This window comes from Rhipicephalus microplus, chromosome 6 (assembly GCF_043290135.1).
Source record: "Rhipicephalus microplus isolate Deutch F79 chromosome 6, USDA_Rmic, whole genome shotgun sequence".
Classification (NCBI taxonomy): domain Eukaryota; kingdom Metazoa; phylum Arthropoda; class Arachnida; order Ixodida; family Ixodidae; genus Rhipicephalus; species Rhipicephalus microplus.
In genome coordinates, this window is record NC_134705.1 from 118,091,083 (window position 1) to 118,163,171 (window position 72,089).

The 72,089-nt window shown below is 45.2% G+C and overlaps 2 protein-coding genes and 1 long non-coding RNA gene across 3 annotated transcripts in view; 2 read left to right on the forward strand and 1 right to left on the reverse strand.

Annotated features, from left to right (window-relative positions):
* Window positions 1-11,868: 11,868 nt before the first annotated feature.
* On the reverse strand, window positions 11,869-33,302 carry LOC142766002 (uncharacterized). Its single transcript, XM_075867812.1, has 7 exons — window positions 33,250-33,302; window positions 31,001-31,151; window positions 20,133-20,248; window positions 18,719-18,830; window positions 15,233-15,400; window positions 14,153-14,269; window positions 11,869-12,039 (listed from the first exon to the last, which is right to left on the reverse strand). The coding sequence occupies exons 1-7, from the start codon at window positions 33,300-33,302 to the stop codon at window positions 11,869-11,871; spliced, it is 888 nt and encodes a 295-aa protein (XP_075723927.1).
* A 19,418-nt stretch (window positions 33,303-52,720) lies between these two features.
* LOC119172833 (uncharacterized) lies at window positions 52,721-57,046 on the forward strand. The gene is made up of 2 exons (XM_075867813.1): window positions 52,721-54,908; window positions 56,496-57,046. The coding sequence occupies exons 1-2, from the start codon at window positions 53,027-53,029 to the stop codon at window positions 57,044-57,046; spliced, it is 2,433 nt and encodes an 810-aa protein (XP_075723928.1). The 5' UTR covers window positions 52,721-53,026.
* Window positions 57,047-70,275: 13,229 nt separating this feature from the next.
* Window positions 70,276-72,089, forward strand: part of LOC142765442 (uncharacterized) — a 4,746-nt gene continuing 2,932 nt past the window's right edge. Inside the window, exon 1 of the long non-coding RNA XR_012884254.1 lies at window positions 70,276-70,335. This is a non-coding gene — a long non-coding RNA (uncharacterized LOC142765442). The remainder of the gene's footprint in view (window positions 70,336-72,089) is intronic.

A 72,089-nucleotide genomic window follows, 5' to 3' on the forward strand; every position in this document is an offset into this window, starting at 1 on the left:
AGGCTGCGTCTCTCATAGAAGGTTTGCAGTTTTCTGATCAAAATTACGAGCATGCAGTCACTCTTTTGAAAGAAACCTTCGGACGAAAAGATAATTTAAAAGAGACCTACATAAAAGAGCTTGCAAATTTGGAAGCAGTGAAGAGTCCTAAAGATGTAGATGGGTTGAAGAAACTCTTCCAAAAGTTGTAAGTGAACACACGAGCATTGCAGTCATTAGGAGTGGAAATGGGTAGTTACGCCACAGTGATAGCTACTGTTGTAAAATCTGCACTACCGGTGGATATGAGGATTGAGATGAAGATGAAGGAGTTAAAGAAAGGTGACAACAAACCAGCAACTACGGAACCGGACTCAGCGTCAAGAGACAGCACGAGCAGTTTGAAAGAAATTATGGAGTTTTTAAACATATATATATATATACGCAGCAGAGAAGAAACTCGAGAGGAGAAATACGACGTTACCCAGTCACCGCACAGTATGAGGCGGACTAGAACATCTGCGCTTCAAAGCACCTCGATGAAAAAATGCATCTTCTGTGAGATGACTGGACACTACACGGAGGATTGCAGAAGAAGCATTAGTATGCAACAGAAGAAAGAAGCCTTGCAACGGGAACGAAGGTGCTTCAGATGCACCAGACCTCACCACACCGCAAAGATATGCCGCGCTAACGTACGCTGCAAAACATGCAAGGGAAGGCACGCAACATCCATGTGTCGACCACGTATGCCTGCAGGAAAGTCAGCACAGCAGCAAACCAGTGATGTTGAGCAAGTGCGTAAAAGCGCGCAACCTGACCGGTTAGACACCAGCAAGTCCTGCAACATGCACGCACAGCAGTCCGATGAACACAAGTGCATATTACTGCAGACAGCCTTTTCGTGGACGGCGGGAGAAGACAGCGGGTGCTACGCACGGATTCTGCTGGACAACGGGAGCCAGAGGACATTCATCCTCAAAAGATTGGCAAGAAAACTAGCGTGCAAGGTAAAAAGATCCGAAAAGATTACTGTAGAATCATTTGGAGGAGGAAAGATGGAACTAGACATGAAAGTCGTCGAGGTCAGCGTGAGGCAAGATCCCATCTCGGAGCCAGTCACGATTGAGGCACTGGAGATAGAAGTTATATCCTGTGACGTGCTACCATCGCCAGCGTTGACAATACACGAAAGAGCAAGATCGATGGGAATTCGTTTGGCTGATGACAACGAGAAGACGGACAAAGAAAGAAAAAATATGGAAACTTCTATATTAATTGGAGCAGATTATTACTGAACTGTAGTCACTGGTCGCATTTGCGAGATTCATCCAAACGTAATGGCAATAGAAACAATATTGGGATGGACGGTCCAAGGTCCTGTAGGACTTCATTGTGTGCCGATGAAATCATCGACGGTTATGGTACTCAAGGTCAGTGCCAAGTCGGACACGACTGCGGACGAACTGCAGAGATTCTAGGACTTGGAAAACATGGGCATCAAGGAGAAATTAGCAACAAAGTTGAGCAATGAACATGTGCTAGACTACGTCCGGCAAACAATGGAGTTCAAGGCAGGAAGATACCAAGTGCGGCTACCATGGAAGGAAAACGTGACATTGGACGACAACACCACCATTGCAGAGAAGAGGCTTATCCAGGTGACCAAAAAATTATGCAAGGATAAAGATGAACTCCTAGCCTATGACAAAGCTATTCGAGAGTACTTTGAGCAATAATTAGCAGAAAATGTCGAAGAAGATGCTGGATTTGATATACAGAACAAATTTGTATACTACATGCCGCATCAAGCAGTAATTAAGAAGGACCGAACAACCACAAAAATGCGGATCGTCTTTGACGCATCGTCAAGCCAGAACCCAGGTGAATCCTTTAATGACAACTTGGAAAAGGGGCCAAACCTAAACCCAGAAATCACAAGCTTGCTGATGAACTTTCGACATCACAAGATCGCTATGTCAGCCGACGCTGAAAAAGCATTCTTGCAGATCAAGATACATGAAAATGACCGAGACGCACTGCGATTCATGTGGTGGGAAAGAATACCCAGCGAAGATATGCCAACCCCGAAGATAAAAACATGGAGGATGACAAGGGTTACTTTCGGAACTACACCAAGTAGCTTCCTTCTAGCGGCCACAATTCATCGTCATTTGGATAAATTCGAAGAAAAATATCCTGGTCACGGCACCATGTTTCAGAAGGATCAGAGAGACCGCAGGACCGATACGTCTTCGGTTTATTAATGACATAACAGGAAAAAAAATATGCAGAGCGTGACCCTGGCTACTTCTTCTTCCTCGCCTTCCTCATCTTCAATCTGTTTTCTACACTCTACAATTAGGCATTCTTCGACAACTCCGAAAATTATTTGCAATAAAACTCTTCGATAAGGCATTTCTCCGACAACCCGCAAAAGAGGCTGCGCTCGTCAGCTCCACTATACAGTTATCTTCTAAAAGTGACATGTCAATGGGAATTGAACCCAAGCCCTTCAGCTTTGCAGCCGCTAGCCTGAGCTGCAAATCTACCTGAGCCTTCTAATCTACCCTGCCAGATAAAGACTAATGAGGTCAGCACAGCACGAGATAATGAATCGAAGAGAAAATTAACCGGCTTGGAACCAAGACAACTCGTCGAGAGAATTGTGGGTGCTCAAATGCTAGCATATTTATAAAGTATTTGGTATTAAGGAATCCCATAGCTGGTTCATTGGCGTGTAATCTTCAGGGGAAAAAACTGTACCTTTACCCTCGTGCCACTGCTTCAGTGCTTTATCCACGTAAAAGGGAATAGCAAAAAGATTCAGACTGCGCACTAAGTTTTCCGAGTCGCCCTTAAGGAATGCGTACTGGTTCTGACTTACTGTTATCGATTCTCTTCAAAACCAGAAAGGATGGAACGGGAGAGCTTGCTTTCCGGCTGCTTCGAACGAACGTGCGCCGATTTGCTGATGCTGATGCTGATGACCTCTGATGGATGGCGCTTACCCACAAAGGGGGATGGGCCAAGAACCGGGCGGCAGGATACTTAAATGAAACTAAACTGAAAATCAAGCCAATCTGAAAAAGAAGCTTAAAATAATACTACCAAAAAACAAAAATGTGTGCTGAGCAAGCGGTCAAACCATCTTTTGTTTTTGAAAGACATAACTATGAATTATAAACTAAAGATCTGAAAAGGTAGTGGTTCACTAGCATGGTAATCTTTTAGTTGCGTTGATGTAATCAAACACAGCGGAGCATACATCCCTGTGGCAGTAACCAAATGAAGTTCCGCCAAATGATAAAATTACTGGTAAATTTACTTGTATTCCTAGCTTTTGTAATGGGGCTACTAAAATTCTTTTTCTCTGATAAGAATAACGATGACAGAATAAAAAGGAATGTTCAATTGTTTCAATTTCGTTGCACCAAATGCATAGCGGTGACGCCTTAAGCTGAGCTTTATTAAGGTAATAATTTAGTTGTGGAACTGCACAGCGCAATCTGGTATAAGTGACCTCTAACTGGCGAGATACACACCACTGTTTATTCCAGCAATAGCTCAAATGCTCAAAATCTTTGAATTTATCCAAATTATCTTTTCCCCATTGCAGGCAAGCATTTCGGAACCTTAGCGCGGTTACGTAAGCCGTATCTGGCAAAACTGGGATGGTGGGCCCACCCAGGGATACTGCTGCTAAAGAGTCTGCCATTTCGTTCAAATATAATCCGCGGTGGCCTGGTACCCATAGCAAATGCAGTTTTTTTACGTTTTTCGGTACTAAATGCCGAAACGTATTCATGAGCTCTGAATTTACTGCCGCAGAAAGTGCATTACAAACTGATAATGAATCTGTAATGATAAGTGCTAATGATTCGCTAGAGGGTAATTTGCGTAGGGCAAGAACAATGGCCAATAATTCTGCCATGAATACCGGGGTATAATCTGGGAGTCGAATTGAAAAGGACCAGTCCAAAGAAGGAGAGAAGATGCCAACCCCTGCCTTTTCTTTTGACACAGATGCGTCAGTCGCTATGATATTGCTTATCTCTAGGTGGGCTAGATAATCTGCTAACTGGTCATTTAAATACCTATATGCCAATTGTTTCGCGTTATGAGGAAATATATCATCGAATTGTATGCTAAGCATTGACTTTAGGTTGTGTATTGGACCAATATGTCTACTTTTTACATTCAGTCGGTTTAGTAGCGCTTGTGCAAATACTATTTGCGGGGTGTGTACTCGCGACCAATGGGTTTCGAAAAATAAAGTCGGTTCTTGAATGAAAGCGTAAAATGAGAGTCTTTAGTGCGAACTGTATATCTTTAAGAATGCTTGCACAGTAAGAATTTTAAACCTTTTTAGCAGAGAAGGTAGGCGAGCTTCCATATACAACACGTTATTTGCAACAAACTTTGGTAGACCCAGACACAAACGCAACGCTTCTCTTTCCAGCAGTATTAGGGGTCTCATTTTATAGGCTGCGCTGCCAGAAAATAATACACAACCGAATTCCATGATGGGCCGCACATAAAGTTTATATATCATTATTAGCACATCTCTTCTTAAACCCGCTTTACGGTTTGCAAGCTACCGTAGCCACCCCATGGCCCGTGTTGCCTTGGAGTACACATCATCAATGTGACTTCTCCAATTTAATGTGTCATTATATATGATGCCCAAATATTTAAGGGAATTCGCCTGCGGAATGAGCTCATTACTGTACATTAACGAGATGTTGATAGGCTGCAGAAAAGAGAATGCAAGGAGCACACTTTTCTTCAGTGGCATTGGCGTGTAATCTTCAGGGGAAAAAACTGTGCCTTTACCCTCGTGCCACTGCTTCAGTGCTTCATCCACGTTAAAGGGAATAGCAAACAGATTCAGACTGCGCACTAAGTTTTCCGAGTCGTCCTTAAGGAATGCGTACTGGTTCTGACTTACTGTTATCGATTCTCTTCAAAACCAGAAAGGATGGAATGGGAGAGCTTGCTTTCCGGCTGCTTCGAACGAACGTGCGCCGATTTGTTTGTTTGTATCCTCTAATTCATGGCTCGTACCCACTCTGGGGGATTGGCCAAGAGAACATATACCGTAGTCTCATATGGAAGATAACGGCCTTATTGTTTACAACGAAAAAAAAAGGAAGGGTTGGGGGAGTTGTATAGTGAAGACAGTATGTTAAAAAAAAGAAAGAAACCAAAGATTTAGATAGTGAGAAAAAAGAATCAACAACAAAGTAGACACTAATAGCTACAACTTGAATTTGGTGCCGACCAGACAGCTGGTTTCGCCAAACCCGATTAATTTGGTATGTCACAGATTTATCCAGAATTGAAAATTACTTCTCGACCCGTTTTTCTTTTTTTTTTGAATATCTGTTAACGTGGGTTTTATGTTGAAAAACGTTCGTTGGGTTTCTTCTTCTTCTAATCAGCACGGGAACCCCCAACATGAAAACGCCTGACATTGGCGTGGCGTTAAACGTTAGGGTAATACTTTTCTTCAGAAAAGAGCTGTAAAAATTAAGGGACAAGCGTGAGAGAAGAATAGTTTGCGAAGAGCGCGCATACACTGAGAACCTCCCAAGACAAGTTAGGTGTTCTGCTATGGATAAAGAAAGAGAAAGAGATGTGATGCGGAAATGCAGGGAGGTTAACTGGAAAACAAATATCTGGTTGGCTACCCTGCGCTGGAGAAGGGGAGGCAGAGAAGTAGAGAAGAAAGGAATGAGAGAAGTGAGGATGGAGATAGAAACACAGATGAACACAAGGGATTCCCTGCTACGGCTGGTATATAAGTTCGTGATTAAGAAAAGGCGGAGCGAAAGTTCAAAAAACACTGACACGAAAAACGCTAAGAAAACTGCAACACAAAAAACAAAAAACATCAAGTTTCCCAATTACATTCCAAGGTTTAATTTACAGGAAGGCGATAGCGGAACGCTGATACACCAATTCTGGGCATTATGCGCCGAGGTGTATAGTAATGATTCTTTGCGATAGGTTTGTCTGAACTGTGGAGCGCACCCGTATTCATTCCTACGCGCAGCTATACATCATCGGCCGGCCGGACGAGTGTTGACCACGTGTTCTTCTGTAGTATGCCATTCAGGCATCTTCTGACCCTTAAAAATCACTCTTCAGTAGTGGTCGAAACTCCGCTGAGAATTTATTGCAGCAGCCAACTTTAAATCAATTTTTAAAAACTGTACAGCTTGCCCGAGATATATTGAGAAGTTTTCTGATGAGTATATCATAGAATACGTCGTTAAGGAAAAAAAAAATGACAGTGTAGCCCAAACATTCAGAATACCATTGCATGTATGAGCAGTAATTACCGAGGGTGTTAAGCGTAGGAAACTTTTTTACGAATGTAACCGGAAAGAGTGAGTGCCAATACAAAGACCTTCAGTGCGTTGGCGGCCACCTTTCGTATCGGTATTAGCTGTCTTCACAGCAGTGATTTCTTGAATCTGTTCATTCTTATTAGCTAAAACGACGAACTCACCTAGTAACTCTTCTCACGGCAACAATGCATAGCTTACTCCTTCCTGCAGCAGCCAAAGCAACGTATATAAGTGCAACCTCGGAGTGCGCTGTCGCGCTCACTGCTGCAACTAAATACACAAAGACAGCCTAATTAGTGCTGAAACACCCGTTCTGTTATAAGACACTCTGTTCTTCAGGACTTCAGAAATCGGAAACACAATCTGCTTAATAGTGTGCACCAAAGTCAAAGCATGCCTCCAGTATTTTCGCCTCTATAAAAGGAAGGGGGAGGGGGATACCTAAGCTTAGGCCTTTATCCAGGGGGCGGAAAGTCTCTACTTATACCTCCAATGTATTCACTCTCGGCAGCGACAGCGCCGCTTTTACCACTGATGGTTGCCGGGCGTTCTACTAGAAATAACTCAGGAACAAATAATGTATTTCATGACATCCCTGATAACATCCTGAAATAGAGAAAAAGGACGAAAAATCGAGAGCAGGAGGGATGCCGCGGAAGCCCTCCTTTCCCACTTCGCGTGCAAGCGGAATGCTCTCGTGCCTTCTTTTAGGTCTGCTCACCGCTCGGGCGATGCGGACATTCTTGAAATATTCCTAATCGTTATTTTTTAATTTCGTTTTTTTCGTCTTTTCTGAAGAGGTCAAAGTTTAGAACCGATTTTTCAGTAAACAAAACTCAATCAGCCAAAATGAAATGAACTTTTTCATTGCACGTTTTGTATAAAAAACAGATATACACGTAGAGCTAAAGTGTTAATCTATAAAAGAGGTTGATCTTATAATACGGACAAAATGAGTAAACTTTTAGCCCAAACTATCCGAAATAAAGCAAAAATTACCACCAATTGCGACTAGGGCACGTCGTATTTGACTCAATCACGTTTGTTATGGCAGTTCTCATAGTTTTTTTTTTTTTACGGAACTTCAGTACAAAACAAGACGGAAGTTCAAAGGCACGGGGAGGCTTGAAGCGATCAGAAGTTTTTCGAGGAAGAACGTCGCTGGAAACAGTGTTTCGGCAAGATTACTTGTCTTCGTCCGGGCAACAGCGTTGCCTTGAGGAAGAAAAGCTCGCTTGTCAAAACTTCGGCGCAACGACATTCTTTGTAATAATCTTTAGAAGCAAATAGTCCATCACGTGTTCTTGAGTGACACTATTAGAATTAAAGAGTAACAAATTTTCAATCCGCTGCTACAAGAATTTCATGGCGAGGAAGCAACCTACAATTACTTGACATCATTTGAACTACTCGCCGAAATAAAAAGAAACTAAAATCATGTAGCCGAGTCAACCCGGCTACATGATTTCATCAATTCAATCATTTCAGTAAACGCATTTTCCTGACAGTATTTTGTTTGTTCTCTTCACCAATTAGTCAAGCCACACTGCCTTTCTGTCAGTCCAGGCCGGCTTGCAGAGAACTGAGTTTAATCATATGTACACGTTCAAAACGAATACCTGCTCAAATAATTGATACAAACGTTTCTGCTCACCCGTTGCCTTTAGGAAACGCTGAAGAACCTTCACGTAACTTGAAACCCTCGGGTTAGCACACCGCCGAGTCACTGGAAACATGCGTTGCTCGACTAAGCCATCTTTGACGACTGTCTGGTGGACTTGTTCGGCGTATAGCTCACTGCGGCTTCCGTTCTCTGCCCACCACACCTTGATGTCTTTATCTTTCTTGTAGCTGACGCGCCAACTGAGCGATATAACTGAGCGCGATTCAACTTTTCACGTCGCTGAGCGAGGGGCGAGCAGGAGCGGAGACACGCGCTATGAACGCAAGCCGATCTCTTCCCGCGCTTCGCCTTGCCTAAAAGTTTACAAAATAAGGAATAAAGCAGGCATATAAACAAAAGAGAAGTGTCTTACAGGAGTATAATTTTTTTATTCGTAAAAACTTGTGAAAGCCAATAAATGCGAACATTCACATCAACTTCACTCCGTTGAACTGGATCTTAGAATGCATTGCGACTGCTAGGAGCGGGCATGTTCCTTGAAACCGAAACTAGCGATGAGCTTCCAGGGCTTGGCTAGCCTGGCCGAGCCGCTGGTGTGTACGTCCGCGTGGCTGTTCCTGTGTCAGTTCAGCACGGGGAATGCAGATGTGCAGGTCGCGCGTGCCGTGTTCACTTCCTCTCACCTTATTCGCACTCTGCGAAACTCGTAATTCACGGAAAGTACGCATGAACGCCACTGCGAATAAGCTACTTCGAGACATGTTAAAGGGGTCATGGAAAGGTCGCTATTAAACGACACTGCGGCATCATAAGCAGCCACAGGCGCTAACTAAACTCGCATCAGCTCAAGTGTACCTGCATAGACAGCCCTTCGAGGAACGTGGAAGATTACCTAAACTTAATTTGTGGAAAAGACCTCGTTGTGGCTAAAACAGAACAACGCTGTGTGGTCTGGCCCCTATTCCAAGGCACCGCTGGCTCTCACTTTCATTTAAGCCATCCTGTCTAGAATTCGCTGCTCCTCAAGGGCCGGGATAGACAGCATTGCCTCCCGCACCTATCTGTTGTTGTCCCCTTCCTGTCCTTCGGTGTGTACCGTATACATTCCAACGTGATGTGATGCATCTCCACGGCATCTGCGATCGCACGCAAAAGACACTCCTCGATGCCTTTGTGCGCTTCCGTGTCCCACAAGAACGCTGATTATTAAGACGTCAGCTGCATAGTTCAAGCTAGTGCAGATTGTATGAGGCAAAAACGCTGATGAGTGCACGCACTCGCAAGTACCGTAGAGTTCTGTGTTTCACGATAGGCAAAGCAAGGCCTGCTCGAAATGGAGGAGGCGTTGGGCAAAGGGTCCGTGGAGGTCTACTTTACTTACGCAAACGTCCCCTAGTAAGTGCGTGTGGATGCCGGTCGTTCCGCATCCTCGTTTTAGGAGTGACATTTTCACGAACCACGAACCTGAATGCAAGTGCGTTCCTCTCGAAAAACTGTAAGCATAGCTGTCATACGCGGATGGTGAGTAAGGCCTAGCCCGTAATGCTTGCTGGGGAGAAATGCACGCCTCAATTTGTGTGTGAGATTGTCGAAGCTTCTATTCTGCCTGGCTGTATAGGGATAAACGCGATCACCTCTATGTGCATTTACCATTCTTTTGTTTTGCTAAATTTTCAAGGCCTCGGTCATTGTTGAAAGTAAATTTGTTTTCCTCACCTGTGCATCTTTTTATTCTAAAACCATGCAAAATAAAAACGCATGTTATGAAACGCTACATGCGCGACATGTTTCAAAAGTACGTGACTACGTAATTGATCTACTATAATTATTTGTGTTAATAGAGATGCACGTTACGATTTCCGATGACTTTCTAACGTACAGACATTTATTGGCCACGTTTTTTGAAGCTTGTTTCAAGGTATGCTTTATAACGTTTATGTTAAACTGCGTGCTATACTATAGTGCCTCTTCGAAGCTGCCTGTACCAAGCAATGAGAGAAAAAATTACAGCAGGTGTCATGTGCTTTATTGTGTCACTAAAACAAACTTGTGCATAAGAAAGTGTTTGCACCAGGGAAGTCGTGGCTTCTTGCACAGTACTATATATATGTAGCGATTGTCCGGAGGTGTGATTCTAGACAATTTTTTACTGAGTGATAATGTTCTAAGGAGAGTTGTTAAGCGAATCCTTTTATGCTCGTTCAAGACGGGTGAGTCGTTTCGTCTCCGCTCGAAAAGCACTCGATGGCAGATCTAAAACACGGCGGGTGATGTTATCGCATTCACCTTCCGAGCCGGCTCGTTTGATCTTTGCTGTACAGTTGCCATCATCGCACCCGCTCACGCGTTCTTACCCACGGGTGGAAGATATGCTGCGCGAGGTTTATCATGAATTTGCAATTTATACAGAACATGACAGTGATGGTGACACACTCTTCAAGCATCCGTCGAGAATGTCTGTGTAGTTCCCATGGCAATAGTATCATTTTTGCTAGATTCAGTACTGCTTTGCAGACCCTGCACTTTAGCTTCCATAGCTTCGGACACGCATGCATTAATGCCTGTTCAATTGTCTGGGTGAGGTAAATGTGTATTTCGGAAATCATTCAGACATCGATTTAGATCTGGTTTATCTGCCATTATTCAGCAGCGGGAATTGCTGATGAATACAAAAGGCCACACCTATGCCATTTTTTTTCTTTGAAGCATTTGACGTCGTTTTTCATCAGAATTTAAGAACAATTATTAGCTATGCGTACTGAGTGGGAGGTGCTAACGTTCGCTGCATGCTGCTTAAGAAACATAAGACAAGGCGTATAGCCTAAATGTGTGCCTCGGAAGAGTTATCAGTGTATTCCAGTGTACCGCATAACTCAGTCCTCAGGCCTCTTATTGTTTTAGTTTGTAATAATGTTATTCATATTTCTGCCGAGCCGCCAATTTGTACTGCGGGCTGACTGCAAACGACTGCAGAGTATAATGAATCATAAATTATCAACAAAGCTGAAATAAACGAAATTATGCTTTACGCTCCATTTAATAAGGAAATGGCATGATTCTAGGTAATCTGAGTGACTTACAATGAAAATATTTTGATGGCCACTTTATCGCATAACAAAAATATATATAAAGTGCACATTGATATGACTTTTCAAATGTGTAATTGTTAATTGCTTATTCTTTTAATCTTCAAATTATGCCAAACTATCCAATGTATTCACTCCTGCATTGGCCTGAGGAGGGGAATGAAGTATCTGCAAATGAAAAAAACATTAAAAACATGTGCTGTCAACAACAATGTTTCTCTGTAGAATACTGCCATTAAACAATTTAGCATACATCCTATTTTCTGTTGCGAAAAGTAGAATAGTCTGAGCACTCAATATATTTATTAGGCAAGACTACAAATTTTTGGCACGTCACTGTCTTATTCGTTTCTTTCTCCCCGGGAAAAATGTATACATGGGCGATGGCAGTAGGGAAATTAAAGAATGTTCAATTCACTGAACATTCCACACAACTTGTCTCGAAGGCGGTAATCCACTGATGTTTTTGAAAGCCGGGTCGGGCGTGCCACTTTGTGGTGTCCGACCAGTAATACACATAACCACATCGCTGAAAAACTGCACAAAGACACACACACGCTGCAAGAGGTCTGCAACGTTACTTCATTTTATTAAAACCTATAAATCAGGGAAGTGTTATGCTAAATACAAGCACAATGTGAAGGCGTGGCAATAATGTGCAAAATAATTGTAGAATATTTTGCTTTGGCGGTATAAAAAATACAACAATCAAAGGTGGACACTCTTAACGTTAGGAAATGACGTTCGTTGCGGTGATATTTGTAATAGCACAGCTGACGCCCAGCATCGGTGTTCGAACGGACGTGGCCGCGCATCGAGAGTTTCATACTGTCTGCCAACGCCGGCTAATGTCGTAGTGGAACTTTCTGAATTCTCTGAGGCGCTCAAAAGGACCGTTGGGGCGACACTTCTTGGAGATGTCTGTCAGGTGCACATTGAACAGGAACCACGTGAAGTTGGCCCTCTTTCTGTTTGTAGTCATGACGAACTCGGCCTGAAGGAAAAATATTATTGCAGTATAAGATTTGTTACAACTAAAACTCAGCTTAACTTTATCTCTCGAGCTGGCGATCCCCTGGCAATGAAGGTGTCACGGACAGCTTGAGATGAACTAGTGTACCACCAACAACTTCCGAATTTCAACAATTATCCATATAAATGCGATTACTACGAGGAATAAATATTTTCTTGGAGACAGAATGCGTAACAACGGCAAGAAAGAAACTACGTGAAGCAGCCTTTCAGGCAATAAATGTCGTGCACGTACGCTCGTATCTAAAACATAACGAGGGTACAAGTCATCCCGACATATATTCTTTCAAATCACTTATGCTTGGACATGTCGCCGTCAGAAATAGGTCACAGTCAGAAATAGGCGTTTCATTGAATTCATTGTTCCAACTTTCTGAAACCCAAGCTTATATTTTCGTGCGTGCAGCTACAACTACTCAGTGCCTCATTTCAGCAGCGCTAAGCATTCAGCTAATCAAAATTTCAATAATTTCGGCATGAATTTAGGTTAAACACTACTTGCATGTTTCTCTGCAAGGCTTCAACATTTCACTGGAAAGAATCAGGTACAACCATCCTGGAAGCTGTAACTGCTGAATTCACCATCCACCACGGTGGCCTAGTGGCTATAGTGTTGAACCCCAGGTCACGGGATCGAGTACCGATCATGGCGGAAGTGTTTCCGGGGAGGCGAAAAGGGTTAAGTCCCGTGTACTTGAAATTGTGCACTTGAAAGAACCCCAGGCGGTCGAAATTTCCGGAGCCCTCTAATACAGCGTTTCTCATAATCATATCGTGGTTTCGGGACTATAAACCTTAACAATTATTATTGTGAATGAATACGCACGCTATGCATAGCCCCACAAGCTGCTTAAAAATGCACAATTATTGTTATACGAGCGTAAAAGTATTCCTCGGTATATGACTATATAATAGCTGCCAGAATACAAAAAAAGAAAGCCAAGGCAACGTGCACTCAATATTGAAACATAAAACGTACACATCAAATTATCCAGTATTTAGTGCATATATACGAAATACACAAGTAACGGATACAAATGTTGAAAGCGACTCTTCTTAAGATATCCTTTGTGTCAGAGCAGTGAAAATCTCGTAGTATCTAATGAACTTGATTCGTATGAGCTCTTAGCGGTCGTCTTTGATACCACGCACAAAGTTTGCTAGCTTATACTTGCAGAGCGTGGATGTTATGTGCGTTCCTTCATTCAAAATAGGTATGCCCATTCTAACCTGTTGCATACCAATAGAATCACAGGATAAATCATTTCTTAAAATGCATAGATCGTAGATAAATCAAGGGTGCTCCACTACACAGCTTGCAGGGCTGGTATGAGTGGTACCTCTGGAATGTCGCTGCATCTCTGGAATATCGAGTGTGCGGAATCTTGAGTGGAAGCTTTACACTTAAATTTTGTTTTGTTCTTTTTTCTCTTTCAATATTCTTTTTATTGTGGTTCCTTCTCTATTTCTGGACGTCTTAACGTACGCCCTTTACCGAACACCAGAAGCGTCCTATGAAAATATCCTGAAGCCAACTGCGCCAAATAACCCACATCATCTCCAACAAGATTCGAAACGCCGATAATCTCACGCAGTTTCAGCCCTCTCGGATGAAATCTCTCATCGAGCTTGAGAACGTCGATAGTCTCACGCATCCGTAAGCACATCGGTTACTATTTTTATTCTATTATCTGCTTTGCGTGCCATCACAAAAGATGTAGTGATTAGCGTTTGTTGGTCCCAAAAGAAAAAAAGCGTGGGTATACGAACACAGGTGTATCTTTTTCGATGAGCCTAATGTATTCCACTGTTAATTTCAAGTGCGTTTTGATATATTTCTAAGTTGTATTTAATGCACTTCGACTAACTCATAACGTATCCACACCTTTTCATCTATAAAAAAGTACAGATATGAGGATGTGTCGGAATTATTTTTTAGACGAATAAAATTCTGTCGTAAAGAAATTTCGCAGTGAAAACTGTGATGAATTTATGTTTTTCTAGTTCTATATGATGAATCTATATTTTTCTGCTTCTAGTTTTTATCGCAGAAAAGTATGAGTGAAAATATGTACCTTTTCCCTCATCGTTTCAACGGTGTCATAGGTGTAGAACAGCGTCCTGCGTTGAACATTGGTGACGCTACCGGCGGCCTTTTCAGCTGTCAGAATCTCTTCCTCAGCTTCGCAGGTCTAAGGGCAAGAAATTATAAAAAATAAAGACCCACTTACTAATACAAAGATGTCTGCCTCCCCCGTAATCAGAAGTAGATGAGAGCACGATACAGCTGCCGGCTAGGGAGACAAGTTTGAAGTTATAAGCATTTCTATTGGGGTAGTGATTGCAAATTACACTGCGAAATTTTAAAATAATTCAATGCATTTAGGCGAGCTTTCAACAGACCACACAGCCCCACGCCCGGTTGTGCGCATGTCCGTACGCACGTCATTATTTGCTGTCGCTATGTTAGACAAATCTTGCGTTCGGGCTAGCGTATGTGGCGATGACTTGACGTCACACTGGTATGCCGAAACCAACGTCATGCCATTCTCAAAGCAGGCCGCAACCATCGCTGTGGAACTCGCTCGGGGCGCTCTTTAGAGAGAGACGATGACTAGCATCTTAAAGAAACATCACTATTGGGAAATGACAAGCAAAACTAAAGCGTTCTAGAAGTTTTAGCTGCAATGATATAGTGAATAAACATTTGAAAGAACTCGGAAAGAGTGTTTTATAACCTGTTTGGGTATTCATCAGCGTATTCGCTTTTGTACAACGGGTTGTGGTCAGATTTCGCGCTTGTTAGAGCTCAGATTGTACAAATGTTCTCGGGTTTGTTTGTTTTTTTTTTGCTTTTTTTGTGACTGCACTCGGAATAGCTTAATAAAGCGCGCTATGCTTTGGCTAAAGGTAACTTGAAGGTTGCCCACAACTAAAACTAAAAATGTTTTATTATTAATAAGGGAGAGTGACATACTGGAGGTCTCCATGAAATAAATACTGGAATTCTTCAAGTGTGTTGGTTTATGTGTTCCAATGACACAAAGCGACTTAGGCTAGTATAAGCGCCGCAGTGGAGGGTTCTGAATAATTCTTTCCACCACGCACTCTTTTGATATCCTTTGACACAACACAAGTCATAGAACTCGGCTAACCTGTGAACTGTCGCCGATAATGAAGCCGCTACAGTTCTCGTATACTGCGTCGGCAGGCCGCCGGTGGGGATAAGTCATGTTGTAGATGAGAATGCCCATCTGGAAGGCGAAGGCCAAAACTTGGCTCGGGGGCTTGAAACTGTCATTAGCCATTTGCACCACGTAGTCCTGTACCAGTTGGAGATGAAAAATGCGAGAAAAATGAGAACTTCGTTACAACGTAGTGAACAAACTTTGGGCAATTGCTGTCGTTAACAGGAATTCGGCGAGTTTTGTGAAACTGGTCAGCTTCGTGAGTTTTTTTTTTTCACTCAGTGGGGAACTGAGTTTTTTGCCTGCTTCCACAAATTAGAAATTTCAAGGAACGAAGTGCGCGACCAAAAATACGCAGTTATTACAATGATGATGGATAACTGTGAGCTTAGAGTTGTTTAGAATAATTAAGCTTCCCCTCATAGAGGCAAGGCTGATTCCTATGAAGCTGCACTGGTTCATTCGGGCGCAATACTGATACATGCATGAGCAAACCAAATCGTGTTGCACAGTTTCTATGAATAAAAAGAGCAAGGTCTTCTTGTTCAAGCGAGCAAATTAAAAATAATTATTTTTCATTATCAAGCTTGGGAATCATTCTCATCTGAATTAAATTTTCAAGTCTTTTATGACAGAATGACTGATTAAACGATTGATTGTGCTGATATGGACTACTGTGATTTTTAAATACTAACAGAGGCATGGCGGTTTGCATTGCTCTGTGCGGATTTGATGAGCCATCCACATTATGTAAACGGTCTTGTATATGTGCATTTTTCAAAACACTTTAACGGCATAGTTCTTTGTGAAGTTACTAATTCGGACTATCACCATTCATCCCTCTTTCCTTCCCCTTTCCCTTATCCCCTGTGTAGAGTAGCAGGCTAGAGCGAACTAGCTCAGGCCGACCTCTCTGCCTTCTATAAAATTCTCACTCACACTACTAATTCGGACCATAGGCGGCGCCAAGATATTGATAGCATACCTAAATGATTTTATGTCCGAGCTATATCGCTCCCGAAATTTTCACTGCTGAAGGACTACCGATAGTTATAGTGCGAAAACAGAAGGACGACACAGAGACAAGAAGGTCACGAAAAACACGTGTCCTTCTTGTCTCTGTGTCGTCGTTCTGTTCTCGCGCTATAACTATCGTCATGTCATACCAACTAGCCCAAGCTGCCACACTTCTATGAAGGGCTAACACACAACTAACATTGCGCTTATGGAATTCCGAAACGACAGATGTTGTAGAATGCCTGGTGGCTAGAACACCTTTAGAAGTAGAATTTAACACATCTGGCACCTTGTAAACGTAGCGGTAACATAAATGACACTGAGGTAGAATGCATTCTAGTGTAATTTTTTTTGCAATGAACTGAATAAATTCCCAACAGTGAGCAGCGCCCAGTACGAATTTAATTTCTTGTTTAATAATGGCATTGTGTTGCACCAGGAAAACCAAGAACATTACTTAATTCAGCCAATCAAGCCCTTGGGTGCTCAAAGGTTGCGTTAAAAAACATCAGCAAATATTTTATCATCGTATTACACGATTCTCGGGTGCATTTGTATCAATAACTCTCGAAAGTCGACAACACAGTCACCAAATTTCACGAACATTTGGGACATAATTATGAAATATAAGTGCTAGTAAGGCCAATATATTTGCATTCTTTTTTATCTGTTCACCTAGAAATCGAAGAACTGGAAAGTACCCACTCTTATTAGGTCTTACATTCTTTTAAGCATTTAATATGTTCGTTAGACACGAACACTGCAATACTCTCAGCGTTGCCCTTCTAAGGAGAGTTTTCTGGCTAGTGGCTAATTCCTAACAATACAGGCATCGGCATTCAGGGAGTTACGTTAGGGGATCAATAAACTGATCGTGTTACCTACGCTTCATTAGCCCCTACAACTGGCACTCTAAGCATCTGTTTACACTTGCGGTACTGTGCCCGGTGTATAAACACGTGCTTCGGGACAGGCTGACTCGCGCTCAGCATTTGTGTCTGTTACCTAAATAGAGCTATTGTCCTGCCCTGAGGACTTGCCTTGTAGGTGGTGCCATACTTGGGGTGCATATTAATGCGAAAGCCTTAGATGCTCATCAGACACGAAAACTGACCATCGGCGTTGGCGTCTGGTGGCGTCGCCGTCGACACGAGTGATGTGAAATACCATTACGTGATGCCGTTAACACGTGGCGTCAGCGTGACGTCATCAGGGTGCCAAAGAAAGCTGAAGCTTGTGATCGTGGCATCGTGATGACATGACATGGTGACAACATTGCACGCCACTGTCACTTGGCTAGTAGTGAGCTCATTGTGGAAGCAGTACAAAAAAAAGAAACGAAAAAACAGGGGGGATGCAGAAAGGCAGAGTTAAATCTTGCGGTTGGGCTGGTTGATAACTCATCATATTGTAAGTAGATTTAGTGATATACAGGAATCCCAAAAAACGCTCTCACATTCGCACTCGCTTCCACTGAAGAATAACACGCAGCACACAGCACTGAAGTGCTGTCGGTGGTGTGTGTGTCCAAGCGAGTGTGAATGTGTGAATGTTTCGAGGGATTCCTAAGTTGCGTTTAACCTGGAAGCATTTCAAAACCACCTTATGGGCAGTATGCTTTCGGTGAGGGGCGAGGTGGGAACAGTACTTTGAGTGAGGAGGAAAAGTAGATAGCTTTCGCAACGATTTGCCTTAGCGCAATGCATAAGAGACCCTGTGAGTTGTATATGCGCGCTCCAAATAAAGTGTTCTGAGTGAACAGCAAGAATGCTTCGTTTAAAGTGTTATGTATCACAACAGTCAATATTGCTTAGCTGTCACAGCTGGTTAACCTTTGTATCCGCAGCTATATGTATATCCTCTTACGCACGCAAGGTGGGCGTTTACCCACCAAATGAAAATAGGATAAATGCGCATGTCTTTAGCAGCCTAAAGTATTTCTCTCTGTAAAATATTCTTCTCTAAATACAGCTAGTTACACCTCAATTACTGTTATCGATGATGGCCTGTAGAGATACTTTCATTTAACACGGCTGCCTTTAGTTCTTCGAGAGAGCAGCCAAAGCTGCTGGTGAATATTTTGATGCAGTTGCACCGAGCGAAATACACAATGCGCCAAGGAGAAATTGAAGAGGCCAAGAATGTCCTCGTGAAATTCCAGTAAAATTTCAGTAAAACAACGTTGGACGTCCTTTCACCAAAATAGACTGTTAGTTTGTCCACATAGTTATTCTGTTCTCTTTGTTTGTAGGCCTTCCTGCGTTTCGCTCAGCGCCACTTCATTCAAATGTTGCACTAGATTGCCCAAGTTCAAGCTTCGCTGAATTGAAGACGTCACGCCAATTGGCCAAGTAATATGTGGCTATGTCAAGGTTTTGTCCAAAACTTATTTCTCTTTAGCGTGAAAGAGTCCATTATGTGACAGCCCACACTCACGAATCTAGGCGGGTAGTCGCTGATGCTCCTGAATGTCGTCGGTGGCAGAGCGATGCACGCACTGGCGCTGGGCACGCTCAGCACGCAGGTGATGACAACGATGATGTCCTTCCTGAATGCAAATGAGGATCACACAATAGACCAAAAAGATGGCTTCACACGTTGCTTTAACAAGAACTTGTTCTACAAGGGGCCTGAGCTATGAGTTATGGAGGTTAGTTAGCCCCCTGCTTATTTCTCTTGCGGAGGGCCGTGGTATATAAGGACGAGCGAAGAAAGTTAAGCCAGTGGGTAGAAAAATTACTTACCAAGGCAATGCGTATACCAGACACAATAATGCGAGGTACGGTCTCAATGAGACAGCTACTTAACTGCAGCTGAATGGAAAATAAATTACGTGACCGATGTATCTGTAGGGAAAAGACAGCTACGAAGAGACTCGTTCGACGGGTGCGTTCCGAAGAAAATATCATGATTAATTAAGGACCCATAGCGCTACTTTTCTGCATTTCGGAAACTCCTAATGCTCGAGATTTCAGTGCATGAGCATCATAGAGTAATGTGGAATATTGTATGAATAATTAAAATAAAATATTTCTTGAACAATGTACAATGCAGCTCTCCAGCTCATTAAATCCAAATTAATTTAGGAATCGAAATAGTAGGACAAACAAAACACATAGTTCTTTTAAGACGGCACAGTCAGCGTAGCTCTTCAAGTTATTCCGCGGTGTTACAGTCCCAGAAATTTCTTATAAGTACTCTTATATCTAATTTTTTGATGACGATTGTTTCAGAATATCTAACCTGCCATCATGTTCAGTGCCTAACCCTGATGTTAACATTTCGCTACGAACACATCTGCATTTTGGAGGTGTGATAGTAGTGGCATGTCATGTTCATCTCATAACTCGGACATGCTATTCCGGTTCATTCATTGTGTTACGACTATGGAAAGAGTACGTCTTTGAAATTCAGTTCTTCTATTTAATCATCCATGCAGTTGTTCATTCACCTGTTGGTTCATCCGTGCTGTGACTTTTTCTGCAATGGTGCCTTATTAAAATAAGCAGGGAACCATTAACACCACTGTTGAGGAATTGGGTATATAAATTGATCAGCTAATGGCGCCCGTGAAATAGAACTACGTAGTGAATTGTAGTTGCGAGGAGCGAAAGGCACAAAAAAGTACAATACAATAGGACAGGATAGAGGGTCGCCAACTTTCAACTGAGTTGAAAGTTTCAACAGGTGAGTTGAGACTTGAGAATTTCAACTTAGAACAGCTAAAAGTTTGCGCATGTGCCACCTGTCCTGTTCTCCTGTTTTCTGACATCTCAATACCTTCCCGCTCAGCGCAACATTAAAATTCCGTACATCAACTAGCCCGAATTCAAGCTTTGCTAGAACTTACGCATTCGACGCGAGGATCAGAACCTGCAGCCTGTTCCAGGAGATCTTTTTGTTGTAGAAGAAGAAGCCGATTCCATAAATAATTCGTGACGTCGGTGCCTTCAGACTCGTTATTCTCTGGTGAATAAAAATGGATACAAAAAAATAGTTATTCGAAAGTAGGACAGAACGATGGGTCGAATGGTGCATATTCATCGGGGCTAACAGCGCGAGAAACACAGACAACCACAAGATGTCAACATTGCCGTGTCAACCTCTCGCCTTCGTTTTTGTTTTGTTGTTTCAATGGTTGAGTTTCTTCCGTCTCAAGTCACACAATGACGCACAACAGTAGAAGCCGAAAAACGAAACATTTCTTTGCACGCGTGATCTTCAACGCTTTAGTGAAAACTGAGGCATGTCTTGCGGCAATGACATAAATCTCTCTAGCCAACATTGTGATATCTATTTTATAGCATACTTTTCCTAAATTTATCGAGCTGCTCACAGCTTGGTCGCTCAGCATGCAAGGCAAGGCGGGTAAACTTTTGCTTTGCAAACTGAAAATTCACTCGTCATCCGCCGTAGTGGAATAGTGGATACGGTGCTTGGCTGTTGACCATGCAGAAGATCGCGGAATCGATCCCGACCACGGTGATCACATTTCGGTGGAGGCGAAATAGCATAAACCCATGTACTGTGCGATACGTCAGTGCACGTTAAATAATAACAGATGGCCAAAAACTTCCGGAGCCCTCCACTACGATGTCTCATAATCATGTCGTGGTTCGGGATGATGATGATGAAAAACATTTATTATAAAAGAGAGAAGTACGGGGCCAAAGCATGACCCCGCTACATGGTCGGCGTCCTTAGTCCGGGACACCGCATGACGAGGCCCCTACTCGCGCCAGTCTCACCAGAGCCCGTTGAGACTATAGTGTTGAGCAGTTGAGGAGGGCAGTCTCCCATGCCTCTCGTGAAGAGGTAGGGGGAAGGGGGTAGGTGGGGATTTTTCGGACATGCCCATACCATGTGGAAGATATCACACGTCTCCCCACAGTGTGGGCACCGCCCATCTGTGTTCGCATCGAAATGTTTCAGGATTGCAGGACATAGTAGAGTACCTGTCTGCAGGCGCCTTAGAGTTCGCTCTTCCGCCTGACTCAGCCCCTTTGCAGGAGCCGGGTAAAGGCGGTGAGTGTCGCGATAATAGGTCAGAATTTCTTTGAACCGCAGCAGCGGTGTATTGGCCTCCGAGTTATAAGAGCCAAGGTGAGGAGCCCGGTGGGTAAGCGCTCGGGCGGCCGCGTCAGCGGCCTCATTACCTGGTAAGCCCTGATGGCCAGGAGCCCATACGATGCGTTTCGGGGCTGGATCAGCGAGAGCCCGTTTTAGAATTTGGCTGGCTAGGGGGGATATCTCTCCTACCAAGTAATGAGCACACGCTATCCGGGAGTCCGTGATGATAACTTTCGAGTTGGGGTCCACACCAGCAAGCGCTATCGCGACTTCCTCAGCGCGCTCTGGATTTTGTGCTCGGAACGAGAGCCCATTGACATGCTTTTCCCGGTGAACTACAGAGGCCGTGTAAAATCCCGTGGGAGAAGACCCTGCTATATCTACGTAGAATACACCAGGTCGGGAGCCGTGTTGCCTCTCAAGCGTCCGAGCCCGCGCCTGTCTTCTGCTTTCGTGCGTGTGCTTATCCATGTTACTGGGGAGTGGAGCGACCGAGAGCTTATGCCGCCACAGTTCCGGAATACGCTACGCCTCCTCTGCAGTGCAAGTGTGCTGTATATGTAAGCGGTTTAGCAGGCGGCGCCCGGGAGCCGTCTGCACGAGCCGCGTATATTGATTCATAAGGTGGGCCTCCCGCAACTCCTGGTAGGAGTTGAGCACACCTAACGCCCTCAGTTTGGCGTTGGAAGTGGCCACCGGGAGATCCAAAGCTCGTTTAGTAGCCTTACGAATGATGGCATCTATTCTTTCGTCTTCTTGCTTCTTAATGCGAAGGTATGGTACGGCGTAGAGGATCCGGCTAGTCACGAAGGCATGGGCGAGCCGAAGCGTGTCCCTGCCCCACAGACCACCCCGCTTGTTGGAAACGCGGTGGATCATGCGCCCTACCTGTTCGCCTATTCTCTTGAGTTTCGCTATAGTGGAGTCCGGTCTGAGTCTGTTGTGAATGAACAGGCCCAGAATCCGGAGCTCCTCCACCTCTCTGATGGGAACCCCAGACAGGGAGATGTGTATGGCTGACTTATCTCTTGGCTTCGCTCTAACGTGCAGAAGCTCTGATTTGTTTGGAGCACATTGGAGTCCACAATCGTTGGCATACGCCTCGACTATGGATGCGGCCTGCTGAAGGCGTTCCTGCATTTCACCAAGGCTCCCTTCAGTGGTCCAGATTGTAATATCGTCGGCATATACTGCGTGTTGTGTGCCCTCCACCCTGGCCAATTCGCTTGGAAGGCGCATCATAGCAATGTTGAAAAGGAGCGGTGATAACACTGCTCCCTGTGGGGTACACCGTGTTCCCATCATGGTTCGGGACGAGCAACCTGTGATATTCAAATTTACTCGACAATGCGTTACAAATAAGAGCGGAGATCTGAGGCGGAATAATGCTAAAACCAGATAATTTCGCTGCCCGGAACTTTGTTTTTGCTCTTGAACTGAACTTGAAAACTTTGTTTTTCGCATTTTTACATGATATAGAACTTTTCCCAAGCAACCTTTCATGGAGCCCCATAGTCTACTACTGTGAGGCACACGACCACCGCATTACTTATTGTAATTCGCACATCGCTGACGTCGGCACGAACCCTCGTTAGTGGCTTTCTGTGGAAATGTGACAGATACAGGCGACACCTGGAAACGTGAACTGTTCGAAAGGGGACGCTGTCAAGATTTTAAATCTAAAGCCCTCGGGACCATCAGGCTCGAACCAACAGGCTCAAAGGCATAGACATTCCTAAAATTAACTAAGAGAGACTCTGGCGCTGTGATCGTTGAGCGACTATAGGAATGATGAGTAGTACATGGACTTGCTTAGTCTTCGAACTTGCGGTTGGAGAATCGCACGTGTGGCTTCGTTTATTGCTGTTTTTCGCTTTTGTTTCGAAGAAAAGAACATACCCTTTTAAACCTCATGAACCGATTTGAAACGGTAAGCCTGAAACAATAAGGCGGTGAAGCGCAACCGCAAAACAATTGCCTATTTTTGTTTCTTGAGAAAGCAGCTCCAACCCACATGAACACACACACACACAGCCAGAAATACGAAGATTAGACAAATCCCTGTACTACCCGTCATTCCCATGCTCCTTGAATCGCCGTGCGTTGCAGCTCCCGTGGGCACTAACGTCAGATGTTACTCTAGTGTATATTTAGGAAACTCTATGCTCAAAGGACGATGAAGTGAAACGATGAATTGTTTTAGAAAGATAAAGTACACTCTGAGCACTCTACTGCCTTTAATCAGCATATGGTAATTATTAAAGGCAAAGATCAATGTTGAAGTTTCATTTTTAAATTTGGCACTGAAATCTCCGCACGTGATATCAATTATATTAAAATGTATTTTTCGTATTTTCGTGACATTGGCTATGTGAAATTTTACGAGACATCGTATAGTAGATCTATAGCACCCTTAGATTACAACATACTTTATTTTTATCAATTAGGAGCTACGTAGGATCTCGTAGATGCCAGAAAAATCTTCTACGACAAAATGTATAGTGTGCGAAACTCAAAGTGGTGTGTCCACCCACATTTTCTTTTCGCGGCCTTCCTCGCTAACGAAGTGTCTTCTCACGGTAAGAGTGGCACTTTCGGGATTGCGGAACTAAAATTTGTAAATTCGTAAAATATCGCTGTTCTCTCTACTGTGCCTGTAAAAATCGTAGTACTTAAAGCTCATTTTCGCATTTTCCAGAATATTATTGCAAACCCAAACATATAAAAATAAGAATAATGAGTGCGCTATTCTCTTCCGGCTTTCCGTATCTTTGCGACGTGATTCACGAAGCCAGCAGTCTGCGTGACGTCACAATGAGTATCGATTCCTGCATATCAATCCGCCACGTTGGATCAGTGGTTAGGCTGCCCGGCTGATAAGCCGAAGGTCACGGGTTATATCTTGGCCAATGTGGTCGCATTGCGATGGAGGGAGGCTTAATGGTAGAGGCCAATGTAGTGTGCATAGCAAGTGCACATTAAAGATCACGAGATGGTCCGGAACTCTCTATTCCGGAACTCTCTATTACGGCGTCTCTCATCATCACATCATTGGTTTGGGGACGTAAAACTTCATTTTTAATATTAGTATTATCAAAAGAGAGGAGAAGAAGAAGAAGCCGAAGTGTGCGAACGCTTCCACTACGGCTCCTGCTTTTTTCAACGTTTTTGCGACGCCACTTTGTGATTTCAACGTCATATTAGTGCAACGACTTCCAGAAGACACAGGGACTCTGCCGACACAATTTGGGCGCAGTGAGGGCTTGCTTCTTGCATTTTATTTCGCCTCCGCTATCGTCGCTCGCCCACCGACAGCTAGCCCTGACGAGTGTCTTCTTTGCTCTAACGTGGCACGTGCTTGCTCGCGCGCCCCGTAGCCGCACTGTCTCGCTGAGCGATGGAGTACCAAGTGACAGGGGAAGACATTGACCCTGGAGAAATCACGCCAGACCAAGGCTGGCAGACCGCCTCGTGTCGCCGAGCAAAAAATGAAGGCTCCAAACGTGTGCCGTCATATAGCGCTTTGAAACGCAACGAGCACAAGCCCCGCAACAGAGAAAATGTGAAGAACAAGATTATTCGAGCAAGCCGAATGCCTCATCTACCAAAGAACGACATCCGCATTATCATTAGGCCCAGAGGGGTTCTTAACATCGCTAGGGTTGGCCCAACGACAATCGCTGAAGTCATTTCGACTTCGGCAGGTATCAGCCCATCGGAACAGCAAGCAGACACGCTCTGCCCCAACATTAAACAGAATATTTTAGTAGCAAGCACGCCGAAGAAAGAAAATGCTAATCTCTACGTGCGCGTTAAAGAAATCCGCATCGCTGACAAGACCTATGAAGTTAGTGCCTACGAAGCGGCACCACATTCTACATGCAAAGATGTCATTCGAGGGATTCCCGTGCAAGACGGTTCGGCGGACATTGACGCGAAGATTGTCAACGACCGAAATCCACTAGCTTTGGCTGCCAAGCGCATCGGAAGTACCACTGCAGTGATCGTGGCCTTCGATGGACATCGTGTGTCCGATTTTGTGCGATACGGATCGGTGCTACTTCAATGCACACTATACCGTAGACAGATAGATATTTGCTACACCTGTGGTCGGCTAGGCCATCGAGCGGACGTGTGCCCGAACTCTGGAGACGTTATCTGCAGAGGCTGCAGCGTGCCGAAACCCGAAAAAGAACACCGCTGCACACCAACATGCAAGCTTTGCGGAGGAACCCACCTCACTGCCGACAGGGAATGTAAAGAACGCTACCACATTCCATACGTGGTGCGCCGACGACGATGGGAGCGAGCACACTCGACGCGACACAACAGTTACGATGCAATGAACGAGTTCAACGCAACCGCTGACGACGACCAGGCCTCGAAGCTTTCTACAGATGGTCGATCCGATGGCAGCCGATCCCGGTCCCGATCCCGGAGTCGTCCCAGGAACCGCACCATGCGTGTATCGAGGTCCCGGAGCCACCCTCGGACCCACTCCCGCAGCGCGCGAAGTGGGACCCCAACCAGATCTATATGGCGAGGCTACTCCAGGTCTCGTTCTGCTTCACGTCACAGTTCCCGTTCAGGTTCCCGGCCCGGGTCACGCTCCGGCTCCCACTCTGGTTCCGGGCCTCACCCCAGTCTCACCGGGGTCTCGCGTCAACGATCGCCTAGCCCATCGGCACCACCATCGCTAAGCAACGCCAGCAAGAATAAGCGGCGGCCTCTCACTTGGGCGGACGCCGTCCGGAGAAAAGGAAACAATACATCACAGGTAGGGTCGGGTTCACTCCCAGAGCATGATATACACAACACCTCTGAGATAGCGATCTTAAAGCACGAAAATGCGATGATGAAAGAAACAATACGCAAACTCAGTGTCGCAATTGCCGAACTAAAAACTGACAGACACGCACGCGCTGCTATGCCCACAACCGACAACGACGACAATGCAGTCACTCCGTTGCAGCCGCAACCCGTAGGCGCTGGTAACCCCGATGGCGAGAGCGCACCCAAGAAACGCGTGGTCGCCCACGACCAGCCAGCTTTAAAGACAGAGTTAGACGAGATTAAGGGCACGCTACCAGCGATTAAGGAAAGCCTTCGCTTTCTTGGCGAAAGCATGGCTCTCGTGCAGTCTACTCTCGCGGTACACGGTAATCGTTTGGGCCAAGTGGAGCAATATCTTGATCACGTCGTCGCCCCTGCCGTTGCCGCGGATAAGCCGCTGTCGCGACGTACAGCCGTGCCCAGTCCACCGCATCATGCGGCCCTTATGCACCCGCCGAGTGCTCAGGCCAACTCCTAAATGCTCAAGATGGCCAGGCCAATTGACGAGTTGCGAATCTGGCAATGGAACTGCAGGAGCTTCACCCACAAGAAAGCTTTCCTGCAGCAATACCTCCGTAGCCACGAAGCCAAACCTCACATCATGCTATTACAAGAGACTGTAGTACCAACCGCCACGTTTTCCGGATACCAGTGGTTGCCCGGCCCCTCGGGAAGACGCGGTTTCGCCACCCTGGTCGCTAACAAGATTACCTGCACAGCGCACAGCCTCAATGTACCCGAAATTGAGCACGTTATGGTCAAAATTCTCCCTGGCAACATATCACAACAAAGCGTATACATGCTCAATGTATACAGTAGTCCCAGCCACCATAGACAAAGATTCACACGCTTGTTCCAGAAAGCCGTCCGTCTCGTGGGGCCTAACCCGCTAGTGATTGCAGGCGATTTTAACGCTGCGCACAGCGCCTGGGGCTACACGTACGATACACCGAAAGGTAATGAGCTTTGGAGAAGTGCGAATGACATGGGCCTTATTCTCATTACGGACAAGGCCTTCCCCACTCGCACTGGTACGTCCACGCAAAGAGATACTACGCCGGATCTATGCTTCGTCAAGAATATCTCCGACGCCCGCTGGTCCAACCTCGTGGTAGATCTTGGTAGTGACCACTTTATATTGGCTGTACACCTCCCCACAGTAAGCAGGAAAACCAAGTCGTACACGTGGGTCGACTGGGACCTCCTTCGTAAGGCCCGCGCAGAACGACCTCCTCCCGATACCCCACCGAGTCTCGAGACGTGGACGGCCCAGCTCAAAGCTGATGTAAACAAGGCAACGAAAACTATCAGCACAGACCTTCCAACCGAAAGGATGGACAGTCGTCTCGCCCACCTACTAGAGGCCAAATAGTCTCTGTTGGCCCGGTGGAAGGGCCAGCGCCTTAATCGGAGGTTACGCAAACGCATATCTCAGCTGAACAAGACCATGATGGATCACTGCCGCATCCTTTCAAAACAGCAGTGGGACGAAATTTGCAATTCGATTGATGGTCAGGTTCGAAATGGCACAACGTGGAACTTACTCAAACACCTCCTCAATGAAACCAACACCCGCACAAATCAGGGTCATTCGATTGTGAAGATACTTCATCAGGCTAAACGAACAGTGTCACCGGAAGATGTTGTCAAAAACCTCGTGGAAAAATATCTCCCGCTCCCCACGGGCCCTGTGACCCCTCACCCTGATTACTCTGGCAGCGACAACACTAACTTAGACGCCGACTTCTCTATTGAAGATGTGCGCCGAGCTCTCCATGAGCTCAATAGCCGCTCAGCCCCTGGCCCCGATGGCATCGCTAACAAGCTCCTACGCAACCTGGACAATTCTTCTGTCACTTACCTCACTGACACTATCAAAGAGATATGGAAAAAGGGTGAGATACCCGATGCTTGGAAACTAGCTCACACGGTTCTCATACCAAAACCGGGAAAGGCGCCGAGCCTAGATAACCTACGCCCCATATCTCTCACGTCGTGCGCGGGCAAAGTGGCTGAGCACGTCGTCCTCAACAGGGTTGGTCGATACCTTGAAGATAACGACTACATCCCGCACCACATGATTGGCTTCCGACCAGGGTAATCCACTCAAGACGCCATGTTACTCATAAAGCATCAAATTCTAGATGACGGAAACACTCGGGACACTCGTGCAATACTCGGTCTCGATTTACAAAAGGCTTTCGATACAATAACGCACTCGTCAATCTCGAAAGCGATCGCAGCCCTCGGCCTAGGTCATCGATTTTACTACTTTATCCGCTCTTTTTTCACTCGACGCAGAGCCGTCCTCCGCGTAGGAGACCTAGTGTCGGAAGAAGTGGAGCTCGGACAGCGGGGCACTCCTCAGGGATCCGTTCTCTCACCCACGCTCTTCAACCTCGTGATGATCGGGCTTTCGGAACGACTTTCAAAAATAGACGGGCTAAATCACACTATCTATGCGGATGATGTAACTATATGGTGCTCCACAGGGTCGGATGGCTTCATTGAGTCCGCCCTGCAAGAGGCTATCGACATCACCGAGTCTTACCTCAACCACACCGGTCTCAGGTGCTCACCTGCGAAGTCGGAGCTGTTGATATATTTGCCCAAACGCCGGGGTGCCAAGCCCAAAGGGTGGAAACCTCCGGTGGAACGCAATATCACCCTCCACACCAGAGATGGTCGTACTATACCCAGGGTAGACACCATCAAGGTTCTCGGCATGATCATCGGTTCCCGCGGAACCAACACTTAAACAGTACACAAGCTGAGGAGTAAGACAGAGAATGCCATACGACTCGTACGTAGAGTAGCCAACAGGCACCATGGCCTCAAAGAAGACAACCTGCTGCGTCTCGTACGCGCGTTTGTTTTGTGCCATTTTACCTACGTTGCCGCTATACACAAGTGGATACGTGCTGAGCGCGATCAACTCAATGCGCTTATTGGTGGTCAAACGAGCCCTTGGCCTCCCTATCACCACTCCAACGTACAAACTCCTCGAGCTTGGCGTACATAACACGCTAGAAGAGATCGTCGAAGCTCAGGAACGTGTGCAATTGACCCGACTCACTACCACCAAGGCGGGCCGCCATATTCTGCGCGAGCTCGGCTTCTTCTCCTCGAGGGCTAGGGACCCCCCAGAGTTGACTCTGATTCCCCGTGAAATCCGCGACCTTATCACGATCGCTCCTATACCACGAAATGTACACCCCGAATACAACAGAGGCAGGCGCCTTGCGCGGGCGACCGCCATTCTCAAACGCATAGACATGGAAGCGGACAACGTCTCGTTCGTGGACGCCGCTGCCTATCGCAACAACCAAGCCTTCGCCGCGGTCGCGGTATCACCCGCGCAGCACACTCTTAACTCAGCCACAATCCTCACCCGAAACCCCGAAGTAGCGGAGCAAGTAGCTATGCTCGACAGCGAACGGGAATTCATCTACAGCGACTCCAGGCCGGCCATCAAAGCCTTCGAACGCGGAGTCATCTCCGACCAGGCGTTACGCATCCTGCGCAATGCGGACCCAAGTGCCCTGAAGCACCACACTGTCATCTGGTTCCCCGCCCATCTCGGCCAGGTGCCGGGTGCCCTATCCAACCTCAACGAGATCGCCCATGATGCAGCGCGCGCACTTACCGACCGCGCTGCCACAGGGCAACCTCATCTTGCTGGGTTGGATACCAATCGGGATGCACCAATCACGTACAATGAAATTACAAAGCACTTTTACTTGGAACGCCGCATTTTTCCACCCCCACATCCGAAACTTAACCGACCGCAGGCATTAACCCTACGCCTATTACAGACACACACGTACCCAAACCTTGCCACGCTTCACATTTATTATCCCGATGCATACCCCAGCGACACATGCCCATCATGTGGACACACAGCGACACTCGAACACATGCTCTGGGAGTGTAGAACAACTCCTCCCGACTCTACCTCAAGCAAGTGGGAGAGGTCCCTCAGGAGCTCACTTCTCGCCGACCAGCAATGGGCTGTCCAGCAGGCCCACGAAGCGGCCGCCAGGTACTCCCTGTCGGTCCCTACGTGGGAGACGCCCGCTACGCGCTAAGCGCGTCCTAAAGGACTGAAATAATTTTTTTTCATTCCATTCCATATTATCAAAAGGTTCGTATACGAGAGTATACAGTTGTTAATTGCCGTGCAGTCGCACTGTCTCTTCTCGCATGGCTATCGTTCATGTTCAGCTCGTTTTACCTCGTTTCGGGCATTTTTTTACTGTGAGAACAGAGATAACAGGGTATTGCCGAAAGCCTTATCCTGATAGGCTGAACACATGGTGCTGGCATTGTGCGCATGGTTTATGTAGAAATGCATAGCCAGAAGAAGCTAGTGCTGGTGTAAAACCGAGAAAGAAGACACTCTCTTTTCTTCAAACTCGGAGTGGCATCGGGTCTTCATAACCAATACTCTGTAACACGCCATGTCATATATTTCCTGGTTCCTCATTTGGCGTTGCCTCTGCCACCGTCGAACGAGAAGGGTTGATCTGCCGATAACAAACTGTCTAGCAATAAATCTCGAGCGATGCAATGACCAGCGTTAACATGAAAAGGAATCAACAGATATCAAACTGTGCCAATAGTGTTATGTTTGTACTCAAAACAATTTATCCATTTCTAGGTTTTTTATTTCAAAATACCATAAAACATTTATGCTGTGCTTTTTAATTCAGCGTCTGTATTTGATCCTCTTAATTGCTTTCTCTTAATAACTATTATTAAGTACTTCGAGGTAAAGAGGCAGCCGTCAAATTAGTGCTGTTAAATGTGCCTTACATCGAGGGCAGGCTCCACGTAGAGGGACGCCTCCAGGACTCTGTTGTCGTAGTCGTACATGTTGAGGATGCCTAAATGCACGACGTTCTGCCGCCGTAAAAGGGCGAGCTCCTCTGATATGTCACTCGTGAACTGCGAGGCCTTGACAAAGCTGCGAAGAGATACAAGGAACCCTTGTAAAACCACTGCAAATCACCACGCATACGTGCGGCATGCAATAGCGTGTTTTTGTTTTGTACCCACAGCCATACTTTTCCCCAGTTCTGGGTTGTCATCGTCCAAGCTCTAGCATCGCTTCTTTCATTTGCATCAGTGCTAGTGCAAACGTGTGGGGGAAAGGGGGTTTTTAATTAAAAAAAATTGAACCCCGTAACTGTCTCTCAGGGGGAGGACACCTCAACAGTAGCTCACGAGGGGTGTGGGTGAGGAGGAAATAAAAGGATAGGATTAAAAGGTATAGAGATAGAAAGAGAGTAAGGGGAGAGCGGGACGCAGGGCCAGCGACAGAGGGAAGTAATGAGAAGATAGGAAAGATGGACACGGTCGCAGGAGTCTGAGGACGGGGCACCACTCGGCGAGAGCTCTTGTCGGAGTCAGGAGATGGCGTAGGGTGAGCTCAGTCGGCCAGAGCTGCGCTGTCGTCGGAGATTGCGAGGGCACAATCAGTGGGCACGAAATCCAGAGAGCAAGTATAAACGTGCGCTCCTCCACGGTATAGCCGTCAGTCTGCCTTAGTTTGAGGCAGTGGTTGTGATGCGATGGGTAGCGCTGCTTGAGTCACACGTGCGTCTGAGGGCTTTCCCACGGAGGTGCGATAGACGTGTTTTCCTCTCGAATATTGCACGTCTGTCACATTTCTTCCTTCGTGCTCCTTCTTCGTAGCTTGAAGCAATACTGCCACCACCTCACAGTGCTCTTACAGTCAGCACCTGCAGTAGCATCGCAGTGATGCTTTTCCAATGGTTGCCCGCATAACGCCACGAACGGCGACACGCTACCTCAGATCATCGCATCTCCTTCAGAGCCAACGTGACCGCCTACATAGTGAACACAAAGAATGCAAGACGCCCCCGCCCCCCCGCTCCCTCCCCAACGAATCTGTGCGCAGCTTTAACAACAAATTAGTTCATATGATTTCCGTCGCGAGGCGCCAACGTTGGGTGGCCCCATCCGCAAGGCAAACGTGGAGGCTAAGCGATATGCGAGAGCAGGAAAAGGCTAAAGGAGAGGGTGGTGAAAGGCTGGATTGGGCGCATCTGGCTGGCATTGAAAAAATAGTAGAGGGCTGGCTCTACCAACACAAGCTGCTTTAATAGACCCTTTTCATAAATACGCCACCTGACGGTGAGCTTTTCGTCAGTTTCGCGTCGCAAAGGAGCATGGGATAACTAGCGCCATCATGAGGGCATGAAAAGTGAGCCGTCAAATGCGTGAGTGTTGTGATGTTTGTGTTGGCGGATAGTTCTCCGTATTATCCACTGCAATCGCACCGCTTTCTAGCTTGAACGAGCTCTTAGCACTCTCCGGTAAGCTTTCTGAGCAGCTTCCGCTGCACAATGAGCAATATTTTGCACCCTTCAACGGGTTTGACGACCAGTTTGGCTTGTTATGACTGGCAATGCATGGATCCGGCCTGCAAGACTCTCTTATCGGCGTGCCCTGCCGACGCGGTCCGCATCCTGCAGGAACGTAAGAGGTGTCTGTGTTGGTTGGTTGCGAAACTTTATTGAGGTCCTGCAAAGCGCGCGTCAGCGCGCAGCGGGTGACTCTCACGTCAGGACCGTTAGGCCAAGCCTATCGGCTGCTCCGCAGGCCTGCTGGACGGCCCAACGTTGGTTGGCCAGGAGGGAGCTGCGTAGGGCCGCCTTCCCACCTGACCGATGTAGTGTTGGGGTTAGTGTACATTGCCTTGCACTCCAAAAGCATGTGCGCCAGCGTGGATACATCCCCACATGCGGGGCAAGCGTCATTGGGAAACACGTCAGGATAAATAGCGTGAAGGGATCTCAGGTTAGGGTACTGTGTGTGCTGCAAGAAACGCGCATCAGTGTCGCTGGGACACGCAGCCTGCGTCGTCTGCTGCGGTACCCTCTCAGTGGCGGCAGACTGTAGCTCGCGTCCGCGGCATTTGGGATGCCCTTTTTTGAAAAAGGTCTATACTTTCACAGGTCGATTGGAGGGGGGGGGGGGCGTTTGCGCGCTCTGTTTTCTCAGAGCAACTCGCTCCGTCATGATTCGCTTACACTAACTTTCCCGCAAAGCTGCAGATTCGCATGGAAGCAGAACGAGCGGCGTACGCCATCTCCGTTGTTGTGCAAGCAACCTTAGTCGCACTTGGCAGCCAAGGCCAAGGTTGCCATGGAAACGCAGAAAACGCAAGCAGAAGTGCTATGCAAGATTCCCCGGGCTTCTCGAGCACATGACTTCGCTTCCTTCTCGCACTACGGTGGTCATAACACGAAGACCATGCGGAGTGCACGATAACGGCGTTGATAGAAACGGCTATGCAAGAACGAGCGTGGCGTCGAAAACTCATTGGGCATTTTCAGAGTTTATGAAAGAAACACCGCGTGCGAGCACGTCATCGCCGTCACTCAGTCAACACTTCAACAGCGCAGCCACGTCAGCGTGACGTTCGTGCCTCCCACAAGCGTGTTCCAGGGTGTTTGTCCTCTTTCGGAGAGCTTCTTTTATTCCACCTGCAGCATAAAAATTTCCACTCTAGAAGGCAGCAGAGGTGCACACGCAGCACTGTCGTGAAGCTCATTTCACTTCTAATAAACATAGCTGACAACTACACGGGCAGGTTGTCAACAGGAGCACTTGTATCATGGTGGTTGGAGGTCGGGATTCAGTGCCTCTATATATGGAGTGGCTACTAGTGAAGGGTTGTGCAGCGCGAGCAGTCGGTTTTTTCGCTCAAGAAACTCGCTAGCAGACTCTGCCTGCGTCGGAGCTTCGAGGTGAGAGAGGGGATGGGGACGCGCATGCGAAGTGATGGTGTAAACGCCGCTGAGAGGAATGCCTAGAGGAGAGGGGCAAGCGAGCGTACGTAAGCAGACGCTCTCCGCATCTGCATTGCGAGGTGAGAGGAAAGAGTGTAGGAGAGGAAAGAAGTTGCGCATGCGTAGAGAGAGTGCGGACGCCGACGCCGCGGTACATACACCCGAGCAAGAGATGCTCCGCACGTAGAAGTGGTTAATGAGTGAACTGAGGTACAAACTCTAGATACTGAAAAGGCCCCGGAATTCAACTTGCGACTGTCATGGTACCGGTATGATTGTAGAGCGTTTTAGGCAGCGGACGCTAAGCAGCATCTATGCATGTAAAGTAACGTATTCAGCTCGCACTACTTCTACAAGCCATATGAGCAATACAGCAGCTTGTGATCACCTTGCTTCTTTCAGCTTTTTAGGTTTGTCGCCTATTATGTCTGCTTGGTATGCTTAAAAATGAAGACTGCAACAGCTCACCTTTACTTCACTTAGATGATTTGGGTTAATTATGACTTAATTTAGACAGAATAGTGTTTCTAATTATTAGCTAATTAGGTCCTAGTTATGGTTTGTCAAACACTATCTCTCAAGAGGTAGGTATATATAACAGTGGCATATTACCAGTACTTACCTACGGAGCATGAACGTGGAGGCTTAGAAATGGGGTTCAAATAAAATTCCGGAAAACTGAGTGAGCAATCCAATGGAAAATGATTAGTCAATCTTGAGATACAGCAATAATGCAGAGTAGGTCAAGGAACAAATGGAGATTAAGGATATTACATCGATTCTCCTATCTAGGAATCGGTATAACACGAAAGTGAAACGTGTATTCACAGATATAGTTGAGCGCTTATTGTGAGTGGTTTTAGCAACAGCAACAAATTGCAAAGTGACGTGATGAACAGCAAGCAGCTCAAAGCTTTCAGCGCACATGTCAAGCAGAAAGCACGCAGGAAATGAGCGAACACAGGATGAGTGCGGACTAACTATTGTCACAGCTTGACACCTAAAGGGGCCCCGCAACTCTTTTACAGCCTGGCCAAAAATGCTGCAGATCAGTAGTAGATGCTCCCGAGAACATGCGAGCCAAATGTAATAGCACAGCACATGGCCTGGAATTCACAATAAAATATCAATATCGGCTAAAAATTGCTTTATCTTCCCTCAACAAATTACGAATGGCGCTCAAAAATCACACGTAGGTTGCCCATCTATCAGCGCTTGGCTGATTTGAACATGGCGCGCTCGTTTGTTACAGAGATTGCTGTGAGAGGCCGTCACTTGTCCAAGTTGCACCCACGATCACACTGAAAAAAGCCGCGTATTCGAAGAAAAAAAAAAGAATGAGCTTCTCAAGGTCTCGAGGCACGCGTGACTTGTTTTTTTTTTTTTTTTTGCTTCTCCCATCCCTCTCTGCTTAGCTTCCAGCGCTTTCGTCGGAACAAGAGAAGAGAGAATGCAATTGCAGCGTTTGACATATCTTTGTCACTCCGCTCGTACTGGACAGATTCTTAAAATATTTTGCGGCATTGAATTTGTGAGGCAATACGCTTTTCCACAGACTTTATTCCATGGTTACTCAGGAAAGTGTTTCAGGGCCCCTTTTAAGTGCGCTCTTCAAACAGAAAGACGCACGAAACAAGCGCAAAAGTATACGCAGTACAATCGCGAACTACTATCAAAATTCTTAATTCATCATGTGTATCAGGGCGCTCCTTACGTAAACGCGGCCGCGGCAGCCAACGAAGTCGCCTTCATGTTCTCCCGAATTGCGAGTCTGATAAACGCGCATGCAGGAGCATGGCCTCCGAGAAGGCAGGCGTGCGCCGCGCTCCTGCCATCTCAGAAGACGTAGCTGGAAATACCACGTTCCATGGAGGTGGCACTCCGTCGAGGTGACGACCTTTAGAGCGATCGCAACGCCCAAAGCTATTTACCCAACGCGAGCCCATCATGCTATCTCACTAGTGATAAGAAAATGGGCCAAGGTTTCGGATTTCTTAGCACCACCAAACGGTGTATGGTATATATATATATATATATATATATATATATGTATATATATATATATATATATATATATATATATATATATATTTATATATATATATATGTGTGAATGACTTGCAGTTAGCTTTATCGACAACGCACACTCCTTGGCATAATGGTTAGAGCCGCCCGCTTGAATTGAGAGGTTTCCGGTCCGACTCCGTGTGACAGAATCTTTCCTTCTTGAGTTTTTCTTGGCGATCTGTTAGTATACATTTAAAACGTCATATGCGTGATGAAACCTTCTAAGCGGAGCCGGTATGGACACGGTCACTTTCATGTTAAAATCCGGCCATGTCGAACAAATCTTGTGTATTCTTGTCCGTAGACAAACTGCACTCACCGAGCGTCGAATGAAATTCCACAGGTGGTCTTCGAGTATTTTATTCCACAGACGGTGGTGAACGTCGTGTAGCTGTCCATGTCGTCAACCGCCACAATTTGGTTCTTGCTCGCGCGAACGTGCGTGTACATGACGATGTCGCACAGGTTGTCGTCCGGGTACAGGGAAACCAGCGTGGCCGTCTCGGAGACCGAGCACAGAAGAGGTTGCGGCGTGGTTGTGGCTGCACAAAGCACACAATGGAACAGTATTTCGTAGAACGTGCTCAAAAAGAGTTCTGTTATAGAGATATTTCTAAACCGAGATGAGCTACTATTTTGAAAACTTTGATAAGGATCAGTACTATTGTACGGTATCAGGACGACCATTTTGAAGTCGCCATTGGCCGACACGGAAAGGTATCTCTTTAATGTGATAGTTGTAAAAGTACACATGCTTTCAGAACCATCAAAAAGCAAAATTTTAGGAATAATCAACCAGCAATTAAACTAACAGTCTGGTAGATAGAAAAAAACGAGCGCACGCAGCACACGCTGTCAAATTTAGCCATGCCACCTTTAGAAGGTAGACCAATTTAATTGTGCTCCCACTGCGGAGGTCTCCAACTTCGCTCGCCACGCTACTCCATTTGATATGCGCAGCGTATTGATCACAATGATAGTCGTACCACATTTATACCTGATCGCCTCTGTGCGGAAAATCAATCACCATTTTCACCGATAAGTACCGAGCCACATCATTTATTCGTGTCTAGTTGCCCTCTATAAGCGAGTAAAAATAACACAATCTGCACTCTACAAATACTGCAATGCATAGGTCACGTGTGCCACGTCGCTTGCTTTTTTTTTCAATCAGCATCGACACATCTGTGTATGCTACTTAGACAGATATGTGTCGTCTTAGCAAAGCGTTGGAAACACTTGCCCTTTTCAGCATCGCGTTGCACTGTCAGCGCAGCGTGATGAACGCTATGGTCCTTGGAATTGCTTGTGTGTGCCTTTTCTAGTAAAAAGGCACACATACGAAACATCGAAGTGTTGTTATGGTACTTCTGATATGCGCAATAGTTGTTTTTAATTGACAATCGCACAAGCATGAACGCTCAAACTTGAGAAAAAAATTGCGGGCACTGCGGATTGGGTTGGCCGTTTGAGATATTGTTTGGTGCCGTTAGGGATATCGTTACCACGGACAAACAGACCAATGCATAGACAGGCATAAATTTTGGCATCGAAGGCTTCAGACGATAGTGGGGGATTGCACCCACTATCGTCTTTATTATGTATATATCCAATAAAGTGGCTGGTAGTACAGCCGCCGTGGTAGCTCAGTGGTAGAGCATCGAACGCGTTATTCGACGGTCGCGGGTTTGGTTCCTGCCCACGGCAAGTTATCTTTCCATCCAATTTGCTTTCTTCACATTTAACTTACAATTCGGTCTATTTACCTTTCTTATACTTTCTTTGGAATTATTGTCAGTTAGATTTTATTAATATTGTGTCAAAACACGGAAAAACAAGCCTTTAAGTATACACTTCTTTTCCTTGTTCATTAACGAGGGCCTTGTACTGGTAGACTTGGTGCCTTAGGTTGTATACGAGGGACTATTATTCAGCTGCCAGTTCGTAACAAGTTCACGTGCTACGTGACGCCAAACAGTCTCATAAAAGAGTGTGCCACACTCACCGCCATGGCTACAGATGGCGTTGACCGACACTTCCACGTTTAAATTCACATATATACCCAATAAAGTGGCTGTGTGAATAGCCGCCGTGGTAGCTCAATGGTAGAGCATCGGACGCGTTATTCGAAGGTCGCAGGTTCGGTTCCTGCCCATGGCAAGTTATATTTTCATCCACTTTTCTTTCTTCACATTTTTCTTATAATTCGGTCTAATAACCCCCTATATCTTCCTTGGCATTATTGTCTGTTAGATTTCATTATTATTGCGTCAAAACACGGAAAAACGAGCCCTGAAGTATACACATCTTTCCCTTATATATATATATATATATATATATATATATATATATATATATATATATATATATATATATATATACTCATCATCTCTACTTTGTAGATATGCTGTGATTTTGGGTGGACGGGCGAACGCATAGATGAACGGCAACCACGGGCGGACAGACAGATGGATGGACGTACACATACAGACAGAATGACTCACAGAAGCATGCACAGACAGAGAGACTGAGAACGGGCGGACGGACGGAAGCATGGATGATTGGACACACGGATGAATAGACGGATGCTTCGCCCCACTCATCGTGATCCACTTCATGGATATGTTGTGAAAATCACTAATGCCATCTAGGTATATTATTCCCAAGTACAAGTATACATAACGCTATCTATTGAGAGAGTCATAAACTAGTGGTGGCTGCATACTACAGACGGAGGAGGGAACGACCAGTGGGCTAAGAAGCTTCGCCCCTTAAATACTGCTGATCTGATTTAGCATCGGCGCGATGCTCCTATAAGGAGAGACACGTGACACGTGTGTATAGGTAAAAGCGATAGATGATGGGAATGTTTTGCTGACTCTGGCTACTGGGACCATAAATTTTTGGAGAAAGACGAAAAAGGCGTCTTGCTGTATAGCTGATCTCGAACACGCTTTTCAGCAGCCGCAAGTTCTTGTCATCCTTTGTTCGTGTTGCAACATATAGACATATTGTTGCACCGCGACAATATGTGCATACATCAAACGTGGGAGTTAAAGTCAGCGCCGCCTGCAACCTTGACGGCGATTGTGGAACACTTTTTCTGCCTGTTTGGCGTCCCGCAGTATTTGAATACGAGCTGGCCGCAGACCCATATTCCTCGTATGCTGCCTGAAGGCACCAAGTTTGCCAGAACGAGACACTTGCTATGAATGAAGGAAAGAAGTGTACAATTAGGGGCTCTTTTTCTTTGTTAGAAACCATATATATTGTGGGCATTTAGTATACGCATCCTCTTCACAGTGCATTATCATCATTATCATGTGTGGTTCATGCATCCTCATCGCTGTCGCGTAGCATCATCATCTTGGCTCAATCATCGTAGCTGTCGGCTGCCGGTTCCTCGGGCCTAATAAAAGGTAATCCAGACCAAGACTTCATACGTGGTGGAGAGTGCTGTTAGATCCCCCGCCATCCTTTCGACCACTCTACCCCCTGGAGCTACGTTCAGGTCACCGCTTGGGCCAGGTGTCCAGAAATATGTCGCACCAAGATGAGGCCGGTGCTGCAGCAGTTCCCACTCAACCACCGCGTGCCGCACCTTCTCACGTCATCAACAGCCTCCAGCGTGAGCCCCATCCCTTCGCTGGTATGCGCGGGGAAGATGTGGAAGAATGGCTGGACGATTTCGAACGTGTCGGCGCTGCTAACCGGTGGGATAACGCCTACAAACTCGCTCACGTGTCATTCTACCTCACGGTTGTCGTGAAGACGTGGTTCCTCAACCACTTCATCGACATCCCCGACTGGTCAGCCTTCAAAGATCAGCTTCGCCATGTCTTTGGCACACCGGCTGTTCATTCGGCTCTCGCAAAGAAAGCTCTCGCGACTCGGAAACAGCACATCGGGGAGTCGTACACATCCTACATCGAGGATGTTCTTTCACTTTGCCGCCGGGTTGACACACCAATGACAGAATTAGACAAGGTGCGCCAGCTTCTTAAGGGGATTGCACCCGTCGCATTCAATGCCCTAGCGATTCAGAATCCGGCTACTGTTGCTGACGTTGCGACAACCTGTCAGCGCCTCGAAGAACTTGGGTCTATGCGCCTACAATCAGACAGTGACGCGGCCCGTATTACGACTGATCCAAACCTGTGAGACACGATAAGGGCGATTATACATGAAGAATTAGAATCAATGGGATTCACACTACCTTCAATGTGTCCCATTCGGTCTTCTTCAACGTCATTGCGGGATGTCATCAGGCAAAAGCTCACGTCCATGACCCACATGGCCAACCTGCAGCCCATTGTCTCTCGTACTCTACCATCGTTCCCGCACACCGCCGCCGCACCACCAGGCACCGTCAGCTCGACGTCCCCGCCACGAACGTACGCGTCGGTTGCTGCCGCACCTCCCACAAGATTTCCCACGAGCTTTTCATAGCCACCGCGTGAGCCGTCACCTGTCCCTCTGACTTCTCTCTCTCCTGGTGCAGTTAGCGCAAGCTACTACCCTCCTCATCGATCGACTCGGCCTACGTGCTATTATTGCGGCTATCGTGGTCACATTGCACGCTTTTGCCGCAAGCGCCAGCAAGACGAGCGCCGAGGGTATGACATACGCGAACGGGACTATACTGCGTCGGTCTCCATCTCCGCCAGCATCGGGTGAACTGCGCAGTAGTCACCGATCAACCCGACGCCGTTCACCGTCGCCTTACCGGCGCTCTTCTTCTCCTCTTCAGCCTGCTTCCCTTACTTCTGATCGGCGTTCGGAAAACTAAGCGATGCAGTTTTTGGAGGACAAACTGCATTCCAACACAGGACTCCAATTCCTCCAGCGCGCCCCTACAATATGATTGCGGTCACAGTTGAGGGAGTGGACGTTGATGCTTTGGTGGACACTGGGGCTGCGTTTTCTGTTATTCGTGCTGATTTGTGTGCCCGTCTTCGAAAAGTCACGACGCCTTATGATGAACCGACACTGGTTACAGCCCAGGGAACAATGATTCGCCCTTCCGCTCTCTGTACTGCCCGTGTACTAATCGACGAAATTCTTCATCATATAGAATTTGCTGTGCTATCCCCGTGCTCCCATGAACTCATTTTAGGCTGGGACTTTCTTTCCTCTGCTTCTGCGGCTATTTGCTGTGCACATCATGTCTTCCATCTTACTGACACGGACCACTTGCTCAACGACGAAACCTACAGGCCACTTCGACTCATCGCTGCAGTAGACATCGAGTTACCACCAAACGAACATCAATTAGTGACAGTTTTGTCCAACGACATCGACTCTGGTGACATTTTGGTCACTCCGTCACCGTGTTGCCTTAATAAAGGCATAGCTCTGGCATCAGGTGTGGCTCGCTTCAACAATGGATCAACTGTCCTCGCTGCTACCAACACCACAGAAGATAAAATTTTACTACCACGGGGCACTACTGTCGCCAGCGTTGCCGATCTGCAGTCTGTGTGCGTTGTGCCTTTTACCCCTGTCTCCTCTAAAGGCCATCCGGCAGATCACGCTGCTTCCTCGGCCTTTACAGCAGCCATCAACAAAGACTTGAATGACTCACAGAAGCAGCAGCTGCTTGATTTGTTGGAAAAGCATGCAAACTCATTTGACGTTCATTCATCCACCCTGGGCCAGACAACTGCTACAGCACATCGTATTCAGACCGACAGAACATCCATTGTGCACCGCCGTCCGTACCGCGTCTCTCTAGCTGAACGAAAAATCATTGAAGAAAACGTAGACGATATGCTCCAACGGGAGATAATCCGACCCTAAACCAGTCCTTGGTCGTCACCCATCGTTCTGGTACGTAAAAAAGACGGTTCCGTACGATTTTGTGTCGATTACCGAGCACTCAATAAGATCACTAGAAAGGACGTATACCCCATGCCACGCATCGACGACGCCCTAGATTCCTTACAGGGTGCTGAATACTTTTCGAGCCTCGACTTGCGTTCCGCCTATTGCCAAATCCCCATGCACGAAGATGATAAAGAAAAAACTGCGTTTGCAACCTCGGACGGCCTATACGAATTCAATGTTATGCCGTTTGGTCTATGCAATGCGCCCGCAACTTTTGAGCGCATGATTGACACCGTGCTGCGTGGCCTGAAATGGAAGACTTGCCTATGTTACATCGATGACATTGTTGTCATTTCATCGACGTTTCCTCAACATCTGCAACGCTTGGACGAGGTCCTGACTTGTCTTGCGGGCGCTGGTCTTCAAATTAACACCAAAAAGTGCCATTTCGCCAGCAGATCTATCAAGGTACTCGGTCATATTGTGAGCAAGGACGGAATTCGCCCAGACCCTGATAAAACTGCTGCAGTGCTTCATAATATATTCATGCATCTATCGTGAGTGATGGGGGGAGGGCGCAAAGGGACCGTTTAGCCACTTTCACCCTCGCCCTTCATTTTTTCTCAGAAGTTCGGGCAAGGGTTCAACCAACTCATAAACCACATAACATAAAACTTCGCCTACAAACAGGACACAACCAGAAAGATGTAGACGGTACCAGCGTAGAATAACAACTTCGAAGGCAAAGGATAACACTGGATAGCTGAATTTACAACTGCAGGATCAGCCTACGTCGGAATCCTGCGACCAAAATGTCATTCGCGACATAAGTTCGGCCTGTCCTCACAAGTAGTAGGTGCTGGCGTGGTGGCTTGGGTGGGCCAGGTCACTTCGCCTTTGGTCGTCTCGGTTGCGTGGCTTACTGTGCGCTGGGTACTACGAGTGCGCGTCGGCAGAACCTGGAAAATGTCATCGGTAAATTAAGACATCGAGCACGCATTGCTGTACAGTTGTCTGCCGTCTGAAACTTATCTTTACCTACACGACCCCCTGATAGTGATCTTTTGATCACTCTAAAAACGTTGAGTGTTTGGGGAGTGTCCAAGTTATATGTTTAACAGCCCATGGATTCAGTAGTCGGCAGCTGGTTGCCACCGTTGCAACCTACGTGAGGAGGAGCCAACTAACTGCAAACAAGAAATGAATAAAATACGACGTCACAACCGGAAGCGTTTGTGACGTCAAACATTTGCCCTACATTGCACGAAATGGATTTTTTCCTTAAATGCCGACCTTTCAGGTGTCATTCTTTATACACGCTTTATTCTGCCTTGTGGCTCGCTAAATGCGTAAGGGAGAAGAAAAACAAAAAAAACGAAGCTTGAGGAAGCAAAGCTGTTCTATTATCCAAATGATGTACTTACAACATGCCCGAAAAACTTCGCCGAGGCAAGTGTGAGACAACTTTTCACGAGCGCAATAGCATAATAGTTCGAAAGCTCACGATGCCCAATCGCCGAAGACAACTGCAGCGAAACAGCAGCTTTGAAAATATAGCTTTGTCAGCCGTAAAGTATACAGCGTTTCGTTACTTCACCACCACCAAAGCCGAGGGCACGCCACGTTCACCGTCACCGAAGCCGAAGGCACGCCGGCCGAGCACCAGCGAAAGCAGTCGGCCGTCACAGGAGTGGCTATCTACACATTCTGTGAGCTAGTTCAGCTCTTAAATGTTACACCAGTAAAGAGCACATAAAATATAGACAGAGTACTGAAGGAACACATGAAACAACCACGGAAAAGTTGGGAATGCCTTGTTGACCTGGCACTGCGCTGAACCAAAGAGCACGCCGAACAAAACACAAGCTCTGATCACCAATCAACTGGATAGCCCCCCCCCCCCCGCCCTCCTCCCGATTTAAGGCACTCGACGAAAAATTGAGACAATTTAGGCAGGCGTGAGATACACCGTAAAGTAAGTTTATAGTTAGTTAACTTTGCCATATATACAATTACAACTATTTGAAGAAAAATTTATATTGAGTATTTAGTTTTGGTTGTTTGTACCCTTCTCTCCTAGTAGCGCATCAATCGTCGGTGGGCGTTGATGCCTGTGGCAATAGGTTTCCCACACTTTTCGGTCCAAGTTTGGCGACCCATGTAGTTTCCCTATAGTGTCTCTGCAAGACAACAATATTCGTCATCTACTTTGAGTACTTTCCTCGCGCTATCACCATGGTTCCTGTGTTCGCGGTCGCGAACGGCGCGCACGTCACAAGTGTGACTTAGCGTTCCCAACAGCAAAGTGGCCAGAGCTGGGTTTTTAAGAAAACAAATGTGAGGAAACTTGACGATGAATATTGTTGTGCAGCAGAACGTTTCCGAAAATAATCCATACTTTTTCTTAGAGTGTAGTTGAAAACAAAACAACAGCGCCATTTCACTTGTTTTTCCAAGGGTCCTTGAATGATTTGTTTTGCTTAGGAATGATTCGAAAAAGAAACAACAAGAGATACAGCTACCAGCACTGTCTTAGAACAAAGTGGAAAAAAAAACTGCTAAAACATCATTTCAAAGTTATCTCACCTTGTTCACTTGTAAAATACTTAGTTATTAGATACACTTTTTCGGAGGACCTGAGAGTTTGGTGTGCTGTGTAAGATTATTGCTAATTTGGAAGTCGCATCACCAATTTATGTGCCTTAGAAACGTTGAACCTATCCACGCATGTAACGGAAGTGATGAGGGAGGGCATAAGGGGACCTTTCTTTTAGCCAGTCTCACCCTCCCCTTTCATTTTTTTTCTGAAGTTCGGGGCAGGGGCTCAACCAACTTATGAAGCGCAAAACATAAGACTGCGCCTGCAAACGGAACATAAGAAAAGAGATGTGGATGAGGCTAGCGCAGACTCACAATATCTACAAGCGTCTTTCTTCATGTCTCTTGAATGTAGTAGTTTTATGTTTTCAGTGCCTAAGCGACTAGCTCTGCACCGTACGCTTCTTGAATTATAAAGCGGTCTTTCGCGCTTGCCAATGGTGCGGCGAAATTTTCTGGCAGCAAAGGAAATAATTGACATTACCTGGCCCCACGTGCATGTGTCGTTCAGTCGCAAGTGGTTGTCATCTTTATTTCAACTAGCCATGCCTTTCAGCCGACTAGCGAGCCTCGTTCACCTGCCGGACCTTGTCTTCGGTGTTTTCGTTACATTCCCAATGCCTCTACTGATCGTGTGGATCCTAGATGCGAAGCGTCATGTGGTCGAACTTTATCCGGTGTGCGGCGTACTACCCTTACAGCGCATCCGCTCCCCTTTCACCTCTCCCTCGCTTCCGCTCTCTCGCCTCGCAAGGCTGACGCACGCTGTTTCTCCTCACTCACTGTTCTCTCTCCTATAAACATCTCTCCCAGCAGCGTTTACACCACCATTCCGCATACGAGAACCCTCCCCGTTTTCTCCTCTCCTACACTCTTCCTCTCACTTCGCAACGCCAACAAAGGCAGCGTGTGCTAGCGAGTTTCTTGATTGAAAAAAGAAAGCCTGTTCACGCTGCACAACCGTTCACTGGCCACCCCGTATATATCGGCACAAGATCTTGACCTGCAAGGTAGTGCTGGTGGGAGATTTCTCCAGCGCCTTGTTGAACAATAAAAATTTGCAGCGAGCGCGTTAACTCCAAACGGACTGCGGGCTTCTGTGTCCAATTTGAGTCTCCTGTCTCTCATTGCCCTTTAGGAGTGATCGGCGTTATCCAGTTGAAAACACCGGTCCATCACTGCGTGTTTGGCCCATCTAAGTCTTCTGTTTCTCATTCCCCATCAGCAGTTATCGGCATGTTCCCGGCATCGCCACCTCCGTCGTCTATCCTATCCTTCACACTCATCAGACTCGTTAGTCGGAAGAGTACGAAGTGATTTCGCTCGCTGCCGCGGCCACGGGTACGAAAGAAGCCCGTTGCTCACAAACGAAGAAGTTAGGACTGTGACTGTTCTCGCTTCTACTGCGTAGATTTGAGCGTTCGTTTTGTGCGTCTTCCTTTTTGTTTGAACACCGTGCTTTAATTGTCGAGCTGAAACAGTCGTTGTTCCACACTCATGTTGTGTATGCTCATTTCGTGCGTGTTTTCTACTTGAGATGTGTGCTGAAAGTTTCGAGCTGCTTGCCGTTAATTGCGTAACATTGTAATTTGTTTCTGTAGCAATCATTCCTTCACCCTTGTATTAAAACAACGCACAATAAATCCTTAACTACCTCTTCAAAAACACGACGCACTTTGGTGTTTTACCGATGCCTAAAAGTGGGAACAGCTTGGTGAATATGTGAATACTTACGGCAGTTGGGTGACTTTCAGGTGCGTCAGGCACAAATAGTTCAGGGATGGGAGAGCCTCCACCTCCACCGCCCCCTCCACCACTACTGCCTCCGCTGAGAGCGCTAGAGCCACCATAACCGTCTTCATCGCTTATTTCCGCTGGAACAAAACATATTACATAGATAGATAGATAGATAGATAGATAGATAGATAGATAGATAGATAGATAGATAGATAGATAGATAGATAGATAGATAGATAGATAGATAGATAGATAGATAGATAGATAGATAGATAGATAGATAGATAGATAGATAGATAGATAGATAGATAGATAGATAGATAGATAGATCTTAATTTGAAGCATCGTCATGTACTGCAGCAGCGTTGGCGTTGTGGAATTCACTGGAAAATCACTATCTACAGGCATTTAAAGGGCTCCAAAGTGCAGTAGCTGTGTATAGTGGATGAAGAGAAAAATACCATTTACGGCGGATATTTCTTTCTTGTTTCATAGAAATATCTAAATTTTTTGAAAGAGTGCTGCTGTTGCACCGGTCGCATTAGTCCTCCTTTCTAGTAAAGCATCGATTACCGCGCAATGGTAACAATATTAATTGATTGATTTGATGAGATGTGAGGGTTAACGTCCCAAAACCCCCATGTGACCACGAGAGACGCCGTAGAGGAGGACTCCGAAAATTTCGACCACCTAGGGTTCTTTAGCATACATCCAAATCTGAGCACACGGGCCTACAACATTTCCACCTCCATCTGAAATGCAGCCGCCGTTGCCGGGATTTGATCCTGCGACCTGCGGATCAGCAGCTGAGTACCTTAGCCACTAGACCACCGTGGCGGCGCTGGTAGCAATAGCCATATAACGGCCTCGTTCTAAGCTTTAAAATTATTCTAAGGTATGTGGTTTTCGATAGAAAGAACAAAGAAAACATAGTCACCATCGTTGCCGAAGACGAAGAGGACCAGGAATACTAAGATGAATGCGATGGTCAGACAGCTGCTAGTCATGACGGCCCAGACCTTGCTGCCGCTAATGGATTGAGAATAAACGTAATTTAGGACTGGTATTGCGTGTTAACAGTAACTGTCACTGTCACAACGTGATACTTTACGGAGCTCTCTATACTTAAAGACCATAGATTATCGCAGAAATTTCTGTCTGTCTGTCTGTCTGTCTGTCTGTCTGTCTGTTTGTCTGTCTTTCTGTCTGTCTGTCCGTTGCACGAGTAAGTCACGCAGTGAAAGTTCAAGCCCTTGCTCAGCACCCAACCACGTTAATCTGTTGGCTGCGTTCATACTTGTCAACAATGTCGAACAAAAAGCAAATAATATGCATATAGTAGGCGCAACAATTATCCGTAAGTGTTTCACTCATAGCATATGCATATATGCGTTGTTCATAAGATTGCGGCGTTCTTGACGCTGCGCTGACAATGCAACGCAGTGAACGAAAAGCGGGTGTTTTCTACACTTGGCTGCGAGAACATGGCAATGCCACCTACCATTGGCTATGCGTTCTACACAAACTTTCTTTTCCCGACATTTATGTCAGATGGCGCTCATTTCTTACGCAGTGCCTCCAGACGGCATTTGCATCATCTTTCGACAGCATTTGCAGCAAAGCATGAAGATACACGGTCAATTATTTGCTTTCTTTTTCGGTATCACTACATACAACCGCTCATTTCTAGCTATGGTATTAGTGCGGGTGACACCAAGTGTCAAGTTTCAGACATCAAGTCACTCGTCAAAAAGCGAACATTATGGCTTATAGCATTTCAGTGTTCAATTGTTACGAAAAAATTAGCTACATATGTACACGTGATATGTAGTTACGAATGGTAGATTATTAGTTTGGTCGAGCTACTGGCTCAAAACGTCGAATAATTTTTAGGCCTTTATGATAATGACTAAAGCATAGGGAGTTAGTTCAAGTCCACGAGAACTTTGATCTTTTGTTTTGGCAATGCGTGACCAGATTCGTTATATATTTTGTGGCTTCTGAGATTACCAAAAGGCCATAAGCTCGTATGTCAGTTACCAAGCATTATTTTAGAACAAACATTCCACAACCATACCCGTGTGCAACTATTGTAGGAGTACTGTTTATTGAAATATTGGGTAAATCACAACATTTAGACACATGTATCGTGAAACAAACGAAACAAGCTCAGGCGTTTTATCCGAGCTCCATCATGCTATAATAAACTCAAACAAGCAAGTGGTGATCAAAGCGTTGATGACTTGAATATATACTTTAATCTATCAGGCAATTCTTAATTTTGGCTCTCTTTAAACTGCGCTGATGTGCACTTTTCTGTGAAAGTATTGAACGAAATTATCAAAGTACTTTTGGTTAAAAAATACATTCTTCTTACCAAAAACATAGAACTGCATTGATTCGGCAGTTCGTTCAAACAGCACTGAAGAGCTGAAAACTGACACTTTTTAAATGAACACTGTTTTTACGAAATCTTCAACTATTAGTCCTCGCTGTTTTCGCTCACTGAGCTGAACATGCGCAAGTTACGGAACTCGTAGACTTGCGCAAGCAAAAAGAGAGAGATATAGCGCAAGCAAAAAGAGAGAGATATAAATATTTTGATGGGGAGCTGGAGACGTTTGTCTGGCATTTCACATGACAGGCTACTCCAAGCAGCGGGTGATGACCATGATATATACAATGATAAACGCATAATACATACAGTTGCGCACTCACTACTCTGTTTACGCAAAAATATGCAATAAGCTAGTTGTTTAATAAAGCGAGGATAGTTATTTTGCTGCCGAGGTTTAAGATGATTGTATGTAATCTACATGCACATAGCAAACAAGCCAGCTTTGGCAGCTGCAAACGCACATTTACAAATAATTATAGTTATTTCACAATATCTGGAAACACGTAACACACCAACGTCATCAGAAACAATACAAAATGGCACTCTAGATACACGTTGCTCAGTGCTCTGATACTTCGCTTGCAAAACACTAGTGAGCTTTCCCCCCCCCCCCCAAAAAAAAACAATACGTAAAAACACTGACATTGACATGGCACCTACATTTCTCTTGGTAATTCGTCGTCAACACGTCTCACTTCCGGTACTCTGTTGGCCTCCAGTGCAATCCTGCGAAGTGATTCGTGCATCCAATAATAGCAATCAACGTGCAATTGCGTAAGCCAGCTACACAAACCGGAAGTAATATATACTTGCAAAAATGCAAAAATGTCATCAGTAAACTACAGTCGGATATAAAACAAGGTTTTCTTCACCATTACAACAAAACGCACGCAAATCCTCGTAAACGTTTCGAAACAAATTATCGAACTTCCTAAGAACCTAATGTTGCTACAAGAGAAATACGTAGCGACTTTCTCGAAAGTTGCCACGCATTTGCTTTGTAGAACCGTTCGAGACATGGTGCGCTTTATTTCTTGACTTTGGCAGTAGAAATGTTACAGATGTTCCTTTTTTTCACGTCTACTGAAACACTAATCCACACGTACATTTCATTTTGCATTATCTCCTCTACGTTCCTCTCCGCCGGTGGTTTAATGGACACCCGTGGTATCCTGCAAAAAAAAAATAAACATGTAGTTAAGGTACTGGGCGGATACAAGGAAGCTTGCACCCACAACGACGACTCAACATGGCTTTTAACTCAAATATATGAAACGTTCGATTTGTACACACAAAAAGGACGCAGCATGCTTCCCTCTTAAAAGCTCGGATATCACTCACTGGTACGAAAAGGGTTTAGGAATAGCCTGAAGGGGGATTGAAACTCACCGTGCAATACGTACTACAAGAGCAAGGTCGTAAAAATTTGCAGTTGCATCAGGCGAACGTGGAGATATGTAGCAATAAAACTAACGTAGGTTGCACCACAAAAAAATTAAAAAAGTGACGAAGCAAGTTGTGCAATACTGCATGCTTCGCTTGTAAAGAATCACAGCACGCTCAAAGTCAATATGTATATATATATATATATATATATATATATATATATATATATATATATATATATATATATATATATATATATATATATATATATATATATATATATATATATATATATATATATATATATATATATATATATATATATACAGAAGTCACAATGCACGTGACAGAACACGTACCATGCTCCTGGTGTTTGGTAGACACTGCTCGCCACCCGTGATCTCTTAGGCATCAATAAAGGCCTGCGGCAAAGTAGTAGTAATAATACTAGTTGACGTGCGGCAGTAGTGTAATGAGATCACACAACACGTACTTGGTCTGCCGTTCTCGCGTCTCGAACCGACAATTGGGCAGCGAAGTATTACCGAGAAATTGATGTGAAAATGCTTTCAGTATCTTTAAAGGGACACTAACGGCTACTATTAAGTCGACGTTGATTATTCAAATAGCGGTCCAGAAACCTTGTAGTATTACTTTGGTGCCAAGGAATGGCTTATTTTGAATTGAAATGGCGTTTTAGCGGCCTGCACTGGGTTAGCGCACTTCAAATTAAAAAGCGGACAGGCTCACGTCACTGTTGCGGTGCACAGTGTTGCCCGGCTTTACTGCGTGGTCACCGACAATAGTAAACAGAACGGAAGCAGTGGGAGCCACAACAGCAACAACGGCCATTGATCAATTTCCTGCCATTGGCTCCAAGATGACGAACGTGTTTTGCTTCAACTGCGTCCCGCTAGATGTGACGACCTGCCCAGTTCAACAAGAGTTACTCTATACGCTACATTTATTGTACAGTGACTCTAAGTTTAACCACGCGGAAATTGAATTTTTGAACCGCTCGTGCCAATCTATATATATATAGTAACATCCGGTGTTTTTTTTTTCTTTGAATCAAACAGAAACGAATAAGCAGCATTTTTTTGCGTCTCTTGATGCCCGGAGGGTTCTTGATTGAGTGCACCTAGAATGAGTGATTAGTTGTAGGTGGTTCGTCTGACGTCATCGGTATCATTTTCAGCATGTCCCACTGCGGCGCATGTCTTTTTGTGCATTTACCGTAATTTCTCAGTAAGTATAGAGCACTGCTGTTGTTATTATAGTCGTTTTAGATGTGTTTACACATTGAGCTTTCACTCTGACGAAAATTGTTATTTGACTTTAGTGTCCCTTTCACGAAACAGAATAGAGTGCCGTAAGCAGTTAAGGATTGATTCTGTACTTACCGCCCTCTTCAATAGATTGTTATTTCACTGTCTACTAATGTTTCTTTCTAACAAATGTACAGCTATACTTCCTACCAGAACAGCTGCATGGCCATCGAAAGCAATGCTGCACCGAAACGGCAATTCTGGAAACAAAAAAGTACAATTGTTGTCAAGGTGTACCTTATTGCCTTATCGTCTCTGATATTCGACTCCTGCGAGTCAAATATCAGAGAAAATAAGACAATAAGAGCACGAAAAATTGTTCGTAATGTTTCAGTCAGATTGAATGTGCCTTAATGGAACTTGTATACGCTGAAGTTCCTACGTATTAATGTAGCGACATGAACTAAGTGATGTCTGCAGGTCACTCTTGGTCCTCTAAGTTCCCCAACATACCTCAATAAACACCAATGAAAACTGAAGGCAAGTTGTGCAATACTGCATTGTTTCGCTTGCAAAGAGTCACAGCATTCTCAAAGCAAACATACAGACGTGAGAATTCACGTGACAAAACACGTACATTGCTCCTGGTGTTTGGTAGACACTGCTCGCCGCCCTTGATCTCTTATGCGTCGATAAAGGCCTGCGATAAAGTTAATAATACTAGTTCCCGTGCGGCATTGATGTAGTGAAATCATATAGCACGCCCTTGGTCTGCCATTCTAACGTTTTTAACGAACAATTCGGCTGCGAAATATTATCAAGAAATTCATGCGATGGTGCTTTCAGTGATCTTTATCTCAACAGAATAGCGTGCAGTAGGCAGTTGATGATTGATTCTGTGCTTGCTGGCTCCCTCAATAGATTGCCATTTCGTTGTCTGTTGATGGTTACTTTCGACAGCTATTCTGTTACTTTTTTATAGAAGAGCTGTATGGCCATCGTAATCAATGCTGCACTGAAACAGCAATTCTGGAAACAAAAAGTAAAATTGTTGCGAGGCTGCACCTTATTGTCTTATCGTCTCTGATATTTCATTGCTATTTGACTCAAAAAAGCTTGAAAAATTATTCGCGATGTACCAGTCAGATTAAATGTGTCCTAATCAAACTTATATACACTGAATTTCCTATGTATCAACGTCTTCTATATGAATTAAGTGATGTTTTCTGGTCACTCTGGGGCCTCTCAGTTCTCCAACATGATACCTCAATAAGAACCGGTGACGTTGCCCTTGCAGGCTCATTTTCTTAACCTAGTAGCAATCATAGTCGTTGTTTGTGACCTCTACACTTGCTCTGCTTCGAGGCACCGTTCATAGTTGGCGTTAGTGTTGTAGCGTGACGTCACTTATCACTGCGCACCCAGTGCGCGCATTCCTGTGCGACCGATCACGTGGTTCTGCGCCTATATATGGTGCGTCTTCTAATAAACTTATCAGTTGCTTCTTGGTATGCTGTCTGCTGCTCACGTTATTACACTGGCGACGAGGATGGGATCCGCCCCCTTGTACTAGCTCAGTACGAAGCAGTATTGCGGGCGATCGGCGGTCGACAGCCATGGACCAGAAAACAACGGCAGCCATGGCCTGGGACGGTTGAACTCGGCGGCACTACCTTCGGCAAGAGGCAACGCAGTCGTCGGGGAAAGCAACCCGATAAGTATACTGCACTTTTACTGAACAATGGCGCGACTAGGCAAGCTAGACGAGTTCGACGAGAAGGATCAGAATTTTGAATCCTATCTGGAGCGTTTTGAGCACTTCGTCACCGCAAATGACATCAGAGAGGAAAAGAAGCTGGCAGTATTCTTGAGTGTGATAGGACCACGAACGTACGAGGTGCTCAAAAGTTTGGTAGTACCCGCTGTTCCTGGGGACCAGTCCTTTGAAGAGGTCACAGTGCTGTTGAAGAAACACTATAGCCCACAGTGCTCGGTCATTGCCGAACGTTGCAAATTTAACAAGCGAGCACAAGAAGAGCAGGAAAGCGTCGAGGACTTCATAGTGGCCTTAAAACAGTTAGCAAGGAAGTGCGATTTCGGTCAGTTTCTGCAAGACGCGCTGCGAGACAGAATAGTGGCAGGCATAAGACGCGAGGAAACGCAACTCGCCCTATTTGCTGAAGAAGATTTAACCTTCGAAAAGGCGTGCAAGATAGCCCAGGACCGAGAGCAGGCTGCGCGACAGACAGCGTTACTTCATGCAGAAGGCAAGGAAGCGGCTTTTTATGCAATGGCGATAAGAGGAAAAGGAAGCGAAAAGAAATCGAAGCTTCGGAAGCTCAAGGAAGCCAAGCGAGTTTGCGAAAGATGTGGCAAGGCGCATGCGGCTAGTGTTTGCTGGTATAAGAACGTCCAGTGTCACAGCTGTTCTCAAATCGGTCATCTACAGAAGTTGTGTCCAAGTAATCGCAGAGAACTCAAAACTGCAAACGTGGTGGACTGCTCTGATAGTGACTCTGAATTAGATGTGTACCATGTTATCAATACCGTGCGTTCTGGGTATGAAGTGCAGCTAAACGTAGAAGGGCAAGACCTCTGCATGCAGATTGATACGGGAGCAGCTGTAACACTAATTCCTGAGAGTGTGAGGCTGAACGCATTTCCTCATGTCAAGTGCGAGCCATCTCGAGTCACCCTAAAAACATACACTGGGGAACCTGTTCCAGTAAAAGGGCAATGCAACGTTTCCGTTACGGTGGGAAAACAGTCTTTGCGGCTACCCGCTATTATCGTCAAGGATAACGGCAAGCAGCTACCATTGCTGATGGGGCGAAGTTGGCTTGAAAGGCTCGGGCTTGACTGGAAAAGCGTGTTTGCTATAAATGTAAGCGACTCTCACAAGTTAGAGGCGGTTAAAAAGAAGTTCCCAGGGGTGTTTTCTAAGCAACCTGGAAAAGTAAAAAACTATCAAGCAAGGATAGTTTTAAGCCAGAATTGTACGGCTATTTTTGGCCAGGCCAGAAACGTCCCATTTGCGCTTCGAGATAAAGTGGAAGGCGAGCTAGAAAGGCTAGAGAAAAGCGGTGTTATACGCCCCGTAAATCGGAGCGATTGGGCCACGCCAGTAGTCGTAATCCAAAAGAAAGATGGTTCACTGAGGCTGTGCGGGGACTACAAAGTCACCATTAATCCTGTTTTAAAGACCGACCACTGCCCATTGCCTAGACCGGAAGATTTGTTCTCTGCCATAGCTGGCGGCAGAGTGTTTTGTGTGTTGGATCTTTCGGCCGCGTATCATCAGATTCCGCTCACTGCCGAGTCCCGACCACTGCTAACTATTAATACGCACAGGGGGCTGTTCGAGTTCCAGCGCTTACCATTTGGGGTAGCCAGTGCGCCAGCCATTTTTCAGTCCTTCATGGATGAGGTGCTCAAAGGCATACCGCACGTGGGATGTTACATAGACGACGTCATTGTGTCGGGAAAAGACTTAGCCGACTGTCAAAAAACGTTGGAACTAGTCCTGCAGCGGCTGAGTGACTACAACGTGACACTGAAAGAGGAAAAGTGTCGGTTTTTTCAGAGCACTGTGACTTATCTCGGTCACACTGTGTGCGCTGAAGGTATATATCCTACAGAAGAAAAGATAAAGGCGATCACAGAAGCGCCAGAGCCCACTTGCCAAACAGAGCTAAAGGCTTATCTCGGCATGTTAACCTTTTATGCAAAGTTCTTAAGTAACCTTGCCTGCGTGGCAGAGCCATTGTACCGTCTGTTGCGCAAGGGCGAAAGGTGGTCGTGGACACGGGAGTGTAGCGAAGCATTTGCTTCTACGAAACTGTTACTTGTCAAGAGTAATGTGCTCACTTTTTACGATGTGGCGAAACCAATGGCTATGACATGTGACGCTTCGTCGTATGGATTGGGGGCTGTCATTTTTCATGAGACCGCAGAGGGACACGAAAGGCCAGTGGCATTTGCTTCTAGAACACTTACAGCCGCAGAGAAAAACTATGCTCAGTGCGAACGCGAAGCATTAGCACTGATGTTTGGGTTAAGAAAATTCCACCGCTACTTGTATGAACGAGAGTTCACTCTTTATACAGATCATCAGCCATTGCTCGGAATATTAGGCCACGACAAGCCGGTGCCTGCGCTTGCTGCAGCTCGAATGCAAAGATGGGCAATTACCCTGGCAGCGTACCAGTATAAACTAAAATACCGAAAGGGAAGAAATGTTGAAGTGGCTGACGCTCTGTCTTGGCTTCCACGGCCTATTGTAGCGGCCGATGAACCTTCCGAGTGTCTCTTGCTATTTGACAGCATGCCCCTCAAAGCGGATGACGTAGCGCGAGCCACACGACGTGATCCCACCTTGTCTCGCGTGACGCACTTCATCTTAAATTGATGGCCTTCAGAGTGCTCTGAAGCATTTAGACCATTTTATTCCCGGCGCGACGAGCTATCAGTAGAGCAAGAATGCATAACGTGGGGATCAAGGGTGATCATACCTGATAAGCTCCAGCTACAGGTCTTGCAGCTATTGCATGAGGACCACCCGGGATCTAGTCGCATGAAAGCGTTAGCAAGAAGCTTTGTGTGGTGGCCTGGCCTCGACCTTTCGGTTGAGAGCTACGTTCGACAATGTCAGGTTTGTCAGGCCGTCCAAAAAGCTGCTTCACCGGTTCCTTTGCAACCATGGAGTTATCCCACAAGGCCCTGGCAACGCGTGCACGTCGATTATGCGGTAAAGGGCTCTCAGGCGTTCTTGGTTCTCGTCGACGCGTTCTCTAAATGGATCGAGGTCTCGCCTATGTCATCCACTACTGCTAACAAAATCATTGAGAAGCTACGTAGTATGTTTGCCGCGTATGGTCTGCCAGAGGTACTGGTGAGTGATAATGGACCGCAGTTCATTTCCGAAGAGTTCGCGGCCTTCTTGAGTGTAAACGGTGTAAGGCATGTCAAGACACCTCCTTATCACGCGGCTTCTAACGGAGCGGCCGAGCGTTTAGTGCAGACTACCAAACAAGCACTGTCAAAGCATGTCTTGCAGGACAAAGCTAGCCACCACAAACATTCATTTCGGGAACGCTTGGACAGCTATCTAATGAGTTACAGGACTACTCCGCACAGTACCACTCGCCAGACCCCGGCAGAATTATTCTTGAAAAGACAGCCACGGGTAAAGCTGTCATTGCTAAAACCAGATTTCGAGCTCTCCATGCGGGAGCAGCAGCAACGTACCAAAGTGCAAAAGGACATGTCTAGGGGGGTTCCGCGATGTTTTGCTGTGGGGGACGCTGTGTGGGTGAAGACTGTGCGAGGTGAAACAGTGTCGTGGGAAGATGGTATCGTGACACAGGTTATCAGTCCCGTAACCTATCTGGTGAAAGTGTCGCAGGCGGTGCGATTTACGCATTCGGACCACATCAGAGCCCGCCACGGAAGCCAGGATTCTTCAAGTTATCGGCAGGCACAACCTGCTCCAACGGCATCCGTAGACACGACTCCACCGACGGTTCCGATGGCGTGTGGGCCAGTCGCCGGGTCGCCTCTCGTAAATCCACACGCAACCGACTCTGCGACGTCTCTCCTTCCGGCAACTGCATCGCCCACGGCCGGAGCAGCTGCCTCCGGCTCGCCGGACCAGCCCAGTGCCGACGACGCGCCACCTGCAGCCGAACTTCCAACTCTGCGTCGTAGTGCACGTGTACGACATGCCCCGAACAGATACCAGTCCAGTGACTTTCGGAAGTAATCTGAAGGGGAAGGAGTGTTGTAGCGTGACGTCACTTATCACTGCGCACCCAGTGCGCGCATTCCTGTGCGACCGATCACGTGGTTCTGCGCCTATATATGGTGCGTCTTCTAATAAACTTATCAGTTGCTTCTTGGTATGCTGTCTGCTGCTCACGTTATTACAGTTAGCATCTCCATGCCGAAAGTATTGAACATGTACAAGGAGACACAGCTGGTAGTTAGCGTCATTGTATAGCCATCATTCCATTTCTAAAGAATCAATCAGTATTCCTGATCACTCAATGCTTGAAATAGTAGTACGCAAAAAGCGAGACTTCCTTAGCGGCTTTTCTCATCAACTCACTTGCAAGACAAGCAAAATTCTGTCACAGCATCACTATTTTAAGAAATATCACTTGAGCATGAACCAAGCAAGGTACGCACGAATTACCAGCGATGCTTTAAAGGTTCAAATATGCGTAGTTTCGTCGGGTCAGATAGTGCCGTCAATGTGACTAATATAGGTTAGAAGTAATCAGCACGAAGAGAAGTTCACTTTAGAAATTGTATGTAGATTTGTCGCAACAAGTCTTATTGCACGACAGCCTCCAGGATGATGCACATTCGGTGTGATCTTCGAAGTCTAGATTTCACAAGTGCTTCTGCAGACTTTCAATGTACACATGAAAAACTTTGTGGCAAGCAAGAAGACACTAAAACGCTTACTTGGGGGGTGAAGGTTCATAAGGAGGAGCTAAAAGAAAACAAAACAAGAGAAACCCTAACTTACTTAACCTCTGTTCATGGAGTGGTGGTCCGGTTGGCTAGGCATGGGTGTAGAAGTTACATTTTTACTATTCTAAAGAACAACTACAGCAGCATCCATTCGATGTCACTTGTAAACTTCAGCACACCTTCAAGAAACTTCGAACGTCATAAACTTTGCGTGGTAAAAGTCTCGCTCAACGAAATATTACGCTCATATTGATTACTGAAGTGAAACACTATTGAAATGAAAAATAGATGACATAAATAAACACCAGAAGACATCATTAGATTAGCGGATACCATGGCAACCACAAGCTGGAAGTTCAAGAAGGCGTTGCCACACTAATATTAGCATTTATTCTCCTATTGCTCTCATAATTACAATTTCACGCAATTAAACTTCTTTTAGAAGATGTGTGATGAAGGTCCCTAATGAATCGCTTCAGGTCTCGCTATATGGCGACATGATCAATGTGTTCAACTGTAAAGTAGCAAGGTACTGCAAGCCACTTTCACACGCATTGTCAAACTTGTTATTGAACAATGTGGAATCGAGTATTTTCACTTGTTGCACTTGAAGAATGATCCGAGACTCGCAGAATTCTTAAATATGAACAAAAGTAACATATTTTTATGTAGACAAAAGATTTGGAGGCAATTTAGAAAACATGCGATGTCAACTGTATCAGTCATGTAGGTTCGCGTAATTTCAACTTCAGAGTATACATGTAATATCTATCTTATTTATTTATTTACAAATACCACAGGCCCTTTCCGGACCCAAGCAGGAGTGGGTACATAACTGTCAGAGAGAATAAAAGCAATCAATACAGGTACAAAAGTTACGAGAACTTGCAACATGAATGAGGAATGTAATAAATATATAGTAATATAAAAGTGTATATATCAGCACCAATGAGTAACATAAGATATAGCAGCATTTCAAAATTCAAGAGATAGATAATTGACGAGATGGGCTAACGATTGTGTTGTGTCAGCATTAACCACTTCTACCGCCAACTTGTTCCATAATGAAAGAGAATGAGGGAAGTATGAATAGTACATAATCTATATGAATGTATGTATACATTCTATATGAATAAGATACGAGTGTATATTATTATTATTATTATTATTAATAATATTATTATTATTATTAATATTATTATTTCTACATGTGTACATATTGTTATGCAAGACGCAATACGCTTTTCTTATTCGCATCGCATTTCCAGCAGCACAACATTTTTCTCTTATTACGAAAATAAAGACGCGTAGCCAAAATATTTGTACATTTCGTGCATCTTCTATTGAAGACATGTGGTCTTACCATTTTCACGTGGTGGTTTATCATCTGTCGAAAAAACACAAGTACACAAAACTTTCTATTGCAGCCAGAACGCGAATGGGTAGTGCTAATAAAACAGTGGGTTTGTAAGTTTCAAGTATAAAAGTTTGTAAGTTGCATTTATTTGTTCTCACTTACAGATTGTATGAGAGTGCCACCCGACCGGTTCGGCCTCCGTCTTCTCTCGCCACGCAGATGTTTCTGAAAGCAATGCAGAACGATTTCTCAGTGTGCAGGTCGGACTTGCACGTATAGCCCATTTAAATGGAAAATAAAACCGCTAGCCCAAAAGCAATTCGTACTGTTCACCAGTGGATACTTCAAAACACTGATTCAAATGCATCTCGCCTTTCATTTAAAATGAAGCACAAAATGCTGGCACAAAATGATTTAGTTGCACCTAAAGAGCTCCCCACCACCCCGAGTTCGAAGGCGAAGAAGTGGTTTGCTGGTCGTCTCCTCCTATCTAGCTACTGGTGATGTCTCTTCTTCGCAAATTATTTCTTAGAAGTACACACGGGTTCGGATCCCGGCTGCGGCGGCTGCATTTCCCGATGGAGGCGGAAACGTTGTAGGCCCGTGTACTCAGATTTGGGTGCACGTTAAAGAACCCCAGGTGGTCGAAATTGCCGGAGCTCTTCACTACGGCGTCTCTCATAATCATATGGTGGTTTTGGGAGATTAATCCCCACATATGAATCAATCAATCAATCAATCGAGAAGTATACAGGCGGTCAGAATTTCCTATGGCACTATGCTATGTATGCCTAGGGCTGCGCGGCACGGGATCTTTTCACCCCCCCCCCCCCCTTCTTTCTGTACGTAAAGTGTGGACCCTATCAGGCTTCTCGCTTGAATGTGCAGACGAAGACAGAAAATCAGTGAGCCACGCACGATAGTCAAGCAAGACAAAGAAAAGCAAGTGGATGCCTGCATATCGAAGGATTCTAGGAGACAATCCACAGTTTGTGTTTCGCGTATATAGATGAATCAAGAGTACGCACTGAAACGATGTCAAGTGAAACACTGCTCTTGTGTCAGTAAGTGCGCCAGAAGGACGAGAAATGCAAGGGCAAAACAACGCGCTTGTTTCCTTGATTTTTTTTTTATTTTCGGAGGCTAGTGAAGGGCGCTTTAAAGAACCATTTAAAAAAACAGTTATACTAGAGAATCACTTGCCTCCGCGCTATTCCTCCTGTCTCTGTCTCTCTGAACAGACGGGTAGTTACGTTGGATTAATTTTCAGTCACCTAAGACTTCGCTTCTAATAACAATCTCGTCAACAGAGTGGTTTGGAAAAGAGATAAACCAGGCCGTTCATGAAAAGAAAAAAAGAAATGCCGACCGCTTTTGCGCAGAGCGCTGTTCATGTCCGAAGCTGATCTATTTGTAACAGATATGATCTCGACAGTTACCAATGGCATACATGTAGTCAGTCCGCTGGTGTGCCTGCAAAAAAAAAAAGAGTGGATAAATGAGCACTACGTGACATTTTGTGCCTTGCATAGCTTAGAAAGCAAGATTCTATCGTTTCCTCCCACCTTATTTTTCTCAAACAAATTGAGGTTATGCGACACACAACTGTGCAGTGCGAACGGTCCGTATATGCCGCTACAAATGCACACTCCTGCCACACTCATTCCTATTCTTGTGGTTATCTTGATTGTATGCTCCACCACCTCTAGAGTTCTTAACATGTTTCGCTGCATGCAAGCCTCCACTGGAGCCTGTAACCGTATTGCTGGCTGTCAGTGGGTCAGCAGGTAATTCGGACATTGACACGGTTTAACGGGCTCCAAACAGTCATGTGCTTTGTCGTACCCCATTGCCGGTGACTTCTTATTGACGCTGGAATGCGGCGCGATACAACTTACCTCTCAGTGCCTGAAATATTCAAAGAGCCGTCGTAGACGCAGCCGCTGCAGGTGACAATGTTTTCTTCTTCTCGAGCACTTATTGTTGATACCCACTACAATGACGGGAGAATGTTTTTTTTTATTATTATTGAAAGCCACGGATGTGGTAATGAAACTTCACACGTGCAAATCACCGGACCAATGAATAATGAGTTCGTTCCTTTCTTAGTACTGTTTACATAAGGCATCCACTTAAGAAGTGCTCGTATAATGCCCCCCTCAAGGGGTCTTAAAGATGTGGCCCTAGTCTTTCAAGGCGCCACATTGTCATCTTCATCGGAAAACTAGTAAAAAAATCGGATTCCTCATCAAGCGTACTTCAATTAGCAGCCCCAGAATAGTTTGCTTCGGTTTCTGGAAATTCCGCACTTCCACGTTCCGCTGTGTCTGCGCTGCGCTCTTCGCGCAGGCCTGGCGTTCATTTCTTGAGTACTGCGCTATGCATTTCATTGCAACATAGAGGTAAAGATACTGCAGTGGCTTCACGTTGCTATTGCCGACTCTTAGCTGGCGAGTGCGCGAACATTCTTTTAGGAGAAAGAAGTTGTTCACAGACGTGTAGAGGACTTTGGCCATAAAGTCCACAAAGCCACACGTGAAATCACTGCCGTTGTGTAATTGTCACTGGGATATCTGTCCTGCAGTAGAAATATTCCTAGCCGAATCAAGACTGTTTAGATTGCACATCTCTCAATTAGTAAACTGAAATTTTTTTCGAACTTTTTTATAATTCATTACATTTACAAGCAATAAGTGATCTCCTCTAAGTACTTGTTTCTTAATCAATCCCCAAGAGTGGGTATGAGCCATGCATTTAGGCCATCATCTACATCATTTTTTTTTCTTTATTGTGTGCAGAACGCTGTTCAGGCTTCCACTGTGGCCACGAGCATTTAATGCAATCGTTGATAGTGTTCCTGATAAAAACGCCTGTGTCTCAGCAAAGCAGTAAATGTGGTTTTTTTTTCTTTGCTAAGAAAGTCGAAGCGGGTTTGATTATCAACCAGGCTGACCGTATTTCAATGAAGGCGTTAGGCGAAAAGCGTGCATGTCGTTAGATTAGGTTGTACGGTGGTGACAAAAAAAAATCGGTGTCTTTTACTATGGGGTACCTGATATAATTTCGGCTAATAATATGCGAATATTTTTGGATGGCTCGTTACTTAGCTGTACATGCACTCTGAGAAGGTAAAAAAGACCTTTGGCTTTTTTTTTTATTGTTCACAGAAAACATTGATGGTTTTCCATTTCTATATTATCGCAAATCAACTATGCATCTTTACTCAGTTTCTATGTCTCTCAGCAAGGGTGGCACATTCGCCAACTCAAAAAATTAGCATTAACCACGTGAATTCAATGAAATGTATTTACCTTTATAGCACAATAAATTGCGCGGTGCCGTTATACGCAAAATATTCAGAAGGGACCCTCGAGGCAAAGCTCCAAGTCTGTTTTGACGACGTCCTCGACAACCATAACAGTGTGACACCTTGCCTTCCACATCTTTTGTAAGTGGCCGCCATTGCCAAAAGTATCAGCTGAAACAACTCGACGCGAAAAAAATTTCTCGCTGCTGATTTGCAAGATCTGCTAATGAAAATTGATTTCCACAAAATTTTCTTTTCTTCAGCGAAGTAGTCTACTGCCGCAAATGTCTTCGCCGATTCCCCGTGGTGGGTTGAGCCATTCTTCCGGGAATAGTCACCATCATCGTCATCGCCGTCACTCGTCACTGTAGTGGGCATAAACCAGAACTGGTCAAGAAGAAGAAAAGCTTTGCAATTGCAGCTGTCGCTTCGACTGCGGCTCTTCGATATTCTGGAGCACTGAGCACATTAAGCTCTCCTCTCTGCATTCCAATCGAAACAATAGCTGTAAGTGATCGTCCAGATGACACATTAGAGGTCACGGTTTGTAGTAGCACGTTAAACAATGTCATTTTCGAGATGTCTACAGACACTCGCCATCCAGCTAGAGCTTCTAGTGCAGGCTTGCTTAAAGGTTCAGCCCTCGCTAAGCGATTACACATTTTGGCTAGATAGTTGTTGGGATACAGATCGTTGTTGCAGGAGTGTGAAATAAGAAGATCATGCAATGGGTCTTTGGATTCCATGACCCTGGTGGGAAACTACCACATTCTTGTTCCAGAACGATAGCGTCAGTCAGTCAAGAACTTTAATATATGGTCCTGAGGAGTTTAAGCCACCAGGGTGCCCACGTGGGACATCCTAGCAGCCGCTACCGTGGGAGCAGTATTTTTTATGCTATTGTGCTTGGGTAATTTTCATCATGGTACGTGGAAGGATAAGGCATGTTGCACTTCTTTTTGTTTGCTTTTTTTGCAGGTACGACAGCGGGCAGCATGAGTGCTCAAGGTAACAATCGAAATCAAATCGAATCAGAGATGACCTATATTGTATGTAGAACCAATCGATGTGCATATTTTTTTATGTTGGTACAAGTCTTGGTACACTGGTTACCTGAGGCGCTCTGTTAGTGAAAAAAGAAGTTAAGGAGTGCATTAATAATAATAAACAAAGCGCGCCTGTTTAGTTTACCTTTTCACAACCCACCATAGCACAAGGAGAATGCCATAGAGGCAGTGACGTTAGTTATTGTTCTCCACCTGTGATTATTCAGCTCACCTAAATATGCATAGAGCAGTGTTCTTGTGCCCATATTTTTAACTTCAAGAGTGCACGAACCGGCGACTTCAGGTACATTTTGAATGGAATACCGAGTACGTCCAAGTCTGAAGTCGTTTATGTACCTTTGTTTTTATAGGGCTCTGCCTAGTTACATGAATGTGTTCTCTTTCGCAATATAACTTACATTCACTGAGATAAAAAGGTCAACGAGGTGGTAGTGGTTCGTTTAGGTCATTCTTGAAGATACTCAAGACAAAGAATTTCCTAAGATTACTGGAAGGTCAAATACATCTTGATCATCTTCTCCTTCAGCACATCACCCCCCTCACCCCCCTCACCCCCTGCCCCTCCTCTCCACTTTGCCTGAAAGTTTTCTGCACGTTGCTGGTTGTCTGTTCATAAAAATATAATTAGTGCCCAAATACACGGCACATTCACACATGTAGACACGTACACAGCCAGACACCGTACACGCACAGTAATCATTTCCATCTGTTTCTCCTGTACATGTTTGGTGCCTCGGTGTGTGTGAATTGGATGACTTTTGAGTAGTTGACGGAGCCATGTGATGACGTCATTCTGTGACATCATGACGGCGTTGCGATAATGTAAAAATAAAACGTTAGCGACCTGTGACGTCCTGCTGGCTTTACATAGTTACGTCATAACGTCGCACTGACTTTTTGCATCAGGCAATATTTAGAGCGAATACCCAACAAGGGCGAGAAGAGAGGACACCCACCACGTGCGCTAACTTTTTACAGTGTGTTAATGTTTTTGTTGGAAGTGAGCGCACGCGTTGTGTCCTTCTTTTTCGTCCTTGCGTGACTTTGCGCTAAGTCTCACAAACAAGGCCGAATTCGTCCCCTTTCTGCATCACTCGGGTCGCCAATGCTGCTGACAGTCACTTTTCAACTTGGATGAGGCATCTCAAACTTGCGCTTTGCAAAAGAGCGATGTTCTTGTGGTGTGAGTTTCTAAACGACAAATACATATTGGGAGGGGTATAACAGGACATAGACAAGAACGTGATTCTTGGTTCTATAGAACTGCCTCAGTAGGAGATTTTCGTCTCGTCCTGATTGTCTTTGTGCTCTTGCTCTCGTGTTGCACTGAAGTGATAAGTAATACCTCCGCATTGTTCGTGCACGCTAACAATTGTGTTCTTTTTTTTTACAGGAACGTCGTCCTGGCGAGCGATGAATGAGGATGAAATGATCGCTTGGCACTCGCACATGTCGTGTAAGGGAGGACAGCAAATAAGACGTCTCATCCTACTCCTTCGCTTACTGGCCCGTTTTCGTGCTCGAACCAGCGTTTGAAACGCTGTTACACGTTTTTACGAGAGCGTAAAAGAATGGAATACTAAATATGTGTGTGTGTGTGTGTGTGTGTGTGTGTGTGTGCGTGCGTGTGTGTGTGCGTGCGTGTGCGTGTGCGTGTGTGTGTGTGTGTGTGAGTGTGTGTGTGTGTGTGTGTGTGCGCGTGTGTGCGTGTGTGCGCGTGCGCGTGCGCGTACGCGTGCGTGTGCGTGTGTGTGTGCGTGTGCGTGTGTGTGTGTGTGTGTTTGTTAATCATGCCATTCATTTTAGTTTTTTGAAATCCTACATGTTTAAATTATTCCCTGCAATACCTAATGATTTCAACTCGTTTCTTCAATAAGTGAATTAGTTTAACAAGTAAGACGCCGTCCGAATAATGACCTATCCTCCTGTGTGGGTTGCACTAAGCTGTTGTGGAACCAACCAACCAACATTCACAATGTCTTGTCTGTTTTTATCGACTCTTTCCCGCAGATGACACAGCACCGCCAGGGGTTGGTAAGGCAAACGCTGCAATCACAAGATTCTGCCATGTGCAAATTTTTTGGCCACACGTTTTCGCTCTGCAAGTGAAAGAAAAATTTGGCGCTAAGGCCTATAGCCGAGTTTTGAATAACATACATAACTTTTTAAAAATATTTACAGTATACGACTTTTCGTGTGTAATCTCTTACGTAATGAGTACAACCACGTCGTCTCTTACGTGTGACGAGAGAGGCAATGAACCAAGAACATAAGGCTGACGATTCAATAATGTCCCGAAGGGAATTTCAAGTTTGGTAGTGAAGTTACTGTAGTTCGTGCGAACGATAAGTAGACGATGGTTATCAGGCGCAGAAAACCTAAAAATAATATAATTTGAAACTTTTTTCATGACAGCACAACTTATACCTAAACACTACAAAGAAACATAAGCAACACAACTGAATGCTTCAGCTGTAAAGGGTGATGAAGACGATGTATCAGTAACATTTATTGTTGAGCTGGTTGAGATGTATACTTGAATTGGTTGTCAGTTTAAAGATACATTGAATTCAATAGTTTAAATGCACATTCACGCCATCTAAGATTCTTTGTTAGTCAGTATAAACTAATTTGTAATTATGTTTTTTTCAAGGGGCTGTCGCTCAACCGTCATCCCCAAAGTGAGCCACCAATCTTTTTTGAGGCCTTTCCGCTTTACGCTATGATGTTCTCTACGTCCCCATAGACCAATATGTACTAACTTTCTCAATGTTTGCAAGTACTAGCTTAGAAATATCACACCATCGATGCGTCAGTATGGATGTGCCCCAGCTATAAAAATGATACTTTCAAACCTGTACGCATATTCGCGTGCGGAACTCTTAACTTTCATTCTGTAGACTTTAATGCCGCAAAGCATTGGCTTTCTTACTTGACAAGCTTACTAATAAGTATTCACGAAAATATTTGCTGGTTTTTCGTGTATTACCTGATTTTTTACCATGTTGTAATTCGTAAGGTATCGATTCTATGATCGAAGGCTCTTCGCATTGCTAGGAAGCTAACAAGTGAAAGAATGAACTCATGTCGGCTGTTTTTTTTGTTTTTTTTGCGGGAGCATGTCGTTTATTGTTTAGCGTTATCTCACGTATCGAGTCGTCATCACAGATGTTTATTGACTTCATTTCATAGAACAGAGTGAATGGCTGTAGACCAACCTGAAAGTATCATTTCCGACCTTCATATTCATTGCTTTTGGGACTGTGATAGCAAGGCCCTCTGGGAGATGTGCGTTGCAACAGGGGTGAATAAGCTCACTGACAGGGATAGCTGCCGCAGTAACAATAAGTAAACTTTAGAAAAACCACCTGAAACCTTTCCCGGGGATTGCATACTGCCGAAACGAAAGGTACAGGAGGGTCGCTTCCTTCGCACGTGTCGCTTCGTTCACATCAAAGACGCATATTCGAAGATGTTTCAGGGAGTGTAAAATCTAATACCCCATGTTGAATTGGTTCAAATCTCACGAATAATTTCTCAGGCTCTTCCTACTGTAATGAGTTTCTTTCCAAACGTCGGGAAAAGGCAATAGGTTGAGCCCGTATTTGATAGTAGATTTGCAAATTGTCTGCTCTGTTTCAATTTGAGTTATTTATTGCTTTCAAAGGGATGGCGAAGCTGTGATGAATATGTTAATTATTATTTTAGTGTAAAAAGGTCATCACCATCATTACTTTTTTTCTCGCTTCATGAATTTTCCCTCTAGTCACGCGACCTGCCTGGTTACAACTACTACTACTACTACTGTCACTACTACTACTACTACTACTACTACTACTACTACTACTATAAAGACGATCATCTTTCATAGGATACTTGTAGAAAGAAATTTTGACCTTTCTATTTATCTGGCACTGTAAATGAGTGAGCCACTCGGCCAATGTTTAAGCAGTTGCTCAGTGCCCAGCCATCTTGGACTGGGGCGGCATTCATTTTTGTGAGCATTCTCGAGGAAAACGCAAATATTAGGCATATCTGATGCACGACATCAGTATTTAGGTATTAGTTAGTGTGTTACTTTACAAAAAAATACAGACATGTAAGTCTCAACAGCTTAGTGTTTCTTATGCTGCGCAGAAAATGTGACGCTACGCACAAAAAAGTGCTCTTCTGACGATATGATGCTGCCACCTGGCAGTAACCCTGGGTTCTGCACAAGCTCATGTTTCCCGATGCCACTGTCAGATGGCGTTCATACCCCACGCAGTGCTGCCTCTATTTTATCAATGCGAATCAGATGAGGCTGGTTCAACATAGAGGAGGTGCTGTCTGAGGCATGGCAAAACATATATGTGAGGCTGGCAGAAGAGTCTTTCGACGACATTTGCACCGAAGCATGCAGGCACGCGGCCAGTTTTTATCATTGAGGATTTAGATGCGGTCACTGACCAAGTCAAAAAGGAAACTGGCTGAGACATTTCGGCACTCGTACGGCTTCCTCGTCCCGTGAACAAAGAAACCGAAGGTATCCCGAAATGTTTCTGTTTTATCGCCTTGACTTGGTCAGTGACCACATCGACATCCTCATCATAATATCTGATCAGACGAACATTCGTCGGACTCTTGAATAGTACACTATTATTATTATTATTATTAGTAGTAGTAGTAGTAGTAGTAGTAGTAGTAGTAGTAGTAGTAGTAGTAGTTGTTGTTGTTGTAGTAGTAGTAGTATTTATAATCCTTGATACGATGACGATGACGGCGGCAGAGGCTGAAATGACAGCACAGGGTAGCCTAAAACAGATTCGCAGTAATACATGGCCAAATAAACAAATACAAGAACATAATTGGATGTTTATAGCCAAGCGAACGTCATTTTTTTTTCCTTCGGAAGGATTGATTGATTGATTCATTTGTGGGGTTTAACGTCCCAAAACCACTATATGATTATGAGAGAAGCCGTAGTCGAGGGCTCCAGAAATTTCGACCACCTGGGGTTCTTTAACGTGCACCCAAATCTGAGTACTCGGGCCTACAACATTTCCGCCTCCATCGGAAGTGCAGCCGCCACAGCCGAAATTTGATGCCGCGACCTGCTGGTCAGCAGCCGAGTATCTTAGCCACTAGACCACTGTGGTGGGGCTTCCTTCGAAAGGAAGAAATGACGTCTGTGGGTTTGAATACTACCGAGGAAAAGTGTTTTTTTTTCTTTTGCCTGATTCAATTCGTTTTATTTTAAGACTTATTTGTTAGACCCTTAATAAAACAGATGTTTTCCTTACTATTCGCGTTGTCTCAATGTTTTTTTATTAACTTCTTTAAGTGAGGACTAGAAGATTACGCTCATAGAGAAATGTCTCTGCACCAAACCAGGAGCTCAGAGTGGCTAGCGGAAGACGTGTTAAATGGTCATCGCGATTTTACTTTGCAGTGCATGGATATACATATTTTTATAATGTTTGCAGGCCTTGGGTGTACAAAGGACCATCGCCGGGAAGCAGTGCCACCCCAACACCGGGCACAGTGTAAGTGTTGTCTGTGTTACATCAGTATCAGTTGTTTGTTTTAAAGAAGAACGTTACGTTTCCAGAAGCGAAGTATCCAAGTATTGAGCAATTTTCGTCTAGGGTAGAGAATGATTTTGTTGTGGCCGAACGTTAGTTCTATTGCAATGATCCATAGTCGTCTGATGTAATGTATGTAAGTTCTATGTGATGATCCATAGTCATCTGTGTATGATGTAACACTCGATGAGAATTACTTAGCGAAAAAAGAAAAACACAACACGGGTGATATGTTTTCTTGTGTTCGTTGCTGCCGACCATCCAAGCCAGCCGTCCGCGCGAGCGTTCGTGCACACTATTTTCTTAACAACGCTCATGTCAGAGATACCGTCATGTTTCTCTTTCCCAAACCCCTTCACCCCTGCACTATGTATACTGGCATGGTGCTATCAATAAACGTTGTTCCACCACCAGCTAGCGTGTCGTTCATGCTGCGGCTGCCTGTCGCAGTAGGTTACTACAACGGGAAAGAGAGAAGCACTTGTCCTAAATATGTGCTTTTCTCGTGTACTATGTTTTTTTGCAGTAAGCAATGCTCGTCAATATGCGGTAACTAGGGCCTCAAGAAGTCCGCCTATTATCTAACACTTATGACCTCACCTTATCACGGCCCACCGCAACCTCCTTTGGGCTTATAATATCCCACATGCTGGTGATCGGTGTTCTCTCTTTCATCAGAAAAGCCTATTACGCGCTTGTATGTTCAAAAATGAACCCTTTCATTATTTTTATTATTAACATTTTTATCGAATTAATCGATGCACGTTCCAATTTATCCAAGTGTTAAATTACCTGTTATAATCCATAACAATTTTTACAGGAGTCCATGGGAGCCCAACAAAACGCCGCTAGACAAGAATTTAGAGCAGACATGGCAAAGTGAGATGTACGTGGGATCACTGTTTCTATGCTTTCACCTTTCAAGAAAGTTATACGAATTTTGCTCATGCGATGTGTTGGAGTAATGCACACCAAGTCTTCGGTGTACCGATGTTATTTGTGACGCCATTAGTTTCTTTAGGAGCTGCATGCTTCTCCAATATATTTACAATTATTCTAAACATCACTCTCATAGTAGCTGATCAAAACTCGTCTTTGATATGTTTGTTCATAAAACTCATATTCTGGCAAGAGTGTAAGGTTTGTTGCTTTCATAAACAAGCTTATTGCGCTGCCCAATAACTGTTATAACTGGTTCTGCGTGTTCTGCAGGAATGCATTGGTGGCCGCTGAAGTGCCGGTAGTGAGGAGGATCGAACGGCCTGAACCAAGGGGAATGTACGTGTTATCTGTGTTTCTAGGTGTTTGGCTTTAGCGAAATATGATGTTTTTACACCAGGAAAGTGAGGACCTGCTGTGCAACGTCACCGTCGACATACAAACTGCATTTTCTGACAATCTTTCTTATTCTCACGATTCACATTTTCCTGATAGAACTCCTGACATTTACAACGGTCATGCGTTAGTGGGTAGCAAATTCCCATTTTACATTTGCGTTTCTATTATGCATACTGTTATCATCATCAGTCTGACAACGCCCACTGCAGTGCAAAGGCATCTCCCATGTTACTCCAATCTACCCGGTCTTGTGCTCTCTGCTGTCACGTTGTGCCTGTGAACTTCTTAATCTCATCTGTTTAAGCACGTTTCACTCTCCTTCTCACTCACTTGATTTGTGTTGGAATCCAATCGGTTACCCTTAATCACCAGTGGTTATCCTTCCAACGAGCTACGTGTCTGGGCCTTGTACAGTTCTTGTTGATTTCAACTATGGTATCCTAAATTCCTGTATGTTCCCGGACCCACTCTGCTATCTTCCCCTCTCTCAAGGTTGCTCCCATATTAATCCTTGCTTCGTCCTCAATTCGAAATTGAAATTGAAATTTATTTCGCAACAAAGAAATGTTACGAGGAGCGCAGGGAAAAGCTACGAGAACAGCTTGAGTAGCCCTGACTCCTTCGTACACAACGTACCACAAAAGACTTGTGGCTAAGGACAACCGAAATAAAAGTGTTTCGCAATGTGCATTAAAAAAAGGAAACAATGAAAGCATACAATAAAGGAATAAAAAATGTAGTCATCAGGTTACATCAATATGTAAACACTAATCGCCACTGTTTTAGTGATATGCTAGATATGTCAATGTTATGTTCCCTAATCAAGCAGTTTAGAACTGTAGGTAGTTGAAAGTTTGACAATTGATTTCCGTATTTCGTTCTACATTTTTATATGTACCACACTTCAAGATGGCCCCGCCATGGTGGTCCAGTGGCTAAGGTACTCGGCTGCTAACCCGCAGGTCGAGGGTTTGAATCCCGGCTGCGGCGGCTGCATTTTCGATGGAGGCAAAAATGCTGTAGGCCCGTGCGCTCAGATTTGGATGCACTTTAAAAACACAAGTGGTCGAAATTTATGGAGCACTCCACTACAGCGTCTCTCATAATCATCTGGTGGTTTTGGGATGTAAACCCCACCATATCAATCAGTCACTTCAGGATGACGTACATTATAAGCAGGAAAACCTTTCTCCAACCTAGCCATTCTAGCCATCATATCATTATTTTTCAATAAACCGAATTTATATAAACGTCTTAGTTTGTAATCATACATTGATTCAACCCGAATGATTCAGTGTTTTTTTTAACAATCCTGCTGTTGTGACATGGGGAGGGAGGAAGGGATAACGGCCATCCTCTCAAATCCTCCAAGAGGGGCGCCAAGTCTTCTTTATAGAATACAAAATCACCGATGGTCGAGTAGGTTTGGATTCATAACGATATGAACAAGGGTAGTGCTGGGACCAATACAACGGATGGGATGACGACTGGCATGCGCTGTGTCGTGTCGTCATCTTGTCTTTTATGTCGTCCTGGCGCTGCCCTATTAGTTTCTTCCTGGTGCTTACTTAATCGGACATGTCTAGTCATTGTTGCTCAGCGCAGGGTTAAGCTACTGCATGTTCTTGACAGCAATCACCAACGAATATTCTTAACCTTGCTCTAACTGTTTACTTCCCAAGTATATTCCCAGA

What these genes read in the sequence shown, in the direction of transcription:
- LOC142766002 (XM_075867812.1), bottom strand. Translation starts at nt 33,302, where the DNA reads ATGGCGTACGCCGCTCGTTCTGCTTCCATGCGAATCTGCAGCTTTGCG. An exon ending in ATCTGCAGCTTTGCGGGAAA is followed by an intron (nt 31,152 to 33,249) that starts GTTAGTGTAAGC and finishes ATCTCTTCGCAG; the next exon opens with CTTTGTCAAGGCCTCGCAGT. An exon ending in CTGATCCTCGCGTCGAATGC is followed by an intron (nt 18,831 to 20,132) that starts GTAAGTTCTAGC and finishes ATTTGCATTCAG; the next exon opens with GAAGGACATCATCGTTGTCA.
- LOC119172833 (XM_075867813.1), top strand. Translation starts at nt 53,027, where the DNA reads ATGGCGCGACTAGGCAAGCTAGACGAGTTCGACGAGAAGGATCAGAAT. An exon ending in TCACACTGTGTGCGCTGAAG is followed by an intron (nt 54,909 to 56,495) that starts GTATATATCCTA and finishes TGCTAAAACCAG; the next exon opens with ATTTCGAGCTCTCCATGCGG.